General features: G+C 44.1%; 2 protein-coding genes across 3 annotated transcripts; both read right to left on the reverse strand.

Annotated features, from left to right (window-relative positions):
• Positions 1-3,112: 3,112 nt before the first annotated feature.
• pfdn5 (prefoldin 5) lies at positions 3,113-8,149 on the reverse strand. Of its 2 annotated transcripts, XM_046846032.1 has the most exons (7): positions 7,994-8,149; positions 5,815-5,917; positions 4,713-4,744; positions 4,411-4,485; positions 4,072-4,177; positions 3,198-3,283; positions 3,113-3,159 (listed from the first exon to the last, which is right to left on the reverse strand). In XM_046846032.1, exons 1-6 carry the CDS (start codon positions 8,120-8,122, stop codon positions 3,207-3,209), a joined length of 522 nt encoding a protein of 173 aa, XP_046701988.1. In that variant the 5' UTR covers positions 8,123-8,149; the 3' UTR covers positions 3,113-3,159; positions 3,198-3,206. The 2 variants fall into 2 exon arrangements, with proteins under 2 accessions (XP_046701988.1, XP_046701987.1); XM_046846031.1 differs by having other exon boundaries at positions 3,152-3,283.
• Positions 8,150-13,564: 5,415 nt separating this feature from the next.
• Positions 13,565-53,187, reverse strand: espl1 (extra spindle pole bodies like 1, separase). The gene is made up of 31 exons (XM_046845145.1): positions 53,048-53,187; positions 46,863-46,950; positions 46,438-46,743; positions 45,655-46,362; positions 45,360-45,449; positions 43,639-43,750; positions 42,639-42,766; positions 42,347-42,540; positions 42,000-42,242; positions 41,223-41,367; positions 40,817-40,982; positions 40,545-40,684; positions 40,331-40,465; positions 37,592-37,708; positions 37,286-37,454; positions 33,803-33,931; positions 33,297-33,453; positions 32,998-33,107; positions 30,767-31,998; positions 30,235-30,586; positions 29,998-30,129; positions 29,070-29,283; positions 28,788-28,981; positions 28,578-28,702; positions 28,329-28,451; positions 22,220-22,528; positions 22,005-22,109; positions 21,804-21,919; positions 15,195-15,278; positions 14,927-15,091; positions 13,565-13,973 (listed from the first exon to the last, which is right to left on the reverse strand). The coding sequence occupies exons 2-31, from the start codon at positions 46,941-46,943 to the stop codon at positions 13,772-13,774; spliced, it is 6,483 nt and encodes a 2,160-aa protein (XP_046701101.1). The 5' UTR covers positions 46,944-46,950; positions 53,048-53,187; the 3' UTR covers positions 13,565-13,771.
• Between the last annotated feature and the right edge of the window lie 18,902 nt (positions 53,188-72,089).

The following is a 72,089-nucleotide window of genomic DNA, read 5'->3' on the forward strand; positions in this document are numbered from 1 at the left end:
GAAGGTGCACACAGGTGGATTATGTTCTATGTAGGAGATGAAACCTGAAGGAGATTGGAGACTGTAAGGTGTTGGCAGGGGACAGTGTAGCTAGACAGCATCGGATGGTGGTCTGTAGGAGGTGAAGAAGAAGAGGAGGAGAGTGAGGACTGAAAGAAGAATAAGATGGTGGAAACTGAAGGAAGAAGACTGTAGTGTGAGGTTCAGGAAGAGGTCAGACAGGAGCTCGGCGGTGGTGAAGAGGTGCTGGATGATTGTGGAACTACTGCAGGAGTGATGAGGGAGACAGTTAGAAAGATCAGAGGAACCGAGCTGGGAAGGATGTGCTGCAAGTTAGAGCAGTAAAGAATGGAGATGGAAATGTGTTGACTAGTGAGGAGAGTGTGTTGAGAAGATGGAGGGAGTATTTTAAACAGTTGATGAACGAGGAAAATGAGAGAGAGAGAAGGTTGGATGGTGTGGGTTTTGAAGCAGGAAGTGGATAGGATTAGTAAGGAGGAAGTGAGAGCAGCGATTAAGAGGATGAAGAGTGGAAAGTCGGTTGGAACAGATGACATACCAGTAGAAGTGGAGATGTTTAGGAGAGATGCAGTGGAGTTTTTAACCAGATTGTTTAACAGGATTTTGGAACGTGAGAAGATGCCTGAGGAATGGAGAAGGAGTGTGCTGGTACTGATCTTTAAGACTAAGGGAGATGTGCAGACCTGCAGTAACTACAGGGGAATAAAGTTGATCAGTCACACCATGAAGTTATGGGAAACAGTAGTGGAAGCCAGGCTGAGAGAAGAGGTGACCATCTGTGAGTAACAGTATGGTTTCATGCCGAGGAAGAGCACCACAGATGCATTATTTGCTTTGAGAATGTTGATGGAGAAGTATAGAGAAGATCAGAAGGAGCTGCATTGTGTGTTTGTGGATTTAGAGAAAGCGTACGACAGGGTGGAGAGAGGAGTTGTGGTATTGTATGAGGAAGTCTGGTGTGTCAGAGAAGTATGTGAGGGTGGTGCAGGACATGTATGAGGACAGTGTGACAGCAGTGAAGTGTGCAGTAGGAACGACAGTCTGGTTCAAGGTGGAGGTTGGACTGCATCAAGGATCGGCTCTGAGCCCTTTCCTGTTTGCAGTGGTGATGGACAGGTTGAAGGATGAGGTCAGACAGGAGTCTGCATGAACTATGATGTTTGTGGATGATATTGTTATTTTTGGTAAGAGTAGGGAGCAGGTTGAGAAGAGCCTGGAGAGGTGGAGGTACACGCTGGAGAGAAGGGGAATGAAAGTCAGTAGGAGTAAGACAGAGTACATGTGTGTGAATGAGAGGGAGGGCAGTGGAGGGGTGCGGTTACAGGGAGAAGAGGTGGAGAAGGTGGAGGAGTTCAGGTACCTGGGGTCAACAGTGTAAAGTAATGGAGAGTGTGTTAGAGAAGTGAAGAAAAGAGTGCAGGCAGGGTGGAGTGGGTGGAGAAGAGTGATAGCAGGAGTGATTTGTGATAGAAGAGTATCTGTGAGAGTGAAAGGGAAAGTTTATAGGACTGTGGTGAGACCTGAGATGTTGTATGGATTAGAGACAGTGGCATTGAGTAAAAGACAGGAGGTGGAGCTGGAGGTAGCAAAGCTGAAGATGTTGAGATGTTCGTTGGGAGTGACGACGATGGACAGGATTAGAAATGAGTTTATTAGATGGACAGCACATGTAGGACGTTTTGGAGACAAGGTGAGGGAGGTGAGATTGAGATGGTTTGGACATGTGCAGAGGAGGAACATGGGGTATATCAGTAGGAGAACGCTGAGGATGGAGCCACCAGGAAGGAGGAAAAAAGGAAGACCAAGGTGGAGGTTTATGGATGTGGTGAGGGAAGACATGCAGGTAGTTGGTGTGAAAGAGGCAGATGTAGAGGACAGGGGGTATGGAGACGGATGATCTGCTGTGGCGCCCCCTAATGGGAGCAGCCGAAAGAAGAAGAAGAAGTAGAAAAAAAAGAAGGACGACAACTGAAGGACAAGTGTCCAAACTTTTGACTGTTTCTGTACACACACAATATATTCTAGTTGTGAGGATGTTGATGTAGATGTGGAGGTGAAGAAGGTCCGGGGGAGAAGCTGAGAGCGTTATAATGGTGTAAGGTCTCACAGCAGGACATGGATTATCATCTTACACTATGGTCACCTCCAGCATTGAGGAGTTATTGATGATGAATGGATTAAAATAAAGCTCAATTTTTATAAATTTTCGCCTCGATACAGCTACAATTCTGCTGCTCCAAATCACACACACGGATAAAGTAGTGCCAGAAGATTAGATTTATTTATATGAGCTTGAAAATATAGTTTTCATAGAAAGAAAGTTGAATAAACGTCTTGAAGCATAAGATGAATGTGAAGAACCAGAGAGAACGTTCAATTAAGAAACAATGAAAAACATCTTCAGGAGATACTCCACCAGCTATATTATTATTATTAGTGACATGATACAGAGAAAGAGGGGGAGAGAGAGAGGGAGAGAGAGAAACAGAGAGAGAGAGAGAGACAAAGACAGAGCGAGAGAGAGACAAAGACAGAGACAGACAGAAAGAGAGAGAGGAGAGAGAGAGAAACACAGAGAGAGAGAGAGAGAGAAGAGAGGAGAGAGAGAAACACAGAGAGAGAAACAGAATTAGAGAGAGAGAGAAAGAAACAGAAACAGAGAGGAGAGAGAGAAAGAGACAGAAACAGAGAGGAGAGAGAGAGACAGAGAGAAAGAAACAGAAACAGAGAGGAGAGAGAGACAGACAGAAACAGAGAGGAGAGAGAGACAGAGAGAGACAGAAACAGAGAGAGACAGACTGCAATGTCTGTAATAAAGATTCATAAACACACAGGAATTTTGAATGAGTGTTTATTTTACATCTCAATACACAGTGTTCCAAACCACTTCTAACAGGTGTGTGTGAGTGTGTGTGTGTGTATTTGTGTTGGGCGGGGTGGTTAGGGTGTGTGTGTGAGTGTGTGTGTGTATTTGTGTTGGGCGGGGTGGTTAGGGTGTGTGTGTGTGTGTGAGTGTGTGTGTGTGTGTGTGTGTGTATTTGTGTTTGGCAGGGGTGGTTAGGGTGTGTGTGTGTGTGTGTGTGTGTGTGTGTATTTGTGTTGGGCAGGGGGTGGTTAGGGTGTGTGTGAGTGTGTGTGAGTGTGTGTGTGTGTGTGTGTGTGTGTGTGTGTGTGTGTGTGTGGTTCTAAGCCTTGGTGGTTCCCGATTGTGATTGTTGGCTGCGTTGCTGCTGTAACTTCATGTTCATGACTTCAACCACAGCTGGAGGACAGAAACAAACATCACCTCATAAACATCAAACAAACATCACCTCATAAACATCAAACAATCACAACAAACATCACAACAAACATCACAACAAACATCACCTCATAAACATCAAACAATCACAACAAACATCACCTCATAAACATCAAACAAACATCACTCATAAACATCAAACAATCACAACAAACATCAAACAAACATCACAACAAACATCAAACAAACATCACTCATAAACATCAAACAAACATCACCTCATAAACATCAAACAAACATCACAACAAACATCAAACAAACATCACCTCATAAACATCAAACAAACATCACCTCATAAACATCAAACAAACATCACCTCATAAACATCAAACAAACATCACCTCATAAACATCAAACAATCACAACAAACATCACAACATAAACATCAAACAAACATCACAACATAAACATCAAACAAACATCACAACATAAACATCAAACAAACATCACAACATAAACATCAAACAAACATCACCATAAACATCAAACAATCACAACAAACATCAAACAAACATCACAACATAAACATCAAACAAACATCACTCATAAACATCAAACAAACATCACAACATAAACATCAAAACAAAAACCTCATAAACATCAAACAAACATCACCTCATAAACATCAAACAAACATCACCTCATAAACATCAAACAAACATCACAACATAAACATCAAACAAACATCACAACATAAACATCAAACAAACATCACAACATAAACACGTCTGGTCCGAGAATAAACTCACCCTGCCGCATGCCGTGTTTCTCCTGTAAAGTCGGCTGAATTTTTTCGATCTGTTTCGTCAGGAACTCGATTTTACGTTTAAAGAAGTCTCTACCGTCCTTCACATTCTGAAACCACACACACACACACACACACACACACACACACACACACACACACACACACACACACATACACACATACACAGTGATTGGACAGGAGGTGGTGTGTGTTTATGTCTAGCTGCAGTCCTGACAGCAGTGCAGGTGGAGATCCGTGCTCCTCCTCCTGATGTTATATATATATATATATATGTTCCTCACTGGACCTGTGAGGATCGTCTCCTCACCCTTTCACTCACCTTCTCCACAAAGTATCCGGTTCCTACGTTGATCAGCACATGCTCCACATCATTCAGAGTTCCAGGAACATACATCTTCAGGGGTTAAGGAGAAGCACTGCAGTTATATATAGCAGTTGCCATGGTTACCTCAGCATACCCTCACACACCACCAGGTAGCTGGACAGGACAACTCTGGACAACTCATTTGCATAAACCCCACCCCTTCCATCAGCAGGGGAATGAAACCTTAATAATCAGCAGTTATAACATCATTCACACTTCATCCCTCGTTTACTTTTAGAAAAAAAGTTAAAGGATACAGAACTGGTCAGAGGGACGAGTAACTCTTTTCCTGAGAGAGAGAGAGAGAGAGAGAGAGAGAGAGAGAGAGAGAGAGAGAGAGGAGATAAACGAGTAGTTAGAGGAAGTAAATATGACTGAGATGAGAGGAGAGATGAGAGGAGATGAGAGGAGAGGAGAGATGAGATGAGATGAGAGGAGAGATGAGAAGAGAGGAGAGATGAGATGAGAGGAGAGATGAGATGAGATGAGGAGAGGAGAGGAGAGGAGATGAGATGAGAGATCAGAGGAGAGATGAGAGGAGATGAGAGAGAGATGAGAGAGATGAGATGAGAGGAGAGATGAGATGAGAGATGAGAGGATACGAGAGATGAGAGGAGAGGAGAGATGAGAGGAGAGGAGAGATGAGAGGAGAGATGAGATGAGAGGAGAGATGAGATGAGAGATGAGAGATGAGAAGAGAGGAGAGATGAGATGAGAGAGATGAGATGAGAGAGAGATGAGATGAGAGAGAGAGATGAGATGAGATGAGATGAGAGAGGAGAGGAGAGGAGAGAGAGATGAGATGAGAGATCAGAGGAGAGATGAGAGGAGAGAGATGAGAGATGAGATGAGAGATGAGATGAGATGAGAGGAGAGATGAGATGAGAGATGAGAGGATACGAGAGATGAGAGGAGAGGAGAGATGAGAGGAGAGAGATGAGAGAGAGATGAGATGAGAGGAGAGATGAGATGAGAGATGAGAGATGAGAAGAGAGAGATGAGATGAGAGATGAGAGGAGAGATGAGATGAGAGAGAGATGAGATGAGATGAGATGAGAGGAGAGGAGAGGAGGAGAGATGAGATGAGAGGAGAGATCAGAGGAGATGAGAGGAGAGATGAGATGAGAGATGAGAGAGATGAGAGAGAGAGATGAGAGGAGAGATGAGAGATGAGAGATGAGGATACGAGAGATGAGAGGAGAGAGAGATGAGATGAGAGGAGAGATGAGATGAGAGGAGAGATGAGAGGAGAGATGAGAGGAGAGATGAGAGGAGAGATGAGAGGATAGGAGAGATGAAAGATGAGAGGATAGGAGAGATGAAAGATGAGAGGATAGGAGAGATAATTTAGAAGCTCACCTTCGTTGCTCTTCTTCAGGATGTTCAGACTGTCCTTCGCCTCCACATATTTTGTCTGGACCACCTTTAACTGAGCGATGGAGGACGAGAGGAACTCCGTCTCCTGAAAATCAACCAATCAATCAATCAATTTAATCTCTCAGGACTGTGACGTTATTCACATGTGGAAACAACGTTCTGTAATTTATTGATTTCCATCAGGAGGACGCAGGAGCAGACGAAACCTGAAACCGTGTGGAGCTACAGAGCAGTAATCAGAAGCCCTCATAGATCTCTACATATTTATATTTCACCTGGACGTGTGAATTCACCAGACTCTCACTCTCAATCCAACAAAGACAAGACCTTCTCCACCCCAGAACACTGTCTGCTCTGTCACTAATCTTACACGTCTGGACGTCGTCTTCTACAGTCTAACAACTTTCTTCCACTCGTTCACTGTTCAATTCATGTCGTTTCTGCATTTTCTATAGAAATGTAATGAAAGTGTCTCAAACACCATCAAACTTTATGAAACACCACCAAACACCATTAAACACCACTGTTTCAACACTTCACAGCTGCTGCAGTATTCAGATACAGTGAGGAAAATAAGTATTTGAACATCTGTCTATCAGCTAGAATTCTGACCCTCAAAGACCTGTTAGTCTGCCTTTAAAATCTCCACCTCCATTACATTTATTATCCTAAATTAGATGCACCTGTTTGAGGTCGTTAGCTGCATAAAGACACCTGTCCACCCCATACAATCAGTAAGAATCCAACTACTAACATGTCCAAGACCAAAGAGCTGTCCAAAGACACTAGAGACAAAATTGTACACCTCCACAAGGCTGGAAAGGGCTACGGGGAAATTGCCAAGCAGCTTGGTGAAAAAAGGTCCACTGTTGGAGCAATCATTAGAAAATGGAAGAAGCTAAACATGACTGTCAATCGCCCTCGGACTGGCGCTCCATGCAAGATCTCACCTCGTGGGGTCTCAATGATCCTAAGGAAGATGAGAAATCAGCCCAGAACTACACGGGAGGAGCTGGTCAATGACCTGAAAGAGCTGGGACCACCGCTTCCAAGGTTACTGTTGGTAATACACTAAGGCGTCATGGTTTGAAATCATGCATGGCACGGAAGGTTCCCCTGCTTAAACCAGCACATGTCCAGGCACGCCTTAAGTTTGCCAATGACCATTTGGATGATCCAGAGGAGTCATGGGAGAAAGTCATGTGGTCAGATGAGACCAAAATAGAACTTTTGGGCCATAATTCCACTAAACGTGTTTGGAGGAAGAAGAATGATGAGTACCATCCCAAGAACACCATCCCTACTGTGAAGCATGGGGTGGTAGCATCATGCTTTGGGGTGTTTTTCTGCACATGGGACAGGGCGACTGCACTGTATTAAGGAGAGGATGACCGGGGCCATGTATTGCGAGATTTTGGGGAACAACCTCCTTCCCTCAGTTAGAGCATTGAAGATGGGTCGAGGCTGCGTCTTCCAACATGACAATGACCCGAAGCACACAGCCAGGATAACCAAGGAGTGGCTCTGTAAGAAGCATATCAAGGTTCTGCCATGGCCTAGCCAGTCTCCAGACCTAAACCCAATAGAGAATCTTTGGAGGGAGCTCAAACTCCGTGTTTCTCAGCGACAGGCAAGAAACTTGACTGATCTAGAGAAGATCTGTGTGGAGGAGTGGGCCAAAATCCCTCCTGCAGTGTGTGCAAACCTGGTGAAAAACTACAGGAAACGTTTGACCTCTGTAATTGCAAACAAAGGCTACTGTACCAAATATTAACTTGACTTTCTCAGGTGATCAAATACTTATTTGCCTCACTGTATCAACTTTTATTCTTTCTGCCACTGCTGTCATTTCTTTTCCTTCTGCTGTTCCTCCCATTAAGGTTCTCCACAGTGGATCATCCGTCTCCATTCCTCCCTGTCCTCTACATCTGCCTCTTTCACAACCTTTAACTACCTGCATGTCTTCCCAGCACATCCATAAACCTCCTCCTTGTTCTTCCTCTTTTCCTCCACACACACACACACACACACACACGAGTAGCGGGACAGGGCTGACTGAGACACACACACACGTGAGTAGCGGGACACACACTCAGTTGAGATGTTAATAATGATGTATGTGTGTATATGGAGATGTAGATGTATATATTGAGAGTGTTACCTGGTCCAGTTGAGATGTTAATGCCTCCAGCTGAGGGAGCGATAACTCGGTAAGATTGACCGCCATGTTGGGGGGAAAAAGAGACACTTCCGGTTTAACCGGCGTTACACCAGATTCTGTGACCATCATATGTCGTGACCATAGAGGGCGCTGTTGCTGAAATGCAGTTTAAAATAGAGCTAGAGAAGTTCACTACGCAAACAGCGTAAATGTAAACATCGGCGTCCACTGTTCATTTAATGTTGTTGCGAGAACGCGCCTAGCGCCGTGCACGTTACCATGAACGCGCGTGCACAACAGTGCCGTCGTGCTGCAAACAGATGCGCGCGCCATGAACTAAAGACTCATTTACAGTATAAAAAAATTATTAAAAGCTTCTGCCTTCTCCTTTTACATGACTGCTTTTTTCAGAACAAACCCCAGCTACAGTTCAGAAGAAAAACTTTTATAATATTTTTTCATCTCTTGAGTGTGTCTTTAGACCGTATAGATCCCCGTGGTTTAGAACCGTGCAGATCCCCGTAGCGTGGTTTAGAACCCTGCAGATCCCCGTAGCGTGGTTTAGAACACTGCAAAACCCCGTAGCGTAGTTTAGAACCGTGCAGAACCCCGTAGCGTGGTTTAGAACACTGCAGATCTCCGTAGCGTGGTTTAGAACCCTGCAGATCCCCGTAGCGTGGTTTAGAACACTGCAAAACCCGTAGCGTGGTTTAGAACTGCAGAACCCGTGGCGTGGTTTAGAACACTGCAGATCCCCGTAGCGTGGTTTAGAACACTGCAGATCCCCGTAGCGTGGTTTAGAACCCTGCAGATCCCCGTAGCGTGGTTTAGAACACTGCAAAACCCGTGGCGTGGTTTAGAACTGCAGAACCCGTGGCGTGGTTTAGAACACTGCAGATCCCGTGGCGTGGTTTAGAACACTGCAGATCCCCGTAGCGTGGTTTAGAACCCTGCAGATCCCCGTAGCGTGGTTTAGAACACTGCAGAACCCCGTGGCGTGGTTTAGAACACTGCAGAACCCGTGGCGTGGTTTAGAACCGCAGAACCCGTGGCGTGGTTTAGAACACTGCAGATCCCGTGGCGTGGTTTAGAGCTGTGCAGATCCCGTGGCGTGGTTTAGAACACTGCAGATCCCCGTAGCGTGGTTTAGAACCCTGCAGAACCCCGTAGCGTGGTTTAGAACACTGCAGAACCCCGTAGCGTGGTTTAGAACACTGCAGATCCCCGTAGCGTGGTTTAGAGCCGTGCAGAACCCCGTAGCGTGGTTTAGAACACTGCAGATCCCCGTAGCGTGGTTTAGAACACTGCAGATCCCCGTAGCGTGGTTTAGAACACTGCAGAACCCCGTAGCGTGGTTTAGAACACTGCAGATCCCCGTAGCGTGGTTTAGAACACTGCAGAACCCCGTAGCGTGGTTTAGAACACTGCAGAACCCCGTAGCGTGGTTTAGAACACTGCAGAACCCCGTGGCGTGGTTTAGAACACTGCAGAACCCCGTAGCGTGGTTTAGAACACTGCAGAACCCCGTAGCGTGGTGTAGAACACTGCAGAACCCCGTAGCGTGGTTTAGAACCCTGCAGATCCCCGTAGCGTGGTTTAGAACACTGCAGAACCCCGTAGCGTGGTTTAGAACACTGCAGAACCCCGTAGCGTGGTTTAGAACACTGCAGAACCCCGTAGCGTGGTGTAGAACACTGCAGATCCCCGTAGCGTGGTTTAGAACACTGCAGAACCCCGTAGCGTGGTTTAGAACACTGCAGAACCCGTGAGCGTGGTTTAGAACACTGCAGATCCCCGTAGCGTGGTTTAGAACACTGCAGAACCCCGTAGCGTGGTTTAGAACACTGCAGAACCCCGTAGCGTGGTTTAGAACACTGCAGATCCCCGTAGCGTGGTTTAGAGCCGTGCAGAACCCCGTAGCGTGGTTTAGAACACTGCAGATCCCCGTAGCGTGGTTTAAAGCCGTGCAGAACCCCGTAGCGTGGTGTAGAACACTGCAGATCCCCGTAGCGCGGTTTAGAACACTGCAGAACCCCGTAGCGTGGTTTAGAACCCTGCAGAACCCCGTAGCGTGGTTTAGAACACTGCAGAACCCCGTAGCGTGGTTTAGAACACTGCAGATCCCCGTAGCGGGGTTTAGAACACTGCAGATCCCCGTAGCGTGGTTTAGAACACTGCAGATCCCGTGGCGGTTTAGAACACTGCAGATCCCCGTAGCGTGGTTTAGAACACTGCAGATCCCCGTAGCGTGGTTTAAAACCCTGCAGAACCCCGTAGCGTGGTTTAGAACACTGCAGAACCCCGTAGCGTGGTTTAGAGCCGTGCAGAACCCCGTAGCGTGGTTTAGAGCCGTGCAGAACCCCGTAGCGTGGTTTAGAACACTGCAGATCCCGTGGCGGTTTAGAACACTGCAGAACCCGTAACGTGGTTTAGAGCCGTGCAGAACCCCGTAGCGTGGTTTAGAACACTGCAGATCCCCGTAGCGTGGTTTAGAACCCTGCAGAACCCCGTAGCGTGGTTTAGAACACTGCAGAACCCCGTAGCGTGGTTTAGAACACTGCAGATCCCCGTAGCGTGGTTTAGAGCCGTGCAGAACCCCGTAGCGTGGTTTAGAACACTGCAGATCCCCGTAGCGTGGTTTAGAACCCTGCAGAACCCCGTAGCGTGGTTTAGAACACTGCAAAACCCCGTAGCGTAGTTTAGAACCGTGCAGAACCCCGTAGCGTGGTTTAGAACACTGCAGATCCCGTGGCGGCGGTTTAGAACACTGCAGAACCCCGTAGCGTGGTTTAGAACACTGCAGATCCCCGTAGCGTGGTTTAGAACACTGCAGAACCCGTAGCGTGGTTTAGAGCTGTGCAGATCCCCGTAGCGTGGTTTAGAACACTGCAGATCCCCGTAGCGTGGTTTAGAACACTGCAGAACCCCGTAGCGTGGTTTAGAACACTGCAGAACCCCGTAGCGTGGTTTAGAACACTGCAGATCCCCGTAGCGTGGTTTAGAACACTGCAAAACCCCGTAGCGTGGTTTAGAACCCTGCAGAACCCCGTAGCGTGGTTTAGAACACTGCAGAACCCCGTAGCGTGGTTTAGAACACTGCAGATCCCCGTAGCGTGGTTTAGAGCCGTGCAGAACCCCGTAGCGTGGTTTAGAACCGTGCAGAACCCCGTAGCGTGGTTTAGAACACTGCAGATCCCCGTAGCGCGGTTTAGAACACTGCAGAACCCGTAACGTGGTTTAGAGCCGTGCAGAACCCCGTAGCGTGGTTTAGAACACTGCAGATCCCCGTAGCGTGGTTTAGAACACTGCAGAACCCGTAGCGTGGTTTAGAGCTGTGCAGATCCCCGTAGCGTGGTTTAGAACACTGCAGATCCCCGTAGCGTGGTTTAGAACACTGCAGATCCCCGTAGCGTGGTTTAGAACACTGCAGAACCCCGTAGCGTGGTTTAGAACACTGCAGAACCCCGTAGCGTGGTTTAGAACACTGCAGAACCCCGTAGCGTGGTTTAGAACACTGCAGATCCCCGTAGCGTGGTTTAGAACACTGCAAAACCCCGTAGCGTGGTTTAGAACACTGCAGAACCCCGTAGCGTGGTTTAGAACACTGCAGAACCCCGTAGCGTGGTTTAGAACACTGCAGATCCCCGTAGCGTGGTTTAGAACACTGCAGAACCCCGTAGCGTGGTTTAATGCCGTGCAGCTGATGGTACAGTCCAGTGCTCAATAAAAAGCTTTTCACTGATTTAAATATTCTTTAGTTAAATATAAACGAGTTTAAAGGTTTTTACCACATGTATAAAGAACAGTTTTTAAATCACTCTGTTTATTATATTAATATACTTTATTTCTTATTAAAATCCATCTCACACATTCATCATTTTAAACACAATCATATATAAATGATATATAAGGTGGTGATGAAAGCGTGAGATGTTCCAGGATGTGGAGGTGAAGAAGGTCCTGAGGTGAAGGGGAGAGAATTATAAAGGTGGAAGTTCTCACACCAGGCTGTGGATTTTTACCTTCTACCACTTCAGCTTTGAGGAGTTCAAGCTGTTATTGACGTTTGCAGAGTGAAACCGACTGAATGGATCAAAATAACGCTTCATTTTCCTTGTAATTTATATACGACTCGTTACAGCTACAATTCTGCTGCTCCGCATCACACACACAGATAAAGTAGTGCAGAAGATTCTATTTATATGAAAAGACATTTATGTGTCTTTGTTAAATTCATCTTGTGCCTCGAGCTGTTCATTAAAATCCTCGTATTCACCATAGAAGTTCCACCACACACTAAACTCCTCCATGGAGCTCAGTGAGGTCTTTAGGAAACGTCCCACTCTGGATGGAACTGAAAATTGATGTTACTATGGTTACATGTGTTTATTCGTTTAGATTTAACTGACAAACACAAACGAACATCATGCTGAACATCATGCATCACACCTGAAGTTCCAAAAATGTACACACTCACTAACAAGGGACTGGATGGATGGATGAACAGTTGCTGGTGTTGATGTTGGTCCTGTCAAACCAACACTTTTTTGTAGATCATCTCACACCGCGAGCATCCAAACAATATTCTTGTGCTCAGTGAAGCTCCTCCACTTCCTGAAGACCAACACAGAGAGGATGAGGTGGAGCTTTTTCACCCAGGGGATCTGAAGCCTCAGCCATAAGAACACAGACTAAAGCTTGGACTTGTTTGCACAACAACCTGCTGCAGCACACATGCAGCTGTACTACACATACCCCACACCCAGACTCTTACTGATCTTCATATTCCAGCAGTCTTTATATATTTCCCTTCATTCTTCATGTTGTATAAACATCAACACTGATACTATAAAACACTTTCCCTCAAGTTGCTCTGAGATGAAACACTTCTGCTGTCGGCCATGATCAAAAGGTGCAGGCTATTTGTTGGTACCTCAAATAATGAAGACTCCAGCAGGGGGCAGATGTTTCTCTTATAAACCCCACAGTTATGGAACAACCTTCCAATCAGTGTTCGGGACTCAGACACAGTCTCAGTGTTCAAGTCGAGGCTGAACACATATGTATTTAGTGGAGTGTTTAGTCAGTAGGTGTTTGTGAGGTAAAGGAGCAGATCTGGAGGGATCATGGATATGGAGTGTTTGGTGAACTGGGATATTTGGATGTTGTCGTCTCCTCACACGTTCACTCAGGTTTGTTGATGGTGGTGTGGTGGGTCGTCTCTTATCCCAGAGATCCTCATGTCTGTGTTTCCTTCTGCTTCTCCCTTTAGTTCTGCTGCCAGAGTGAATCTTGTTCCTACTTACACCCTGATGCTCTGAATCTGGATGGAGGTCTCTTCAGCAGGAGACCACTCACTGCTGCTAAGGATGGTGCAAAAGTCCATGATGTTCCTGTGGAGGTTAACCTCAGGAACCATGGAGATAAATGTGGACTGTAATGAATATAAACAGGCTGTAGGCATCACCACTGACTCAAACCAATGAACATCAGTATTGAGGATCATTTCACACAAACAAAAACCTGTTACACAGCGAGATTCTTTACTGAAATCATTTATCAGAAAATAAATGACGAGAAAAAAACTCAAATTTAATAAGTTAATGTGGTACAGCAATTTAAAACAGCAAACAGAAGATTTAATAATAAAACAATGTACACAAATTAAAATCTTCTCTAAAAGTGTGAGGAGGTGTGGTGTAAAAGACGCTACGTCACGATTAAACCAGGCTGCTCGTGAGTCACGTCGACATGTACAGAAACAGGACTCGTGCCGAGTCAACGCAGGTGGACAGGGAGACCGTACGCCACTGGAGCGGCGCCGATCATGTGCTTGAGGTGTGTGGAGTCACGTGATTGGACCAGGTGCTGGAGAAGGGAGGAGCCTGAACCCCCGGAGAGCCAGGACTGTAGGAGGGCGGAGGTGAAGCGGTCGATATCACGATCCGTCACATCCCACAGGTTCCCCAACACTAACGGACTGGAGGGGAGAGAGAGAGAGAGAGAGAGAGAGAGAGAGAGAGAGATTCTGTGGGCGGAGCTTCAAGTACACTGCCTGTACGAGATAGTAACCAGGAGAGATTCACTTTTTACATTTGGACCAATCGTGACTAGTGCACCTTTTTCCTGAACAGTTGTTTTCTTACTAGGAAAGTGGTAAAACCCTGAAGAGATAATTAGATACCGAGAGACACTAATAACTCACTATGGGGTAATAAACCTAAACTAAAAGGACATCGGTTCACTAGAGGGTACAGCTGAGACACTTAACTAATACCATTTGTATCACTGGACAAAGCTGAAGTCACACAGATTCTCACCCATCAGTCTTTAAAATGTAAATATTTTCACAAGTAGAGGTCGACCGAGCCGCCGGTTTTGCAGATTAATCGGCACAGATATTTGATTGCTGGAACAATCATCAAAAATCCATACCGATAGTTTTTCCGGGATTTTCCGCTTATTTGGAGAGTTACTTTATGTTTTAGTTTGAATTAATCAGATTTTCTTTAATATTTATTAATAGAATTCATATATTGCTATTTATTTGAGTTTATTCAGCAGGGGTTGGGGGGGTGTTGTTAGAGAAGGTAACTGCACTATAAATGCAGACGGTGTTGGTGTGCATCTGAAGCAGACATGCCGTAGTGGCTACACTGCTAATGAAGGGAACAGTTTAGTCGCTCTGGATAAGGAGGTCTGCCAAATGCCATCACATGTAAAATGTTAATGTTATTGGAAGAATAACAAACCGTGACTTCTGCGTGTCAGAAGGGCTGCTTTGATGTTTTCAGGTCTCATTGGATTTTATGGCGTTTTGTAGGCGTGGCCAAAAATAAATAGCAATGAAAGGTTGTTTATTTATGTACAATTGTGTGTGTGTGTGTGTGTGTGTGTGTGTGTGTGTGTGTGTGTGTGTGTGAATATAATTACCACCCAGCGGTGAGGTAGCTAAGGGTGATGCCAGTTCCCTCGAGGTTTCCCTGAACACTGAGCGCAGCACTACTGCATCCGAACAGCAGGGCCGCAGCGTGGACGTTCCCTCGGAGCAGACGCTGAGTGTCCAGGAAGCGCGCTCCGGCTCCGTGTCCTACATAACTGCACAGGGACAGGAATTGGATCAGATTGGCTCGGATAAAACAAAGAAAAGTCGCACACACACTCGCCTGTTTGTAGAGAGGTATAGAGATGCTTCACTCACATGTACAGGTCTTTAGTGGTTACAGCTTCCTGGAGCTGATCAGGATCAGGAGGCGCTCCACACACACCCTGCCACGCCCGCTCCCTAAAGATCACACACACACACACACGTCACGAAATGCGTTAGACAAAATCAGTCTGCACACCAACATACAATGTGTATATTAGGTGTGTAACGGTACACAAAATTCACTCTGTGTTTCAGTCACAGATCGGCAGGGGGTGGGGGTATGCTTAACATTAAATTGCAGGTTGTTTATTTATTTATTAATTTTTATATTATTATTATAATTATTATTATAATTATTATTATTATTATTATTATTAACATTTGTCAACAACCATTTACATTTCTAAAACAATTAATAGAATTAATCTAATTAATGCTATATATGTATTATATTGATTACATTGAGAAATAAAATTGCCCCAATTTAAATTGATTAAATAAAATAGTTTACATGTTTAAATAATTGTAATTGTGTAATAAACAGTGACATTGCACTCAGTACAAGGTGTGTGTGAGTGACCGTAATTATGAGTGTGTGCGTGTGTGTAATTGTGTGTGCGTGAGTGAGAGAGAGTGTGTGTGTGTGTGATTGAGAGAGAGAGTGAGTAAGTGAGTGTGTGAGTGAGTAATTGTGTGCGTGAGTGAGTGAGTGAATGTGTGTGTAAATAAAAGTGTGTGTGTGTGAGTGAATGTGTGTGTGTGTGTGTGTGTGAATGAATGTGTGTGAGAGTGAGTGTGTGTGTGTGTGTGTGTGTGTGAGTGTGAGTGAGAGAGAGAATGAGTGAGTGTGTGAGTGAGTGTGTGTGTGTGTGTGTGAGAGAGTCAGTGAGTGTGTGTGTGTGTGAGAGTCAGTGAGTGAGATTGTGTGAGTGAGTGTAAGGGTGAGTGAGTGAGTGAGTGTGTAAGAGTGAGAGAGAGTGAGAGTGTGTGTGTGTGTGAGAGTCAGTGTGTGTGTGTGTGAGAGTCAGTGTGTGTGTGTGTGTCGGTGTGTGAGTGTGTGAGAGAGTCAGTGAGTGAGATTGTGTGTGAGAGAGTGAGTGTGAAATTGTGTGTGAGTGAGTGTAAGGGTGAGTGAGTGAGTGAGTGTGTAAGAGTGAGAGAGAGAGTGAGTGAGTGAGAGTGTGTGTAAATGAGAGAGTGTGTGAGAGTCAGTGAGTGAGTGAGAGTGTGAGTGAGTGGGTGTGTAATTGTGTGTGCATGAGTGAGTGTAAGGGTGAGTGAGTGTGTGTGAGTGAGTAAATGTGTGTGTGTGTTACAGACCAATTTCAAATCTCCCATTTATGTGTAAGATTTTAGAAAAGATTGTCGCTGCACAGTTCTGTTCCTACCTGCAAGAGAACAATATCTTTGAAGAATTTCAGTCAGGTTTCAGGCCCCATCATAGCACAGAAACTGCTCTAGTTAAAATAACTAATGACCTGTTTTTAGCTTCAGACCAAGGCTTCATCTCGCTGTTGGTTTTACTAGATCTTAGTGCTGCATTCGACACTATAGACCATGATCTCCTCCTAGATCGCTTACAAAATTACATCAGCATTCAGGGACAGGCATTAAGCTGGTTTAAATCCTACCTGTCCGATCGTTACCATTTCGTAGATTTAAATGGAGAGCTATCCAGGCTAATGCAAGTAAATTATGGCGTGCCGCAAGGTTCAGTTCTAGGACCCCTGCTCTTCACAATATACATGCTTCCGTTAGGAAATATTATTAGAAGGCATGGAATTAGCTTCCATTGTTATGCTGATGATACTCAGCTATATATTTCATCTAAACCAGGCGATACAGCTCAATTAACCCGGATGACTGAGTGTGTTAAGGAACTAAGAGATTGGATGACCCATAACTTTCTACTTTTAAATTCTGATAAGACTGAGATTTTGCTCATCGCCCAAAACTGGTATACAGACGCTCCAGCATCTCAACCTGCATTTAGACGGATGTTCTGTAACCACTAGTTCAACGGTAAAAGACCTGGGTGTTATTTTAGACAGCGACTTGTCTTTCAAAAATCACATCAATCAGGTTACAAAACAGCCTTCTTTCACCTTAGAAATATTTCTAAGCTAAGAAATATGTTGTCTATATCCGATGCAGAGAAGCTCGTCCATGCGTTTATGACCTCCAGAATAGACTACTGTAATGCGTTACTAGGTGGATGTCCTGCTTCATTAATAAACAAGCTTCAGTTAGTCCAGAATGCAGCAGCCAGAGTTCTTACAAGGTCAAAAAAATATGATCACATAACCCCGATCTTATCGTCCCTACATTGGCTTCCTGTTAAGTTTCGAATAGACTACAAACTATTACTTCTCACTTATAAAGCACTAAATGGTTTGGCTCCGTGTATCTATCCAGTCTTTTAACACGCTACAATCCGCCACGCTCCTGAGATCTCAAAACTCTGGGCTTCTAGTAGTTCCTAGAATAGCAAAGTCCACTAAAGGTGGTAGAGCATTTTCACATTTAGCTCCTAAACTCTGGAATAGTCTTCCTGACGGTGTTCGGGGCTCAGACACACTCACCCAATTTAAGTGTAGATTAAAACGTATCTTTTAGCAAAGCCTACACATAACACACATCACATCATAACCTTGTGCTCCAGAACATCTGATCACATGCACATTATCAACTTGTGCTGTTAATATCATGAACAGCAGCTACGCTAATTCCTCTCCACTGCTTCTCTTTCTCTCCCCATCCCGAGGCATCCTGAGGTTGCTCCAGCTCCAGTCACCTCCCACCTCGTGATGATTACGGACCTTTAAAGAAGTAGATGCCGAACTCACAAACATCCTGAACCATCTAGAGACGTACCAGTGCCATTTGGATCCCGCTACATGTGTGGAGTTTTGACATTGGACCTCCTGGAGTGTTTAAAGGCTCTGGCATGGAGAAGCTGATGCTGGATCTGTGGTGATCACAAATGCTGAGCTTATAAAACTCGGAGCTACTAACCATATAGACTGTTTAAGACTGCAGAAAGAACATCACTTATAATCTTATACTCCAGTAATCATGTTAGTTCTCACTCTCCAGTGTTCTGTATTGTTGAAAGATTTATGATCAAACTCTTGATGTCACCCAGATGAGGATGGGTTCCCCTTTTGAGTCTGGTTCCTCTCAAGGTTTCTTCCTCATAACATCTAAGGGAGTTTTTCCTTGCCACAGTCGCCACGGCTTGCTCATCAGGGACAAATGCACACCATTCACCTTCACTGGTGATTTGTGTAAAGCTGCTTTGAGACAATGTCTGTTGTGAAAAGCGCTATACAAATAAACTTGACTTGACTTGACGTGTGTGAATGTGTGAGTGAGAGAGTGTGTCAGTGTGAGAGTGTGAATGAGTGAGTGAGTGAGTGAGTGTGAGTAAGTGAGTGAGTCTAAGGGTGAGTGAATGTGTGTGTGTGTGTGTGTGTGAGTGAGTGTGAGTGAATGTGTGTGCGAGAGAGTGAGAGTGTGAGTGAGTGTGTAATTGTGTGTGCGTGAATGTGTGTGCGAGAGAGTGAGAGAGTGTGTGTGTGTGTGAGAGTGAATATGTGTGTGAGTGAGAGAGTAAAGTTGTGTGTGTGAGTGAGTGTGTGAGAGTGTGTGTGAGAGAGTGAGAGAGTGTGTGTAAGAGTGAGAGTGTGTGTGTGTGAGAGTGTGTAAGGCGCGTGCATGTGAGTGAGCGAGCGTGCAAAAGTGAGCGAGCGAGAGAGCGAGCGTGTGTGTGTGTGAGAGAGTGAGAGAGTGAGAGAGTGTGTGTGTGTGTGAGTAAGTGTAGGGTGAGTGTGCGTGTGTGTGAGTGAGTGTGAGTGAGAAAGAGTGTGTGAGTGAGTGTGTGTGTGAGAGAGAGTGTGAGAGTGAGAGAGTGAGTGTGTGTGTGTGTGTGTGTGTGTGTGAGTGAGAGTACGAGTGAATGTGTGTGTGTGTCAATGTGTGTGTAAGTAAATGTGTGAGAGTGAGAGAGTGAGTGAGTAAGAGAGAGAGAGTGTGTGTGTGTGTGTGTGAGAGAGAGTGTGAGTAAGAGTGTGAGTGAGTAAATGTGTGAATGAGAGTGTGTGTGTGTGTGTGTGTGTGTGTGTGTGTGTGTAAGAGAGTGTGTGTGAGTGAGTAAGTGTGTGTGAGTGTGTGAATAAATGTATGAGAGTGAGTGAGTGAGGAGTGTGTGTGTGTGTGTGTGTGTGTGTGTGTGTGTGTGTGTGTGTGTGTGTGTGTGTGTGTAAGGAGTGAGAATGTGAGTGAATGTGTGTGAGTGAGAGTGTGAGTGAGTGTGTGAATGAATGTATGAGAGTGAGTGAGTGAGTGAGTGAGAATGTGAGTGAATGTGTGTGTGTGTAAGAGAGAGTGAGTGAGTGAGTAAGCAAGTGTGTGAGTGAGAGAGTGTGAGAATGAATGTATGAGTGAGTGAGTCAGTGAGTGAGTGAGTGAGTGAGTGTGTGTGTGTGTGTGTGTGTGTGTGTGTGTGTGTGTGTGTGTGTGAGAGTGTGAGTGAATGTGTGTGTGTGTGAGTAAGTAAGTGTGTGAGTGAGAGAGTGTGAGAATGAATGTATGAGTGAGTGAGTCAGTAAATGAGTGAATGTGTGTGTGTGTGTGTGTGTGAGTGTGTGTAAGTGAGTGAGAATGTGAGTGAATGTGTGTGTGTAAGAGAGTGTGTGTGTGTGAGTGAGTAAGTAAGTGTGTGAGAGGTGTGAGAATGAATGTATGAGAGTGAGTGAGTGAATGTGTGTAAGTGAGCGTGTGTGTAAGTGAGCGTGAGTGAATGTGTGTGTGTAAGAGTGTGTGTGTGAGTGAGTAAGTAATGTGTGTGTGTGTGTAAGAGTGTGAGAGAGTGAGTAAGTAAGTGTGTGTGAGTGAGAGAGTGTGTGTGAGTGAGTAAGTAATTGTGTGTGTGTAAGAGAGTGTGAGAGTGAGTGAGTGTGTGTGTGTGTGTGTGTGTGAGAGAATGTGAGTAAGTGTGTGAGTGAGTAAATGTGTGAATGAGAGTGTGTGTGTGTGTGTGTGTGTGTGTGTGTGTGAGAGTGTGTGTGTGAGTGAGTAAGTGTGTGTGAGTGTGTGAATAAATGTATGAGAGTGAGTGAGTGAGTAAGTGTGTGTGTGTGTGTGTGTGTGTGTGTGTGTGTGTGTGTGTGTGTGTGTGTAAGTGAGTGAGAATGTGAGTGAATGTGTGTGAGTGAGAGTGAGTGAGTGTGTGAATGAATGTATGAGAGTGAGTGAGTGAGTGAGTGAGAATGTGAGTGAATGTGTGTGTGTGTAAGAGAGAGTGAGTGAGTAAGTAAGTGTGTGAGTGAGAGAGTGTGAGAATGAATGTATGAGAGTGAGTGAGTCAGTGAGTGAGTGAGTGAGTGAGTGTGTGTGTGTGTGTGTGTGTGTGTGTGTGTGTGTGTGTAAGTGAGTGAGAATGTGAGTGAATGTGTGTGTGAGTGAGTAAGTAAGTGTGTGAGTGAGAGTGTGAGAATGAATGTATGAGAGTGAGTGAGTCAGTAAATGAGTGAATGTGTGTGTGTGTGTGTGTGTGAGTGTGTGTAAGTGAGTGAGAATGTGAGTGAATGTGTGTGTGTAAGAGAGTGTGTGTGTGTGAGTGAGTAAGTAAGTGTGTGAGAGGTGTGAGAATGAATGTATGAGAGTGAGTGAGTGAATGTGTGTAAGTGAGCGTGTGTGTAAGTGAGCGTGAGTGAATGTGTGTGTGTAAGAGTGTGTGTGTGAGTGAGTAAGTAATGTGTGTGTGTGTGTAAGAGTGTGAGAGAGTGAGTAAGTAAGTGTGTGTGAGTGAGAGAGTGTGTGTGAGTGAGTAAGTAATTGTGTGTGTGTAGAGAGTGTGAGAGTGAGTGAGTGTGTGTGTGTGTGTGTGTGTGAGAGAATGTGAGTAAGTGTGTGTAAGTGAGCGTGTGTGTGTGTGTGTGTGAGTGAATGTGTGTGTGTAAGAGAGTGTGAGAGTGAGTGAGTAAGTGAGTGTGAGTGAGAGAGTGTGAGTGAGTGAGTAAGTGAGTGTGAGTGAGAGAGTTTGAGAGTGAGTGAGTAAGTAAGTGTGTGTGTGTGTGAGTGAGAGTGTGTGTGTGTGTGTGTCTGTCTAAGAGTGTGTGTATGTGAGTGAGTAAGTAATTGTGTGTGTGTAAGAGAGTGTGAGAGTGAGTGAGTGTGTGTGTGTGTGTAAGTGAGCGTGTGTGTGTGTGTGAGTGAATGTGTGTGTGTGAGAGTGTGAATGAGTGAGTGAGTAAGTGTGTGTGTGAGTGAGAGTGTAAGAGTGAGTGAGTAAGTGTGTGTGAGTGAGAGAGTGTAAGAGTGAGTGAGTAAGTAAGTGTGTGAGTGAGAGAGTTTGAGAATGAGTGAGTAAGTAAGTGTGTGTGTGTGAGTGAGAGAGTGTGTGTGTGTGTGTGTCTGTCTAAGAGTGTGTGTATGTGAGTGAGTAAGTAATTGTGTGTGTGTAAGAGAGTGTGAGTGAGTGAGTGTGTGTGTATGTGTAAGTGAGCGTGTGTGTGTGTGTGTGAGTGAATGTGTGTGTGTAAGAGAGTGTGAAAGTGAGTGAGTAAGTAAGTGTGTGTGAGTGAGAGAGTGTAAGAGTGAGTGAGTAAGTAAGTGTGTGTGAGTGAGAGAGTGTGAGTGAGTGAGTGAGAGTCTAACCCAGTAAACCAGTCTCTGAAGCGTTTCTCGGTCTCGGGCAGGTTTCCGTCAGGGTTTAGAACAAAATAAACCCGTTGGGGATCAATACCACGAGACAGGACGCAGTCTGGATCCACCTGAGAGCGGGGGAGGGGGAAGAGAGCTCAGGTCACATGACCTCTTATTAATAACATTAGTGTAGTGTAGTGTGTGTGTGTGTACCTGTCTGAGATGACTGTGGCCCAGTACAGCCTGCAGTGAAGGCATACGAGTGACAGAACGAGGCTTTAAACACGAGATGTTCTCCCACGGCAGCTTCTGAAGGTACTGTAGAAACAAACACACACACACACACACACACACACACACACACATTAAACACTTATCCTGTATTAAAGCAGGTTCTATTCGAAATTGAAACATCTCCAGAAGTCCACCTTGTCCAGGACGAGGACTGTGTGCCCGTGAGGTTCCTGTCTCTCTCTCAGCTCACAGACGCTCTTCTGGAGGAGCTTCAGGAAATCTCCATGGTGCAGACACGCCCCCTCAGAGAGAGACTGCAGGTCAGCGAGGGATAGCAGAGGAGCTGCGGAAAGAACGACCTTTAGCATGTCCGCCGTGATTTTCGTTTCTTTTACTGATGACTTGAGGCGTTTCATCTGAGCTGGGAGCTCGGGGTCAGAGGTCAAGGGGAGGAGCAACACTCGCCATACGCCCAAAGCCTCCTCCATGTCCTCAAGAAGTTTCTGAGCAAAAGAAAATCACGAAACATTAACAAGAATAAACAGTTGAGAGACTAAAATTTCATACAGCCATGTTTCAATTACTGTTAGACATCTAGTGCACTGTGTAGGATCAAACATTACCCATCATACACTACATAGTGCACTGTGTAGGATCAAACATTACCCATCATACACTACATAGTGCACTGTGTAGGATCAAACATTACCCATCATACACTACATAGTGCACTGTGTAGGATCAAACATTACCCATCATACACTACATAGTGCACTGTGTAGGATCAAACATTACCCATCATACACTACATAGTGCACTGTGTAGGATCAAACATTACCCATCATACACTACATAGTGCACTGTGTAGGATCAAACATTACCCATCATACACTACATAGTGCACTGTGTAGGATCAAACATTACCTATAGTACACTACATAGTGCACTGTAGGGTCAAACATTACCCATCATACACTACATAGTGCACTGTGTAGGATCAAACATTACCCATCATACACTACATAGTGCACTGTGTAGGATCAAACATTACCCATCATACACTACATAGTGCACTGTGTAGGTCAAACATTACCATCATACACTACATAGTGCACTGTGTAGGATCAAACATTACCTATAGTACACTACATAGTGCACTGTGTGGGATCAAACATTACCTATAGTACACTACATAGTGCACTGTGGGATCAAACATTACCCATCATACACTACATAGTGCACTGTGTAGGATCAAACATTACCCATCATACACTACATAGTGCACTGTGTAGGATCAAACATTACCCATCATACACTACATAGTGCACTGTGTAGGATCAAACATTACCCATCATACACTACATAGTGCACTGTGTAGGATCAAACATTACCCATCATACACTACATAGTGCACTGTGTAGGATCAAACATTACCCATCATACACTACATAGTGCACTGTGTAGGATCAAACATTACCTATAGTACACTACATAGTGCACTGTGTAGGGTCAAACATTACCATCATACACTACATAGTGCACTGTAGGATCAAACATTACCCATCATACACTACATAGTGCACTGTGTAGGATCAAACATTACCCATCATACACTACATAGTGCACTGTGTAGGGTCAAACATTACCCATCGTACACTACATAGTGCACTGTGTAGGATCAAACATTACCTATAGTACACTACATAGTGCACTGTGTAGGGTCAAACATTACCCATCATACACTACATAGTGCACTGTGTAGGATCAAACATTACCTATAGTACACTACATAGTGCACTGTGTAGGATCAAACATTACCTATAGTACACTACAGTGCACTGTGTAGGGTCAAACATTACCTATAGTACACTACATAGTGCACTGTGTAGGGTCAAACATTACCTATAGTACACTACATAGTGCACTGTGTAGGATCAAACATTACCTATAGTACACTACATAGTGCACTGTGTAGGATCAAACATTACCCATCATACACTACATAGTGCACTGTGTAGGATCAAACATTACCTATAGTACACTACATAGTGCACTGTGTAGGATCAAACATTACCCATCATACACTACATAGTGCACTGTAGGATCAAACATTACCATCATACACTACATAGTGCACTGTGTAGGATCAAACATTACCCATCGTACACTACATAGTGCACTGTAGGATCAAACATTACCTATAGTACACTACATAGTGCACTGTGTAGGATCAAACATTACCTATAGTACACTACATAGTGCACTGTGTAGGATCAAACATTACCTATAGTACACTACATAGTGCACTGTGTAGGATCAAACATTACCCATCATACACTACATAGTGCACTGTGTAGGATCAAACATTACCCATCATACACTACATAGTGCACTGTGTAGGATCAAACATTACCTATAGTACACTACATAGTGCACTGTGTAGGATCAAACATTACCTATAGTACACTACATAGTGCACTGTGTAGGATCAAACATTACCTATAGTACACTACATAGTGCACTGTGTAGGATCAAACATTACCTATAGTACACTACATAGTGCACTGTGTAGGGTCAAACATTACCTATAGTACACTACATAGTGCACTGTGTAGGATCAAACATTACCTATAGTACACTACATAGTGCACTGTGTAGGGTCAAACATTACCTATAGTACACTACATAGTGCACTGTGTAGGGTCAAACATTACCTATAGTACACTACAGTGCACTGTGTAGGATCAAACATTACCTATAGTACACTACATAGTGCACTGTAGGGTCAAACATTACCTATAGTACACTACATAGTGCACTGTGTAGGATCAAACATTACCTATAGTACACTACATAGTGCACTGTGTAGGATCAAACATTACCTATAGTACACTACATAGTGCACTGTGTAGGATCAAACATTACCCATCATACACTACATAGTGCACTGTGTAGGATCAAACATTACCCATCATACACTACATAGTGCACTGTGTAGGATCAAACATTACCCATCATACACTACATAGTGCACTGTGTAGGATCAAACATTACCTATAGTACACTACATAGTGCACTGTGTAGAATCAAACGTTACCCATCATACACTACATAGTGCACTGTGTAGGATCAAACATTACCCATCATACACTACATAGTGCACTGTGTAGGATCAAACATTACCTATAGTACACTACATAGTGCACTGTGTAGGGTCAAACATTACCTATAGTACACTACATAGTGCACTGTGTAGGATCAAACATTACCTATAGTACACTACATAGTGCACTGTGTAGGATCAAACATTACCCATCATACACTACATAGTGCACTGTGTAGGATCAAACATTACCTATAGTACACTACATAGTGCACTGTGTAGGGTCAAACATTACCTATAGTACACTACATAGTGCACTGTGTAGGATCAAACATTACCTATAGTACACTACATAGTGCACTGTGTGGGTCAAACATTACCTATAGTACACTACATAGTGCACTGTGTAGGTCAAACATTACCTGTAGTACACTACATAGTGCACTGTGTAGGATCAAACATTACCTATAGTACACTACATAGTGCACTGTAGGATCAAACATTACCTATAGTACACTACATAGTGCACTGTGTAGGGTCAAACATTACCTATAGTACACTACATAGTGCACTGTGTAGGTCAAACATTACCCATCATACACTACATAGTGCACTGTGTAGGTCAAACATTACCTATAGTACACTACATAGTGCACTGTGTAGGATCAAACATTACCTATAGTACACTACATAGTGCACTGTGTAGGGTCAAACATTACCTATAGTACACTACATAGTGCACTGTGTAGGGTCAAACATTACCCATCATACACTACATAGTGCACTGTGTAGGATCAAACATTACCTATAGTACACTACATAGTGCACTGTGTGGGTCAAACATTACCTATAGTACACTACATAGTGCACTGTGTAGGGTCAAACATTACCTAGTACACTACATAGTGCACTGTGTGGGATCAAACATTACCCATCATACACTACATAGTGCACTGTGTAGGGTCAAACATTACCCATCATACACTACATAGTGCACTGTGTAGGGTCAAACATTACCCATCATACACTACATAGTGCACTGTGTAGGATCAAACATTACCCATCATACACTACATAGTGCACTGTGTAGGATCAAACATTACCTATAGTACACTACATAGTGCACTGTGTAGGGTCAAACATTACCTATAGTACACTACATAGTGCACTGTAGGGTCAAACATTACCATTATACACTACATAGTGCACTGTGTAGGGTCAAACATTACCTATAGTACACTACATAGTGCACTGTGTAGGGTCAAACATTACTTATAGTACACTACATAGTGCACTGTGTAGGGTCAAACATTACCCATCATACACTACATAGTGCACTGTGTAGGGTCAAACATTACCTATAGTACACTACATAGTGCACTGTGTAGGATCAAACATTACCCATCATACACTACATAGTGCACTGTGTAGGGTCAAACATTACCTATAGTACACTACATAGTGCACTGTGTAGGGTCAAACATTACCCATCATACACTACATAGTGCACTGTGTAGGGTCAAACATTACCTATAGTACACTACATAGTGCACTGTGTAGGGTCAAACATTACCTATAGTACACTACATAGTGCACTGTGTAGGATCAAACATTACCCATCATACACTACATAGTGCACTGTGGGATCAAACATTACCTATAGTACACTACATAGTGCACTGTGTAGGGTCAAACATTACCCATCATACACTACATAGTGCACTGTGTAGGGTCAAACATTACCTATAGTACACTACATAGTGCACTGTGTAGGTCAAACATTACCATCATACACTACATAGTGCACTGTAGGGTCAAACATTACCCATCATACACTACATAGTGCACTGTGTAGGATCAAACATTACCCATCATACACTACATAGTGCACTGTGTAGGGTCAAACATTACCCATCATACACTACATAGTGCACTGTGTAGGATCAAACATTACCCATCATACACTACATAGTGCACTGTGGGATCAAACATTACCTATAGTACACTACATAGTGCACTGTGTAGGATCAAACATTACCTATAGTACACTACATAGTGCACTGTGTAGGGTCAAACATTACCTATAGTACACTACATAGTGCACTGTGTAGGATCAAACATTACCCATCATACACTACATAGTGCACTGTGTAGGATCAAACATTACCCATCATACACTACATAGTGCACTGTAGGATCAAACATTACCCATCATACACTACATAGTGCACTGTGTAGGATCAAACATTACCTATAGTACACTACATAGTGCACTGTGTAGGATCAAACATTACCTATAGTACACTACATAGTGCACTGTGTAGGGTCAAACATTACCTATAGTACACTACATAGTGCACTGTGTAGAATCAAACATTACCCATCATACACTACATAGTGCACTGTGTAGGATCAAACATTACCCATCATACACTACATAGTGCACTGTGTAGGATCAAACATTACCTATAGTACACTACATAGTGCACTGTGTAGGATCAAACATTACCCATCATACACTACATAGTGCACTGTGTAGGGTCAAACATTACCTATAGTACACTACATAGTGCACTGTGTAGAATCAAACATTACCCATCATACACTACATAGTGCACTGTGTAGGATCAAACATTACCATCATACACTACATAGTGCACTGTGTAGATCAAACATTACCTATAGTACACTACATAGTGCACTGTGTGGGTCAAACATTACCCATCATACACTACATAGTGCACTGTGTAGGATCAAACATTACCTATAGTACACTACATAGTTCATTATATTGTACCCCCACTACATAGGTTACAATTAAGGCATTATAGACCCTACATAGTGCACTATATACTCTACCCGGACTACATAGGGGATAATTTAGGCATAATAGGCCCTACATAGTGCACTATGTAGTGTATGATAGCTAATGTTTGACCCTACACTATGTAGGGTTAAACATATTAGCACTATTATGCCTTAATTGTACCCTATGTAGTCCAGGTAGAGTATATAGTGCACTATGTAGGGTCTATTATGCCTTAATTGTACCCTATGTAGTGAGGGTAGAGTATATAGTGCACTATGTAGAGTCTATAATGCCTTAATTGTACCCTTTGTAGTGGGGGTACAATATAATACACTATGTAGGGTTTATGTGATTATAAGTGTTTATAAATGTTACAAAATGAATATAAAACCTGCACACGAGCGTCCAGAGACTTCCTGCCTTCCCACCACTGCACCTTATCTGCTACTGTGCTCACTTTCTTCTGTCCCTGCAGGACCGCCTCCATCTCCTCCAACAGCATGGTCATAGGGTGCTACACACACACACACACACACACACACACACACACACACACACACACACACACACACACACAGTAAATAAACCCAGCAGCACAGGGGTTGGTACTGCTCTGCAGAAACCTAAGCACTGCTCGTACGCTGTGTGCGGTCAAGATCCTCATGGTGATGGGGGCCGAGTCACGCTCCAGTCGAGTGATCAGAATGGTGCTGCCAATCTCCCCAGGACATGCCCCCACGAGTGAGATCAAACAAACGGTTACACCTGTACAGGACGACACACTCCAGTTAATCTGCGCTCACCTGCACGGCATTCGATTGGTTACGAGTCGCCCTGCTGCACGGTTTACCTGCGGGCAGGTGTTCCAGCTGCTGTGTAAACTCTGTGCAGTGTGTGTGTGGGAACTGTGCCGGCTGCGTGCAGGTAAACGAGTAAATGCTCTCGAGCACAGACAGAGTTTTCACTTGCGTCTGGCTCGGGGATTCGTCCAGACTCAGGCCACTCAGAGTCTCCGCTACGTCGTCGCCAGACTTCTTCAGCTTCCTGAAATATCAGGGGTAAATCCAGGGTTAGATGAGCAAAGACGGGTGGAAAAGGGTTAGGGTTGATGAACACAGCCTGCTCTACATACCTGAGGCGATTGGCCAGGTGGCGGGTCATGTGGTGACGAGAGGACACGCCCAGTGCCTGAGAGTGCAGCATCGCCGTGGTGATGGGATCGGACTGGCCGAGCGATTGGGCGAGCAGTGAACACAGGTGTGAGTAGAGGGAAGGGTGTGGGAAGTGGTGGAGGAGGAGCCAAGACGAGGTCAGAAGTGATCGGATCCCATTTACAGAAAGATCACCTGTACATACGCATGCACACAAACACTTTATTACAGGTTTTTTTTTTTATTTTTAAATAGGTTTTACACGCATCATATCTGTATCTAATAAAAAGGTCGGCTTTCAAACTAAAATGTTCTTTAGTTATTAATAGAGGTTGAGGCAGCGATAAAGTTCCATTTATCTATTTAAAAAACTCTAGGTTGATTAATCAGTTATTGGCGAATATGATCTAACATCACTACAGGTATCACTGAAATCCACTATCTCTCGACCTCGTCTTATTAACATAACCTAATTATTGATTACATTCAGCCACCAATCACATGCATAAGTAAATGTTTTAATTTCAATAGTAATGAATATGAAATGTCATAATGACAGTAATGATGCTCTTTAAAAGGTAATAAACTATAAGTCAATATTAAACTAATCTAGAATTAGGAGGCAAAATAAATACATTTAATAAAATCTCCACAATAATACTGGTGCTTAGTACGGCCCGTGTGATTTTCTGTTACAGACCCCATAAAGAAAGGAATAAATATGTGGCCCTCACAGAAAACATCAATGTAAAATGTATGAGGGGGCGGGGCTTCCAGAGATTTGAAGAACTGTCAATCATTCCAGATTCATGTCTATCTTCGGTCTGCTGCTGGTAATGATCAGTAAGAGCCTGTAGCAGGAGCTCCTAAATACAGGAGAGAGGTAATAAAATCAGGAACTGCAGTCACCTGGTGCGACGTGTGCCAGTGGAATCTCTATTCCGGTCTGTCCAGAGCTCTTGAGCTCCTTCACACAGTCTCTGGTGGAATCTGCTCCTAAGTCTCGTCTTAACACCTCACAGTCTCCGTCAGCTGCACTTCCTGCACGAGTGCGCAAACACACACACACACACACACACATCCAGGATACAGCTACACACACATCCAGGATACAGCTACATACACCAGTCACATGAACATACACACCTGTGTTCACCATCTCAGAGACAGACTCCTGAAGTTTCTCCAGGCTGATATCCAAACTGTCTCCATCTTGGTCCTCATGGTCCATCCTCATCCTCTCCGGTATTTCGACGTCATCAGAGCTGGGAGTTTTCCTGGAGCGTCCTCGCCGTGGCTGTGGTTCTTCCTCGGAGGAGGCGCCACTGGTGCACGGGGCAGTGCTCTTCTTAACGGTTCTTGTGCGTCTGGGCCGGTCCTGTGCTGAAACTCTGCTCACGGAGGATTTAGACGAAGGTTTAGGTGCAGAAGGGACAGAGATCTTGTTTTCTGATCTTGTCTCGAGCGTCTCAGCATCGCTCTCGTCACTGAACTCCACCTGGAAGAGGAAGAAACGAGGATGGAATATAAAGGTAAACATGGAATAAAACGTTCGAGAACATCGTCCAAAACAGCCTCAAAACACCAGCAGGATTGTGTTTTTGTACGTGTACGTGTGTGTGTGTGTGTGTGTGTGTGTGTGTGTGTGAGAGAGATGCGTAAAGATCACTTCTCAGACCTTAAAACGTGAACGTTTTGTCCGTCTCGGAGCAGCTGGAACAGGCACAGGTTTCTCCTGCAGGCGTGAAGAATCTTCAAAAACTTGGAAGGAACCCTTGGGCGCATCCTTTGCCCTCGTGACCCCGCACCGGCTACTGGTTGTAGCTTTGGTTGAAGGAAGAGGGGTGGAGCTTACTGTAATATCAGGCACCTCATTGGTGAAGTCGAAAGCGCTCAGGTCAGCACCCATGCCAGCCGGAGTCACGGCGGAAACACACCTGGGCCTGGGGGTCCTGCTCGCTCGGGGGGTTTTGAAGGCCACGGCAGAGTTCGTGGTGCTGATTTTTGGCAGTGAGCTCTTTGTTTTCTTTGAGGAAGCAATCAGGACCTCTTTGTTTTTTTTCCCCCCTATCTCCATGTAAGCCTCTCGTTTGTTCTCTGTGAGGTTCTTCCCTGATGGAGCTGTAGCTGGAAGAAGTCCGTCACTGCTGGAGCTCTTTCCTCGAGATTTGACCTGCGCTTTGGTTTTAGGAGAAGTCCAGCCCCACACAGAGGAGAAAAGCTCATCAGGGCTGCACTGCTTTTTCCCGGCTAGAGCCAGGCAGCAGACTACAGCTTTTGCCCCAAGCAGAGCGGCTTTCAGATGCCCCAGATCGGGTAACAGTGCCCCCTTGGGTTTCACTGCTTCCAGTCCTGCCTCTAACTCCTCCCACAAAGCAGAGACTTTCCCCGCCTCTGCCCCACTGCAGCACAGCTGACTCAGCACTGTGTTCAGCTGCGCCCTCACCATCTCCGTCTGCAGCATGCACGGCCTCTCTGACTGTTTAACGGGCATCAGTTCTGCTAAGCGAGCGTGGACTTTAGCATGGATGTTCTGACAGCGGAGTCTGGCGACGTGGCGTAGGCGGAGTGAATTCTGTGCCTCGCTCTGGGCGTCTGCCTGCGCCAGGGCCCAGAGTACGCTGACCCTTGCCAGGCCGGGGTCGGTGCAGCAGGGACAGGAGCAACCCTCGGCGTGGCTCAGGCACGACAGCATCCGCTGACGTTTGGGCTTCAGAGGAGGTGAGGAGTCCTGCCCCAACTCAGACAGCTCCTCCAGAGCTTCCCGGCCCAACGCACGAGAGCTCAGGAGCCCACTCATCTCCTCTTCGTCCTTCTCCGGGACCTCAGGGGCAGAGATTTTCACCGCTGGGCGACCCTTACGGGGTTTAATCTTCACCTCACACTTCTGCTGCTGCTGACGACCAAAATCTAACATGCAGAAATGTTGGATTATTTTCCTAGCACAGAATGTCCCCCAAAGTGTTTGATCTCTTTCTCTCTCTCTTTAAACCCCAGTATAACCTATTTTATTAAAGAGCATAAAGAGAATACGGAACCTATGGCCCCATAGTCACTGGAACGTTCGGCTACTGGTCCGCTGTCATTATGAGGGCGACCTCTAGAGGTGAATCACTGAAGCCACGTGCTGGTTTTATTTTTTATTTTTACAAGCGAGACTGCACGCTGCATGGAGAGAGCTATATTATATTTATCATTTATAAGTTATTATATAATTATATTTATGAATTTATATCTTCATATTTATTTCATTTAGCACATTCATGATTCGGCAATGTTTTATTAATTATTTTTGTAATAAAGTTCAGCACTATTTTACATTGAACATTAATATTTTATTTTTTTAAGTTTTTATCCAGTATTATTTTGAAAACTATCGGTTAATTAATCATCTTATACAATCCAACTTACCCTTCGGTATCAGTAAAATCTACTATCAGTCGACCTGTAGTTATTAACAAGATATAAAAGTGTAATTATTGTTTACATTCACCCACCAATCACATGTTTTGATTTCAGTAGTAATGAATATAAAATGTCATAATGACAGTAATGATGCTCTTTAATATGTGATAAATCTCTTAAAAAGTGACGCTCGTGTGTCTGTACACTGCAAAACATAATAAACTAATCTAGAATTAAAAGTCAAAATAAACACATTTAAAATGATAATACTGTTAGTCACTACAACCGACCCGGTCCCCATTAAATAAAGGAAAAATGATCCATCTCTCATAGAAAAAAGTTTAAGATCCCGGCATTAGACTGTAGATATGATAGACTGTAGATTTGATAGATATGTAGATATACACTTTTTGTATTAAATGACAAACATGTGATTTCCAGCTCCAATATCAGGAAGTTCAATCATCCGTTCAGAAGCAGCAGTGACACAAATAATGTGTTTACCTGTGCAAAGGTCCAGCAAGTGTCTGACCTGCTCCAGGTCTAAACCACCTGCTTCACCTGCACCTTTCATCAACTCCAGCTCAGCCTTCAACACCAACAGCTCAGCACAGCTAACGCACACGCACACACACACACACACTTATTAGACATAACACAATCTCATAAGACATGCAGCATAAAATCACAAAGTCTGAAATAACTGATATTTAAATACATAGCAGGAGATTATGTTGAAATGATTCGGGTGAATGTTTCAGTGTGTGTGTGTGTGTGTTTTGTTTTACAACATTAGGACTTACTGGCTGAGTGTGTGCAGTTTGGTGGCAAGTTTGAGGGCCTCAAGGCACTGAGCTTTGGCTTCATGAGCTGTTCCTCCGCTGCTCCTCAGGCGCACCATCCTCTCTGAGCAGAGCAATACCTCACTGAGCAAGAGCCATTTAAACACCACGCTGTCTCCTACACACACACACACACACACACACACACACACACACACACACACACACACAACAAAAACCTAATTTACATTCAAGAGCTCCATATACAACCAACAGAAAAAAGACAGACATGGTGAAAATACTGGTGTAACTTGGGTTCTTTAATTTCATGACCTGATGTTCAGTTGAGAGGCATTGAGGTTTTTCAGATCAGCTTGGTGTATTGCTTGGCCCCTAAATTACCGCTATATACCTGCTATTACAGTAGAATTCCAGCTACTCTCTCTCTCGAGATTCACACCTACAGTTTATCAGCGTGTTAGAAGCTCATTAAAGTCCCTGTTACTAAGTGATTGTTTTTTTTGTACCCTGGTCCACAAAGCGAGTGTCTGTATTGAGACCAGGTGCTCCATAAAATCCATTCCCCAGCAGCATCATCACCAGACTGCACAACAGCTTCAGTGCTTCATACTGAGTAGTGTCTGGAGTCTTTAATCCTACACACACACACACACACACACACACACACACAGAGAGAAGAATATTAAATAAAGGACATTATCGATAGTAGAGGTGAGAAATAATTCAGTAAATGTGTTCAAACAGAATGTGCTACAAATCATTAAAGTAATACATTTCTGATTTTAGAAAAATGATAAAAACGTCAGAAGTCTTTGTTAGAGTGAAGATGAGCCTCACACTGGCTCTCTAAACACATTCCTATGTTGTGTGTTCAGTGTCTATAGGATCTGTACGATGTGTGTATGTGAGGTACACAGAAAGTCTTCATCTGGACTTACACATCTCTGGTTATTGTCTTCTTACCCAAACAGGAAGAGTTTGAGCTCAGGTTTTTCCAGTGTGTATAAACTTGTCTGTTATCTGCATTAAACTGAAGAACATTTACTCCATTCTGTGTGCTGTGATTCTTCCCTGATCAGAAAAGTCACCACAGGCATCGGAGATCACATGGGAAACCTCTCCAAGAACTAAAATCTAACAGTCTTACAATAAACAGGCCTAAAGATTTTCTAGTGCGTGTGTGTGTGTGTACACCATGCTGGATGATGGTGTGTGTGTGTACCGTGCTGGATGATGGGGTGCGTGTGTGTGTGTACCGTGCTGGATGATGGGGTGCGTGTGTGTGTGGGTGTGTGTGTGTGTACACCATGCTGGATGATGGTGTGCGTGTGTGTGTGTACCGTGCTGGATGATGGTGTGTGTGTGTGTGTGTGTGTACACCATGCTGGATGATGGTGTGCGTGTGTGTGTACCGTGCTGGATGATGGTGTGCGTGTGTGTGTGTGTACCGTGCTGGATGATGGTGTGCGTGTGTGTGTGTGTGTGTGTGTACCGTGCTGGATGATGGTGCGTGTGTGTGTACCGTGCTGGATGATGGTGTGCGTGTACCGTGCTGGATGATGTGTGTGTGTGTATACCGTGCTGGATGATGGTGTGTGTGTGTGTGTATGTGTATACCGTGCTGGATGATGGTGTGTCTGTCTGTGTGTGTGTACACCATGCTGGATGATGGTGTGCGTGTACCGTGCTGGATGATGGTGTGTGTGTGTGTGTGTGTGTGTGTGTGTGTGTGTGTGTGTGTGTGTGTGTACCGTGCTGGATGATGGTGTGTGTATACCGTGCTGGATGATGTGTGTGTGTGTGTGTGTGTGTGCTGGATGATGGTGCGTGTACCGTGCTGGATGATGGTGTGTGTGTGTATACCGTGCTGGATGATGGTGTGGTGTGTGTGTGTGTACCGTGCTGGATGATGGGGTGTGTGTGTGTGTACCGTGTGGATGATGGGGTGTGTGTGTGTGTGTGTGTGTGTGTGTGTACTGTGCTGGATGATGGGGTGTGTGTGTGTGTGTGTGTGTACTGTGCTGGATGATGGGGTGTGTGTGTGTGTGTGTGTGTGTGTGTGTGTGTGTGTGCGTGTGTGTGTACCGTGCTGGATGATGGTGTGTGTGTGTGTATACCGTGCTGGATGATGGTGTGTGTGTGTGTATGTGTGTACCGTGCTGGATGATGGGGTGTGTGTGTGTGTGTGTGTGTACCATGCTGGATGATGGTGTGCGTGTGTGTGTGTACCGTGCTGGATGATGGTGTGTGTGTGTGTGTGCGTGTGTACCGTGCTGGATGATGGGGTGTGTGTGTGTGTGTGTGTGCGTGTACCGTGCTGGATGATGGGGTGTGTGTGTGTGTGTGTGTGTGTGTGTGTGTGTGCGTGTACGTGCTGGATGATGGGGTGTGTGTGTGTGCTGGATGATGGTGTGTGTGTGTGTGTGTGGATGATGGGGTGTGTGTGTGTGTGTGTGTGTGTGTGCTGGATGATGTGTGTGTGTGTGTGTGTGTGTGTGTGTACCGTGCTGGATGATGATGGGTGTGTGTGTGTGTGTGCGTGTACCGTGCTGGATGATGTGTGTGTGTGTGTGTGTGTGTACTGCTGGATGATGGGGTGTGTGTGTGTGTGTGTGTACTGCTGGATGATGGGGTGTGTGTGTGTGTGTGTGTGTGTGTGTGTGGTGCTGGATGATGGGTGTGTGTGTGTGTGTGTGTGTGCTGGATGATGGGTGTGTGTGTGTGTGTGTGTGTGTGTGAGTGCTGGATGATGGGTGTGTGTGTGTGTGTGTGTGTGTGTGATGTGTGTGTGTGTGTGTGTGTGTGTGTGTGTGATGATGGGTGTGTGTGTGTGTGTGTGCTGGATGATGGGTGTGTGTGTGTGTGTGATGTGTGTGTGTGTACCGTGCTGGATGATGGTATGTGTGTGTATACCGTGCTGGATGATGGTGTGTGTGTGTGTGTGTGTGTACCGTGCTGGATGATGGGTGTGTGTGTGTGTACCGTGCTGGATGATGGGGTGTGTGTGTGTGTGTGTGTGTGTGTGTGTGTGTACCGTGCTGGATGATGGGGTGTGTGTGTGTGTGTGTGTGTGAGTGCTGGATGATGGGTGTGTGTGTGTGTGGTGTGTGTGTGTGTACCGTGCTGGATGATGGGTGTGTGTGTGTGTGTGTGTACCGTGCTGGATGATGGGGTGTGTGTGTGTGTGTGTGTGTGCGTGCGTGCGTGTACCGTGCTGGATGATGGGGTGTGTGTGTGTGTGTGTGTGTGTGTGTGTGTGTGCTGGATGATGGTGTGTGTGTGTGTGTGTGTGCGTGTGTACCGTGCTGGATGATGTGTGTGTGTGTGTGTGTGTACCGTGCTGGATGATGGTGTGTGTGTGTGTGTGTACCATGCTGGATGATGGTATGCGTGTGTGTGTGTACCGTGCTGGATGATGGTGTGTGTGTGTGTGTGTGTGTGTACACCATGCTGGATGATGGTGTGCGTGTGTGTGTACCGTGCTGGATGATGGTGTGCGTGTGTGTGTGTGTACCGTGCTGGATGATGGTGTGCGTGTGTGTGTGTGTACACCGTGCTGGATGATGGTGTGCGTGTGTGTGTGTACCGTGCTGGATGATGGTGTGCGTGTACCGTGATGGATGATGGTGTGTGTGTGTATACCGTGCTGGATGATGGTGTGTGTGTGTATGTGTATACCGTGCTGGATGATGGGGTGTGTGTGTGTGTGTGTGTACCATGCTGGATGATGGTGTGCGTGTGTGTGTGTGCTGGATGATGGTGTGTGTGTGTGTGTGTGTGTGCGCGTGCGTGCGTGTACCGTGATGGATGATGGTGTGTGTGTGTGTGCGTGCGTGTACCGTGCTGGATGATGGGGTGTGTGTGTGTGTGTGTGTGTGTGTGTGTGTGTGCGTGTACCGTGCTGGATGATGGGGTGTGTGTGTGTGTGTGTGTGTGTGTACTGTGCTGGATGATGGGGTGTGTGTGTGTGTGTGTGCGCGTGCGTGTACCGTGCTGGATGATGGTGTGACGCAGGTGCGTGTGCAGTGTCCCCGTGTCCAGACTGAGGTAAGCGCTGGCAGTCTGCAGAGCTCGAGCTTTCAGCATATACCAGCTTTTAGAGTGACGCAGTGCAGTCTCCTTTAAGACCTCACACAGAACCTGTACACCTGTTTCCACCTGACACACACACACACACACGGTGTAATCATGCTGTCTGCACATTATCTTTTCTATTAAGATAATAGTCTTAGAAAACAAGCATCATATAAACAAGCGTGTGTGTGTGTGTGTGTGTGTGTGTGTATACATGTCACCTGTCCTGATGCATAACAGACTTGTGCTCTGAGCAGTGTGTTAGTGACAGACAGGATGGTTGCTCCCTCCGTGCTTGTATCTGTGTTTAAACACTGTTGTGCCTCATCTAACTGCACCTGAACACACATCAACCCAACACCATCACAATCTTAATAAACACCGCAATGACCCTTACAGAAAGGCATGAGAGCAATTAAAAAGATTATGAACATTGACTAAGTGTGTCTTTTCAGAGTCATATTGAAACACACCCTTGGATCATTTAAAAGGCACCAATAGTTGATTGCTAGAACTATCAGTTATTGAAAAAAATTCATACTGAGTTTTTATGGATTGCCTTATACAGTACCACAGCGGCCTCTAGAGGCGAATCATGATACCACATGATGGTTTAAGACATGACTGATCTGCCAATTTGAGAACAATGTATGAATTTTCAAGAACACAAAACAATGTATTTACTAATAAATAAACACTAAGAGTTAGTGGCCTTAGCAGGGTTACATTCAATATAGTCACAGACCAACACTAAAGAATTAATACCATAGATACACAACACTAAATACCATAGCTACACACCACTAAAGAATGAATACCATCGCTACACACCACTAAAGAATTCATACCATCGCTACACACCGCTAAAGAATTCATACCATCTCTACACAACGCTAAAGAATTCATACCATAGCTACACAACGCTAAAGAATTCATACCATAGCTACACAACGCTAAAGAATTCATACCATAGCTACACACGCTAAAATTCATACCATCTCTACACAACGCTAAAGAATTCATACCATCTCTACACACCGCTAAAGAATTCATACCATAGCTACACACCGCTAAAGAATTCATACCATCTCTACACACCGCTAAAGAATTCATACCATAGCTACACAACGCTAAAGAATTCATACCATCTCTACACAACGCTAAAGAATTCTTACCATCTCTACACACCGCTAAAGAATTCATACCATCTCTACACACCGCTAAAGAATTCATACCATCTCTACACACCGCTAAAGAATTCATACCATCTCTACACACCGCTAAAGAATTCATACCATCTCTACACACCGCTAAAGAATTCATACCATAGCTACACAACGCTAAAGAATTCATACCATCTCTACACACCGCTAAAGAATTCATACCATCTCTACACACCGCTAAAGAATTCATACCATCTCTACACACCGCTAAAGAATTCATACCATCGCTACACACCGCTAAAGAATTCATACCATCGCTACACACCGCTAAAGAATTCATACCATCTCTACACACCGCTAAAGAATTCATACCATCTCTACACACCGCTAAAGAATTCATACCATCTCTACACACCGCTAAAGAATTCATACCATCTCTACACACCGCTAAAGAATTCATACCATCTCTACACACCGCTAAAGAATTCATACCATAGCTACACAACGCTAAAGAATTCATACCATAGCTACACGCTAAAGAATTCATACCATCTCTACACACTAAAGAATTCATACCATCTCTACACACCGCTAAAGAATTCATACCATCTCTACACACTAAAGAATTCATACCATCTCTACACACCGCTAAAGAATTCATACCATCGCTACACACCGCTAAAGAATTCATACCATCTCTACACAACGCTAAAGAATTCATACCATCTCTACACAACGCTAAAGAATTCATACCATCTCTACACACCGCTAAAGAATTCATACCATCTCTACACGCTAAAGAATTCATACCATAGCTACACAACGCTAAAGAATTCATACCATAGCTACACACCGCTAAAGAATTCATACCATCTCTACACACCGCTAAAGAATTCATACCATCTCTACACACCGCTAAAGAATTCATACCATCTCTACACACGCTAAAGAATTCATACCATAGCTACACAACGCTAAAGAATTCATACCATCGCTACACAACGCTAAAGAATGAATACCATCGCTACACAACGCTAAAGAATGAATACCATCGCTACACAACGCTAAAGAATGAATACCATCGCTACACAACGCTAAAGAATGAATACCATCGCTACACAACGCTAAAGAATTCATACCATCGCTACACAACGCTAAAGAATTCATACCATCGCTACACAACGCTAAAGAATTCATACCATCTCTACACACCGCTAAAGAATTCATACCATCGCTACACAACACTAAAGAATGAATACCATCGCTACACAACACTAAAGAATGAATACCATCGCTACACAACACTAAAGAATGAATACCATCGCTACACAACACTAAAGAATGAATACCATCTCTACACACCGCTAAAGAATGAATACCATCGCTACACAACACTAAAGAATGAATACCATCGCTACACAACACTAAATAATGAATACTATAGATACACAGCTGTGAAAAGCGTAGAAACAAGTGTTTAATGGTGTTTGAGACGTTTTTATAAAGTTATATAATATAATAAAAAGCAAAAACTCAAGAATTGAAGAGTTTAAAAAAAAAAACAACACTCCAACAAACAGCAGGTGGCATCAGCGATTTGCCTCTAGAAGCTGCTCTGGTACTGCATAAGGGAACCCAGTAGAAGCTTTTGGTATGGATTTGCTGATAGCTGATGACTCCAGCAATCAAATATTGGTGCTGCTTAATCTGCAAAACCGATGAATCACTTGAGCTCTACATTATAATAAGATACTATTTATTGTAATGTACATGCATGTATGATGATGCATCACTTACCTGGGCAAGTTGCGGAGCTCCCAGATCTAGTAGGAGCGTCGCAGCATGAAGTGAAGCTCCGGCGCTGTTCTGGACGTCACCGAGTAGCCGGAAGAGAGACGCAGCCAGCTGATACGACTCCAGAGCCTGCAGAGCCTGCAAGAGGACAGGAGAATATAAACTAATAGATAGAGAAGCTGTGTATATACAGTATTGTGTGTGTGTGTGTGTGTACCTTGCCCATGAGTGTATAAAGAGCAGCCATTAGCAGGATGGAGGAGGCAGTTTGTTTGTGGTCCCTCACTGTAGGTACAGAGCCGTCCTTCAGCAGAGTCGCCCAGAGTGATAAACACTTCTCTAAAGGCTCAAGATGCTCTACACACACACACACACACACACACACACACACACACACACACACACAGTGTTTTGTGAGATGCAGTTGGACAGTAAGGTTATGGCTGTTTGTGGTTGAGTGTGTTATGATTAGAAAGATGTGTCCCTCACTGCTGTGTTCAGACAGATTGAAGCTCAGTCCATCGTACACCAGCTGGCTCTCCTGGAACTTCTGTTTGTCTTCATACTCCAGATCGTTAGTGGGAACTGAGTCAAGATCAGCGGCGGTCCTGCTGCCTTCACGCACCGCACGCAGACGCTTCTCCATGTCCACCGCCTGAGACAAGCACATGGGAGAACTTCTAATCAGGGATTGCATCCTGAGCTTTTATTTTTTTAAGGTTATTGCATCACAAAGCACAGTAGCCTATCAGGTTAGAGAAGGCAAATGTACACCATGAAACATGGAAAATGGGCATGGCCTGTAGGACTGACTTTCTAATCAATATTTTTTTTCCCTACAGTTAAGCCCGCTTTGGTTTTTAATTGATGTAAAGGCATCTGCCCCGTTTCTGACCTCCTGTAGATTGGTCTCGAGGGTGCAGATGTACAGCCAGAGATAGGCATGGGCCTTCTCATCCTTCAGCCTATCAGAGTTCTCCGCTGTCTCAGGCTCCTCCTCCAACAAGCGCAGAGCTTCGTGGGCAAAGTCCACTGCAGAACTGAAGGATGAGAAAAGATTAAATTAAAGACCTTATTAAAATCTGGGGGTGGGGAATAATAATAAAAAAAAAAAAAAAAAAAAAATCACAAATATTATGACATCATAACACACACAAGCCTATTAGGTTACAGTATGCAAATGAAGATTAGAATAATTTAAAATAATTCTTACACACTACATGATCAAATGTATTCACATGAATTTTCCACCCATAGGAGACCCAAAACCTGTTCCAGCATCATCACTCGTCAGCTGTGCACAAAACATGCTTCATGAAGATCTGCTTTACATAGGTTGGAGTGGAAGATCTCCTGCCATTGAGCTCCAACCCTATTGTACATAACTGATGGATCCTAGGCCTCCTAACCTCACCTACATCAGTACCTCACTGTATTTACACCTTTGTGTATAAACAAATCTCCACAAAATCTAGTGGAAAATCCTCCCAGAAGAGTGGAGGAGTGAATGGAGACTAAATGTGGAATGAGATGTTCAAAAAGAGAAACATGGCAATCTTACAGTCATGTGTCCACAAACCTTCGGCCCATAGTGTTTATTTTCCAACAAAGCCATAGAATCAATGTGTGTGTGTGTGTGTGTGTGTGTGTGTGTGTGTGTATATAAACACACCAGTCGGTCTGTTTACTGAAGTCATGGTAACACACCACCTGAGCCATCTCACACAGGTAAGAGGCACGGCGTAGAGTGTGTGTGGTTTCCTCGTGGCAGATATCGAGGAGGTCACAGAGTGTATTATAGCGCTCCTGCGCCGTGTCTCCGCTCTGCTCCTTGTACATCCTCAGCTCCTCCTCCAGGAGACGCAGACACACCTCCTCATCCACCGTCGCTGCTCCCAGACCATCCCTCAGGGTCCTGAGATAACAAGAGACAGAAGCTCTGGGTTCTCATGCCAACCACAATCGAACAGGACGATCGGCTAAAACACTTCGCTCACAGACCGTGTGTTTACGTGTTACCTGAGGCGCGTGTCGTCCTCCCCGGCCCGGGCCGCGTCACACTTGCTTTTAACCCACAGAGACACCGGTTCTGTGAGATGATCCAGAACACGAGAACCTAAAACCTGAATCCAGCGCACTACCCAGTCCAGAGCTCTGTCCAACTGAGACGCTCTCCGACTGCACTGCACTGCCAGCATGAAGCAGCGGTTCACCTGCGCGCACACACACACACACACACACACACACACAGCTGAAAATTCAGTAATCATGAGTAAAGCAGGTGTGTGAGGGACACAGGGGCAGGACTTACTCTGTCTACAGGGAAAGAAGAAGGACAGTCTTTACTCAGCTCCTGACAAATAATCTCCACCAATCCATACGCCTCCTCATACAACTTCCTGTTAAATAACTCATACACCACATTGTTTACCACACACACACACACACACACAATGAAATAAATAATTACACTGATGTTCCATTTACTGTCTACATCATCACAATTCATTTTCAGACATTTTAAAACCTGCTTTAAATATTTTAGTGTGAGCATAAACAATAGAAGCAATTTAGGAAATAATTACAATATAAAACGATAAATACACTCATCAGTCATAATATTATGACCACCTGCCTCATATTGTGTTAGTCTGCTTTTTGCTACTAAAACAGTTCTGACCCAATGAGCATCAACATCATGAACTTCTTCAGCAGTTTGAGCTACAGATGATCATCTGTTGGATCGGACCACACGGATCAGCCTTCACTCCTCACGTGCATCAGACCAGCCTTCACTCCTCACGTGCATCAGACCAGCCTTCACTCCTCACGTGCATCAATGATCCTCAGCCGCACTTGACCCTGTGGCCGGTTCACCACTGTTCCTTCGTTGGAGCACTAATAGATACTGACCACTGCAGACCAGGAACTGGAGATGCTCTGACCCAGACGTCTAGACGTCTCAATTTATCAAACTTCTCAAATCCTTACACACATTTTTTCTGCTTCTAACATCAACTTTGAGGACAAAATGTTCACCTGCTGCCTGATACATAAATCCACCCACTAACAGGAGCCATGATGAAGATCATCAGTGTTCTTCACTTCACCACTCAGTGTTATAATGTATATATGTCTTATATGCCAAATGCAAGTTTTAATAAGAGTATTAATGAGACATTTCATTAACACGAGATCTCATAAACTATAATCAAATCTATTTCTAATCCCTGATATTGAAGAAATCGAAATCCAAGCCAAAGCCCTCAGTAAAATAAAGCTCAATAGAATATGGATAATTAAATCTTGACCTGCTTTCAGGAAAAAGCCTTCGTTGGAAAGTTTACGAAGTTCAGTCATCAAGCGTCCTGCTGTAGCCTGGCAGTATAACAGGATTCTGTCCAGAAAATCAACAACAGAGTCCTACACACACACACACACACACACACACACACACACACACACACAAACACACACAAACACACACAAACACACACAAACACACACATATATACTGGTCACTTGTGGAAATAAAAACAAGTTACACAGAACATTGTTTTTCTATCTTCCCATATTTAATATAAAATGGGATCTTCTGAAGAAGGAGTCAGTCAGTAGGTTATGGAGTTGGACTTCTGATCAGATGTTTAAATCCCAGGGCAAGGGCCCTAACCCTCACGCGCTCAGATGAATGAGATCAGTGTAAGCCACTCTAGATAAGCACATCAGCATGGAGTATGTTATATTAAATACTAATAAATAAATCAGATAATCGGAGGATAATGAATCATTAGTTCTGTTATAATGCTAATATACTGATTCATTAAAAGGATACATTGAAGGACAATGTTTATTAAATAAGACTGAAAGATTGGAGTAAGAAGAACATGAATCACTGCCGGCGTGTTTTTGGCTCCCACCACAACCGACTGCTTCTGACACGTGTATAAACAGGTCTGCTTTTCTGCACGTATCTCACTGTTTGGTTCATTGATGGCTGTTTAGTTCCTTTGAGTGAAATCTCTTCGCTGTTTGTTTGCTTTTACTTTCTCGTACCCAAGTTTTTGCCCTTGTTGTATAGAGGATGAATATTTGGCTTTTTCTCTGGGTGGAAATCTTTTTTTGTTTTTTTACTCTGGTGCCGTGTTCTTTAAATAAAGATCCCTTGTTTGTCTCTGGGTTCTCACACTGCAGAGGCACAGCTCGCTCGGAGCACACTTCCAGGATCGAGCTGCACACATGCCCACAGGATTGTGCAGTACAAACAGAGGTATTACATCTTCATGCTTAAGTGTGCAGTGAATTCTTTTTGATTGGTCACTGAAAATTAGAGATATTCCATAATCTGATTTTCTTCTTCTTCTTTCGGGTGCTCCCATTAGGGGGCGCCACAGCGGATCATCCTTCTCCATACCACCATCCTCTACATCTGGCTCTTTCACACCAACTACCTGCATGTCTTCCCTCACCACATCCATAAACCTCCTCCTTGGTCTTCCTCTTTTCCTCCTTCCATCAACATCTCAACATCTTCAGCTCTGCTACCTCCAGCTCCACCTCCTGTCTTTTACTCAATGCCACTGTCTCTAATCCATACAACATCTCAGGTCTCACCACAGTCCTATAAACTTTCCTTTCACTCTCACAGATACTCTTCTATCACAAATCACTCCTGCTATCACTCTTCTCCACCCACTCCACCCTGCCTGCACTCTTTTCTTCACTTCTCTAACACACTCTCAATTACTTTACACTGTTGACCCCAGGTACCTGAACTCCTCCACCTTCTCCACCTCTTCTTCCTGTAACCGCACCCCTCCACTGCCCTCCCTCTCATTCACACACATGTACTCTGTCTTACTCCTACTGACTTTCATTCCCCTTCTCTCCAGCGTGTACCTCCACCTCTCCAGGATCTTCTCAACCTGCTCCCTACTCTCACCACAAAATGATCCGCAAACATCACAGTCCAGGGAGACTACTGTCTGACCTCGTCCGTCAACCAGTGTTTGTGTGTGTGTGATGGCATTACCTGTGAGGTGTGTAAACTGTCGTAGGTGCTGATGAAACCCTGGTAGAGACTGAAGCACAAAGAATACTGCAGCTGCTGTGAGAATGAGCCCTGAAACACACACACACACACACACACACACACACACACACACACACACACACACACGTATATATATATATATATATATATATATATATATATATATATATATATATATATATATATATATATATATATAAAATGTAAGATGAGGAAAGAATGGAGAAGGAAAGGGAAAAAAATGAAAGGATTAAAAGGAAAAATAAAAGCTCACTGTCTGTAGTTTGATCAGAAACTCCTGATATTCCTCCCAGAAGGAAAAACTGGCCAGCAGCGTAGCTCCACCCATCCCTTTAGTCTGCCCCGCCTCTGTTGCCCAGACAACCAGCTGACACGCTTCCACCAGGGCGTGCGTCTCTGCATCCCCGAGGACAGGAGGCAATGCTCTGAGGATGCGAGCGCAGTCCGTGAACGTCTCACTGCATGCGACTCCTGAGCCGAGGTCTCGATGCAGACGTGGTGCCCGAGCGGTTAGCTCCAGCGCCGAGCGCAGCCCCTCCCCCTCCCTCACACACTCCGTCGCTCCGTCCACCAGCTGCACCGCTTCGTCCCACAGTCGGTTCTTACACAGAGGCTTACACACCTTCACCACCGCCTCACACCTCACCCCCAGTGGGGGCGGAGTCAGAGCGCAGTCACGTTCCACATCTGCGCCGAAGAAACGCTTCCGGAACTCGGAGAGAATAAAGCCAGCGTCGTCCTGAGACAGGCTCCCACGTGCACGCTCGAACTCGCTCACGGCCTCCTCCACAAACGCCGGGACTTTACACGAGGCGGAGCACGTCGTCTCCAGCAGACGGAAACGGAGAGCCTGCAGCTGACCTGCTAGTTGCTGTCTGGGTGAGAGGCGAGGCCTGAGCGCCGCTCGACCCGTTCCCTGTCTGGCGAAACAGTTCCTCGCGACAACGCCGAAGTCTTCCACCTGCAACCACAAACATTTCAGATCATGAAGATCATAAATGAGCACACCTTTTCAGGGGCGTGGCCTTGTCCGTACCTGTGAAGACACGCCCTGCAGTCTGAGATACATGAACTCTGCGAGACGCCCTGCAGGACCGTGAGCCTGCTGCGCGACCAGCTTCTGGAGGATGTGGAAGATGATCTTCTCCAGATAGAGCGAGGGGCCCCGCGGTCTGGATTCAGGGACGGCTCCGTATCCGTGTGCGGCGAGTTCCACTAGATCCACCAGATGCTCCTGAAGCTCAGGGTCTGGAGCTCCTCCGGCCAGACGCTGGTTACAGGCCCGGATAATGCGATCGCACGCCGTGCGGCCGAACGCCCCGAGCCCCTGCTTTAAGTGTTTCTGTAGAAACGTCAGGGTTCAGAAATACAGATGGTCACACACATTGCATTGTGGGATTTAAGGAGTGTTCTGAGCATGACCCAATATACGGTATAGCGTTCATCACATCCTCGTCTCACCTCCAGCTCGTCGTGAAGAACAACGGCGTCCTGTACACATGATATCCGCTGCACATACTCCTCTGTTTTTAGACATTTCATTCTTCTTCTGCAAAAATAATCAAATGTGATCATTGGTGAGTGTTTACACACTCTGAACTGTTACCAGGGGAGGACCATTACACTCCTGATCCCTGTGATCTAGGAGACGCCACCACTGAATCAATAGTGAAAGCTGAAGCGTGAAAGCTGAAGCATGAGTAGTGAAAGCTGAAGCGTGAGTAGTGAAAACTGAAGCGCGAGTAGTGAACGCTGAAGCGTGAGTAGTGAACGCTGAAGCGGAAAATAGTGAAGCGTGAATAGTGAAGCGTGAACGGTGAAAGCTGAAGCGTGAATAGTGAAGCGTGAAATGGTGAAAGTCTGGTTAGAGATTGAAGACAAAGTTATTATATTACTTGTGTTTGATTTTTTTGTCCACTAATATCATGAGTAAAAAATTTCCAAAATGTTTCACTGTTCACTAGTTATGGAACAGGCAATTACACTGCTGTTGTGTGAAATGTACATTAAGAGAGAGTATAAATGGAGCACAGTAACTTGTGATGTAATGGAATTAAATTCAGTACAAACTACACAATTTGCTGTAAAACATTAGATGAGTTATTATTGTTGTGTTTATTGTGGTGTATAAGTTGGTTCTGGGTTTCACAGAGGGGTGTAAGAAAATATTGATACACGTGAGTATCGCGATATTTTGTTTGGCGATACTGTATCAATTCTCAAAAACAAAATATCGATATTTATAAAAAATAAATAAATAAAATTTTACAGATTCATGGCAGTTTCATTTTGTTCCGTTTATATCCCAACCGCTAGATTGCAGTCTTCATATCTCTGAACTTAAAAAGTGACAGGAAGTACTAGCATAACGGCGCGCTACTAATGTTAACGTTAAAATAGTTCGCTGCTAGTAATGGAGGATGAAAGAATATTTCCAGCTCCTGCTTCAGTGTACAAAGCCGATGTGTGGCGTCATTTCGGCTTTCGTCACAGACCAGGCACAAAGAGATTGACAAAAGTATTGCTGTTTGTAAAATGTGCAATGCCAACGTCAAATATTCAAAGAACACTACAAATCTGAGAGCGCACATAACGAGGCACCATGCGGATGCACGGATAACAGAACAGCAGCAAATGGCTAACGTTAAAAGAGAGGATCCCCATCAACTCACCCTCGAGCAAGTTCACAGATCAAAGTTACCACCAACCTCAACGCGTGCAACCAAAATAACTCAGTCAGTACTTTATTTTATTTGCAAAGATATGCGCCCTCTCAGTGTCGTAGAGAATGAAGGCGTTCGTCATATGCTGAAAACTTTGGAGCCTCGCTACACAATACCATCCCGCCAGCACATTACGGACATCGCTGTGCCCAACTTGTACAATGAGGTAAAAATTAGCGTACTACAATCTCTTAGCTTAGCTGAGAGAGTCGCGTTGACATGTGATGCTTGGACATCCCGGGCTACTGAATCATTCGTAACGATAACGGCGCACTACATAACGACATAACGAGTGGAATCTGGTCTCGTATGTACTACAAGACCAAGAGATAAGAGCGATGCATGACAGTCACACAGGGAATAACATTGCATAATTACTAAAGGAGGACATGACTGAATGGGGTTTGGAAGATAAACATCCAGTGATTGTAACAGACAATGCATCCAATATGAATGTCGCGGCTGGACTCGCAGACATGACCCACATCCTATGTTTTGCACACAGCCTGAATCTCGCCTCACGTGTTACAAGCTTTTTCAGACACAGCACCATAGCCAGCCACCAGCTAAAACAAAAGCAAGACCTGCTCCAGCTACCAAAACACAGGTTAATTACAGATGTTGTCACGAGGTGGAATAGCTCTTATGACATGATCGATAGATTTTTTGAACAACAACCAGCCAACTGTGCAGCACTACTTTCAACAGGTCAGAAAGTGTGAAAAGGATGTTTTTTTACAATGAATGAAGCTGACATCACATGTGCTGAGGAAGTGCTCAAGTCAATGAAGCCAGACCTGCCAGACCTTCACTTCCTCTCCAACAATGACTACACAACACAGGCAACAATCCACTACGTCTCTGTCAAGCTTCTCAACCTTAACAGAAGATGAGATACGCCAAGTCATCCGATCTTGCAATCCCACCACCTGTCCTCGGGATCCAATCCCTTCAACTACGCTCCAGACCATCACGCAACATCTCCTGCCCTTCATCTCCACAATCATCAATGGGTCATTAACATCTGGCTATGTACCAACTGCCTTCAAGCAAGCAAGGGTCGTTCCCATCTTGAAGAAACCTGCTCTGGATCCATCAGACATCAACAACTACAGACCGGTATCACTTCTCTGCTTTCTTTCTAAATCTCTGGAACGCACTGTTTTTAACCAACTGTCTGTCTATCTCTCACAGAACAACCTCCATGATCCGAACCAGTCTGGGTTCAAAGCGGCACATTCCACAGAGACGGCCCTATTGGCTGTTTCTGAGAAACTACATGCTGCTCGGTCAGCCAAGCTGTCATCTGTACTTATCTCTCTGGATCTTTCAGCAGCATTTGACACAGTCAACCACAAGACACTTTTGTCAACCCTCAAGAGCCTTGGTATCTGCGGAAGAGCATGGGAATGGTTTGCTTCCTACCCGGAAGGTCGCTCATACCAGGTAACATGGAGGGGATTCACATCTGCCCCGTGCAGACTCACCACTGGTGTCCCACAAGGCTCTGTACTTGGTCCCCTCCTTTTCTCCCTCTATACCCACTCCATTGGTGAAGTCATATCCTCACATGGGTTTTCTTACCACTGCTATGCAGATGACACTTTCCCTCCATCAGATACCACAGCTTCTGCTCGGATCTCAGCATGCTTGTCAGACATGTCTTTATGGATGAGTGCTCACCAACTAAAACTCAACCACAGCAAAACAGAACTGCTGGTCATTCCAGGCGATTCATCTCCTGGTTAAGATCTCCAAATAAAACTTCATGACTCTCTGCTCTCCCCTTCAGCCACTGCTCGTAACCTTGGGGTAACTATGGACAATGAACTGTCTTTCTTCCCACATGTCGCTAATGTTGCTCGTTCTTGTAGATTTCTTCTCTATAACATCCGAAGGATTCAACCATTTCTGTCCACACAGGCTGCCCAGGTGCTTGTTCAGTCTCCTGTCATTTCAAGACTTGACTACTGCAACTCTCTGCTGGCAGGTCTTCCCCTGAACGCTATTCGTCCACTGCAAATGATCCAAAACGCAGCTGCACGACTTGTGTTCAATCAGCCCAAGTTCTCCCACACCACCCCACTGCTGCGCTCCCTTCACTGGCTTCCAGTAGCTGCACATATCAGATTTAAAACACTGATGCTTGCCTACAAGGCCAAAAATGGACCAGCAACATCTTACCTCAGTGACCTCATCACATCTCACACTGCACCACGCTGTCTGAGATCCTCCCGCACTGCTCGACTAGTACCACCTTCTCTCAGAATGAGAGGTAAGTACACTTCAAGGCTCTTCTCTGTTCTGGCACCGAGGTGGTGGAATGAACTTCCCCTAGATGTCCGTACAGCAGAGTCCCTGATTATCTTCAAGTGACGACTGAAGACCTTCCTCTTCCTGAAATACCTAAGTTAGCACTTTCCAAGTTTGTAGAATTCGAGTTATATTTATATTAAGTTTATAATCTTGTGTACCAGTGTAGATTTATTCATTACTAGAGATTTAAAGCACTTTTGTACGTCGCTCTGAATAAGGGCCTCTGATAAATGCCGCAAATGTAAATGTAAGCCAATGAAGAATGCCACATTGGTAATGTCAGAAGATAGCATGCCCACTCTTTCTGTCATTGCACCACTTTATTCAAAGCTCGTCATGGGCACAGAAGAAAGCCCAGATGATACAAAGACAGCAAAGGACATCAAGGCTGCTATAGCACAAGATCTGGGAAAGAGATATGCCAATGAGAGAGACACTGTGCATGGCATCAGCTCTGGATCCAAGGTTTAAGGATCTACCCTTTCTCTCTGAAATGGAGATCAAAGAGACCTACTCCAGAATGACGGATGCTGTGTGGCTGCCATAAAGAAGCAACAGAATGTAAGCAAATAAATACATTAATAAATTAGTCTACTTGTTTTTATTTAATACATTACAATTTTAAGTGTATCAGTGAATGTATCTAACATTAGTTCATATTATAACATGGTTAATATAATAACATTCATTGGTTAAATAATTATGTTTTAATAAATAGTTGTAGTTATTTCTATTTTGTAAATAATTAAAATAGGCAACAGGCTAATTTATCCTTATATCAGGTTAGATTGTGTTGTGAAATTTAATGACAATTTACTGTAATAATAATAATAATAATAATAATAAAAATAATAAGTTCTATTTGATGCGTTAATGTTTTTTCAGCAGCAAGATAGAGAAGTAGAAGAGACTGACCAGTCAGAGGATGTTGAAGATCACCTATCTGACTATGAAGATAGCTCTGCCTTCACCTCCCTGCAACCCATAAAGAGGCCAAGGAAATCATGTGCATTGGCTGACTTGCTTGGAATGGTATTTGCCACTTCTGAAAACAACATGGCACCAAAATCTGCACATGATACTGCTGCATCTGAGCTTAAGAGGTTTAGAGAAGAAAAACCTTTGCCCCTCCAAGAAAACCCACTCAGTTGGTGGAAAGAACATGAAGATGCGTACCCTGAGCTATCCAAACTAGCAAAGGGTTTCCTGTGCATTCCGGGCACAAGTGCAGAAAGAGTTTTCTCCACCGCAGGAGACATTGTAACTGCACATAGAAGTGCCCTGACATCGGAGCATATTGACCAGCTTATCTTTCTTCAGAAAAACCTTGACATTTAATTAAAAGACAAATATAAATACAAATGAAAGAAACCTGTGAAATCCTCGTTTAAAGGTTCTGAGAATGTTCAACATCTGTAAATATTTTATTGTTTATATTTGTTTTGTTTTCTTTAAGAATCCTGCAAGCACTTTATTTTTCATTGATATAAAGCAGATGTAATTCTTTTGTTCAGATCAAAATGTTAGGACACTGCATGCTTCAACTGTAAACTGAAACTTTAAAAGCAGGGTCTAAAAATATATATGGTCTGTTTATAACCGCTAACATTTAATAGATTTAACACATTTAATACATTTAAGAAATCCTGCAAGCACTTTATTTTCCCCCTTTATTCATACTGCACATAAAGTGGTTTAATCATATTGAATGTTACAGGGAGTAATTAATGCTAATGCAGTTCCCACTGTGTTCTGGTTAAATAAAAAACATTTTTTTGCTAAGGTTTGCATATGGTGGTGTTCTTGACAGCTTTCCTAAAACTTTATCCTATAAATAAAATAAGAAATATCCCAATATATCGCCTTGCTTACAATATCGCAATGTATCGCAACATATCGTATCGTATCACAGCCCTAGTTTCACACAGTGATCAGTCATAAACACTGCAGTATTTATAAGAGAGTGGAACAGTTCTGATCTGTTTTTCTGTAATTCTGTGTTTTAGTTGTTGAATATTTACTTACTGGTTAAAAATACTCCTTTTTTAGGGTCATTTAGAGTCAACACTGGTGCATGTATCCATTAATTTGACACAAGTATGCACTCGACACTGATCAGCCCTGACATGAGGACCCTCATGAGTGATAACGCTGATAAAGAGCTGCTCTGTGGGCGTGTCCTTCAAATGACCCTCAAAACAGCAACACAAACCCGGAATGCAGATTTTCTCAGCGGATAAGTCCACACCTTCTCCCTGCAGTCCTCACACACTGCTCCTGACACACTGCTCTTCTCTTAGTATTTACACACTTTCACATTATTTCTAGTCATAAGAACAGACTAAATCCCCGCTATCGCTCCTGTAATACTTTACAACGGTGTTTTGATTTTTTGTTTTGAAATAAATAAAACAAATCGAGTGTAACATATATATAAATAAAATACTTGAATAAGTAATAGTTGCTATGTTGATCACGTGATGCTCCTGTGGAGACTCCTGACTGACTAGCGTGTTAGCAAAACACTGCGCGGGTTAGCTCGCGCGCAGCTAAAGCACATGAAGTGTGAAGAGACTTGATTTGATCTGAAGTGTAAATGTCACCTACCGAGAATAAACTCCACTCGTGTTTATATGAACACACCAGGGACCGGTTTCAACTCTCAGCTTCCGCTCCCACTGTACCACTGCTCACTCTCACCGCGGCCTCGCGCACTTATTCAAACAGCGCACAGCCTGTCGGGAAACACGGGACACGGGCATTCTGGGTAATGCAGTGCCACCCGGTTAACCCGATCCAACATGGCGCTCATGTAGTTCTTTATTGTTTTGTTTTACAGAAACACGCACGCTTTATTTTAAATACCCCGAGTGTTTAATAGTGTTGGAAAGACACATTAATGTTCCTTTTGTTTCTACAACAAACTTCTAAAGACTGACTTTAATTCACGTTTATTTGTATTGGGCTTTTATCAGTTTAAATTCTATTTGTCACATACACATATAGAATATATGAGGATAAAACTATTTATATTTATTTTCTATTTTTTTATTAAGCAATTAACCATATACAAACACCGTGGCAATACCAAGTATAATTTCAATTATAAAACACAGAACAGGTGCATGAAAATACAAATATATACACATGTATTTAGGGGAAAGAGGGAAAAATAGATAAATCAAATGTATAATAATAATACAATTAAAGTAAAAAAAATAAACAAGGCTATGGTTTATTCTGTAAATCATATTTTTCTATAAAGGACAAAAGATTCATTGCATTTTTCTTTTTGATCACTTTTAGGGCTTTTGTGAAAGAAAGAAATTCATTATAAAACACAAAAAAACATTGGTTTATTTAAGTATTTAAATTTTGTAAATAAAATTTTCCCATCAGAAGTATTTTATTAACAAGAAAGTCGTCTTTGTTATTGTTCATTACAAGTCCAAGAATAATGTCCTTCACAGTGAAAGTTCTTAGATGTTGAACCTTTGTGTAAATCCAGTTATGGAGATCAGACCATAAAGCGTCTGAAGTAACAGTCTGCAGCAGGAGAAAGTTGGAACATCTGTGTAAAAGTGTAGAAACTAATCTTTATGTGATGATATACTGCAGCATCTCCAACATCACTGCATATTAATCTCCTTCCTCAAAGTAGCTCTGAATTCATTCCAGTTTCTCCCTGATTCTGTTTACTTCTGTTATTTTATTATATTTAAAGTTGCACTTCTTCTTCTTTTTCTTTCAGCTGCTCCCAATAGGGGGCGCTACATCAGATCATCCGTCTCCATCCCCCCCTGTCCTCTACATCTGGCTCTTTCACACCAACTACCTGCATGTCTTCCCTCACCACATCCATAAACCTCCTCCTTGGTCTTCCTCTTTTCCTCCTTCCTGGTGTCTCCATCCTCAGCATTCTCCTACTGATATACCCCATGTCCCTCCTCTGCACATGTCCAAACCATCTCAATCCCTCACCTTGTCACCAAAGCGTCCAACATGCACTGTCCCTCTAATAAACTCATTTCTAATCCTGTCCATCGTCGTCACTCCCAACGAACATCTCAACATCTTCAGCTCTGCTACCTCCAACTCCACCTCCTGTCTTTTACTCAATGCCACTGTTTCTAATTCATACAACATCTCAGGTCTCACCACAGTCCTATAAACTTTCCCTTTCACTCTCACAGATACTCTTCTATCACAAATCACTCCTGCTATCACTCTTCTCCACGCACTCCACCCTGCCTGCACTCTTTTCTTCACTTCTCTAACACACTCTCCATTACTTTACACTGTTGACCCCAGGTACCTGAACTCCTCCACCTTCTCCACCTCTTCTCCCTGCAAATGGACCCCTCCACTGCCCTCCATCTCATTCACACACATGTACTCTGTCTTACTCCCACTGACTTTCATTCTCCTTCTCTCCAGCATGTACCTCCACCTCTCCAGGCTCTTCTCAACCTGCTCACTACTCTCACCACAAATAACAATATCATCCGCAAACATCATAGTCCAGGGAGACTCCTGTCTGTTCTCGTCCTTCAACCTGTCCATCACCACTGCAAACAGGAAAGGGCTCAGGGCCGATCCTTGATGCAGTCCAACCTTCACCTTGAATCAGTCTGTTGTTCCTACTGCACACTTCACTGCTGTCACACTGTCCTCATACATGTCACCCTCACCACCCTCACATACTTCTCTGACACACCAGACTTCCTCATACAATACCACAACTCCTCTCTCCACCCTGTCATACGCTTTCTCTAAATCCACAAACACACAATGTAGCTCCTTCTGTCCTTCTCTATACTTCTCCATCAACATTCTCAAAGCAAATAATGCATTTGTGGTGCTGTTCCTCAGCATGAAACCATACTGCTGCTCACAGATGGTCACCTCTTCTCTCAGCCTGGCTTCAACTACTCTTTCCCATAACTTCCCAGTTTAAGTGTAGATTAAAAACATATCTTTTTAGCAAAGCCTACACATAACATACGTCTTACATCATAACCTTGTGCTCCAGAACATCTGATCACATGCACATTATCAACTTGTGCTGTTAATATCATGAACAGCAGCTACGCTAATTCCTCTCCACTGCTTCTCTTTCTCTCCCCATCCCGAGACACCCTGAGGTTTGGCCAGCTCCAGTCACCTCCCACCTCGTGATGCCGAACTCACAAACATCCCGAACCATCTAGAGACGTACCAGTGCCATTTGGATCCCGCTACATGTGTGGAGTTTTGACATTGGACCTCCTGGAGTGTTTAAAGGCATGGAGAAGCTGATGCTGGATCTGTGGTGATCACAAATGCTGAGCTCATAAAACTCGGAGCTACTAACCATATAGACTGTTTAAGACTGCAGAAAGAACATCACTTATAATCTTATACTCCAGTAATCATGTTAGTTCTCACTCTCCAGTGTTCTGTATTGTTGAAAGATTTATGATCAAACTCTTGATGTCACCCAGATGAGGATGGGTTCCCCTTTTGAGTCTGGTTCCTCTCAAGGTTTCTTCCTCATAACATCTAAGGGAGTTTTTCCTTGCCACAGTCGCCACGGCTGCTCATCAGGGACAAATTCACACCATTCACCTTCACTGATTTGTGTAAGGCTGCTTTGAAACAATGTCTGTTGTGAAAAGCGCTATACAAATAAACTTGACTTGACTTGACTTGACTTCATGGTGTGACTGATCAAGTTTATTCCCCTGTAGTTACTGCAGGTCTGCACATCTACCTTATGCTTAAAGATCAGTACCAGCACACTCCTTCTCCATTCCTCAGGCATCTTCTCACCTTTCAGAATCTTGTTAAACAATCTGGTTAAAAACTCCACTGCATCTCTCCTAAACATCTCCATGCTTCTACTGGTATGTCGTCTGGTCCAACTGACTTTCCACTCTTCATCCTCTTAATCGCTGCTCTCACTTCCTCCTTACTAATCCTATCCACTTCCAGCTTCACATCTCCACATCATCCAACATTCTCTCTCTCTTTTATTTTCCTCATTCATCAGCTGCTCAAAATACTCCCTCCATTTTATCAACACACTCTCCTCACTACTCACATTTCTCCTCCCTTAGTGTCCATCTTCTCCTACAGCTCCTCATATGCCTTTTCCTTGGCTTTCACCACATCCCTCTTTACCTGCTGCCACATCTCCTTGTACTCCTGCCTACTTTTCTCATCACCATGTTGATCCCAATTCTCTTTGTTAACCTATTTCCTTCTGCTCTCCTGCACTTCCTCATTCCACCACGTCTCTTTGTCTTCCTTTCTATTTCCCGATGTCACACCAAGTACTTTTCTAGCTGCATCCCTCATCACTTCTGCAGTAGTTCCCCAATCATCCAGCACCTCTTCACCACCACCGAGCTCCTGTCTGACCTCTTCCCTGAACCTCACACTACACTCCTCCGCCTTCAGTTTTCACCATCTTATTTTTCTTTCAGTCCTCACTCTCCTCCTCTTCTTCTTCACCTCCAAAACCATCCTACAGACCTCCATCCGATGCTGTCTAGCTACACTGTCCCCCGCTAACACCTTACAGTCTTCAATCTCTTTCAGGTTGCATCTTCTACATAGAACATAGTCCACCTTGTGTGTACCTGGCCTTACTCCCTTTCCACTTGGTCTCCTGAACACACAACATCTCTACCTTTCTCCTCTCCATCATATCAGCTCCCTCTCTCCCTTTACCCGTCATAGTACCAACATTTAAAGTACCAACCCGAACCTCCACTCTCCTCCACTTCTCCTTTTCCTGCTGTCTCTATAGATGTCTTCAACTCTCCTTCTCCTCCTTCGGCCAACAGTAGCCCAATTTCCACCGGTACCCTGTCGGCTAACGATACCTGTTGAGGTCGTTGTTAACCCGGGTCTCGACCGATCCGGTATGAAATTCTTATTTGTGATCCGCATATTCGATTTGGCACATGTTTTATGCTGGATGCCCTTCCTAACGCAACCCTCCCCATTTACCCGGGCTTGGGACCGGCACTAAGAGTGCACTGGCTTGTGCCTCCCTAATGGCGGGGTTATATTTAAAGTTGCACTAATCCAAATAAAAAAGTTTTTTTATTTATTTTTTTACTTTACACATGTACAAGAAACAAAGTTATGATTTGATACTTCCTGTATATGTTGAATGACAGGTGTCTCGTCCAATGATCAGTAAGTGTTTCATTCACACACTTTACCTCCCTTTTCCACTGTCTGACTCGTCCTTGTGTTTTCAGATTTGTTAATGTGTTTTCTCGGGCATGGTAGAGAATGTAAGATACACAAAGTCCTTGTCTGGACTCACATCTCTGGTTCCTATGTTTTCTTACCAAATCAGGAACAGTTTTAGCTCAGGTTTTTTCCAGTACAGACTCTCACACTTTACGAACATTCACTTTTACAAATGTCCACGGATACAAACAAACCTGTCCTTAAAGCGAAATTTTTTTGAAGTAAAAAAAATTTTAAACGGAGGAGAGCCGCCGCGAGCTAGTGGTCCACCGTAACACGTCCACATGATGCGCACTGGACTCAGGCCAAGGAATCTTTTTCAGCAAATCTTATTTGATTGTTATTTGATTGTTTATTTGATAGTATTTATAGCTCTTACATCATTGGGAGATATGCGTAGTCAACAACGAACACAGTAACAACTTACGAACAAAGTGGGGGAGCGTCTGTGTGTATATATATATTAGTGCAAGCTCGTATGGGCGGGGGGTGTCGGGGGTTTACGTTCTATGATCCCTCGTGAGTAAGAAAATATGGCGAGGCTTTATCTCCTGTTGATGTTTCAAAAGACAACACACTCTCCGCCTGACATAAAATTGTGAATTACTAAAATTGTGAATTACTTGTCAGAAATGTTTTATTTACTTCTTTAAATTAATAATATGTAATTTATTGTAGATGGTATGGAAAACCTCTCCAAGAATTACAAAAAATAGAATAGAATAGAATAGAATAGAATAAAAATCTAATAGGAGTAAAACTTTGATGGTCTGTTATAATGACACCGCTGTCTACAGGGTTATTTATAAAATAGTTTGGATTTATTTTAATCGTCTGGATTTCTTGCCTGATGTTTTTAACTTTATTATTAAAAAAGTTGATGAAATCATTACTACCTATTGATGGTGTGCATGTGAGTGCAGTGCTTTTATTTCCTGTTCATTTTGCTGCAGTACAGAATAAAAATCTAGGATTCTGCTTGTTATTTTCTATGAGGGAGGAGAAATATGCTGATCAGCAGCACTAAGAGATTTTCTAGAACTCAGGAGATTCTCCTTCCATGCTGTTTAAAATACTGTCAATTTTGTTTGACGCCATTTACGTTCTAATTTCCGAGTGGTCTGTTTTAAGGTGTGTGTATGATCATTATACCACTGTGCTAATTTTTTCTCCCTGATTGTAGTGTTCTCATACAGTGTGTTGAAACTCTGACTAAACACCAAGATAAACCAAGTAGCCAATGAAGACAGAGTCGTAGTAAGGTTGACCATTTACTGTGACCTCCTCATTAACATGTGGTGAAAAGGCATTGCGCCTCTGTGGTTTATAGCTGAAGCAATAATAATTAATGAGAGCAAAACTTTCTTCTTGTTTTACATGCTGAACCGGAAAACTAGCAGGAAGGGACCAAACAGGACGTGAACAAACAGGAAGTGACATCATCCAATGCTATTTTACAAATGAAACCTGAGAATATTAAATAACATGCAAACCGAATACTTAAAGGTTACCTCCCCCTAAAGGACAACACACTCCCCGCCTGACCTCTTAGGGGTCACTATGGATTCAAGAACACTAAACTTTAGTGTCTAGATCAGTCTTTAGGAAGAAGTAGAACGAATGGCCTTAAAAAGTTCTTTAAATTTCCTTGGTCAACTGTTATAACCTCAACCTTTCTTACATATCCATCCTTTCCTGGGAATATGGCAGAGATTCTGGCCATGGGCCAGAAGTTGCGGGCAATTTGCTTGTCTTAAGCAGAACTAAATCTCCAACTTGAAGTTTTCTGCGTGGTACTGTCCATTTCTGCCTGTGTTGTAAATTAAGCGAGAGTTCAGCCGCAGAAACATTAAATCCAGGATTCTTCTGGCCAAGCCAATGATGCACTCTCACAAACCTCCCAACTGTGTGGTGGGTTGAATTCCAAGTTGCATCCTTGCTCACCAAGGTACTTCTGCACCATTCTGTCCATTTGAAGCTCCTTGCATGCTACGATGAAATTGGTGCCGCAATCGTAACGAAGCTGTTTCATAGGGCCTCTGAGTGCGAAGAACCGCCTGAGAGCATTTATGCAGCTCAATGTGTCCATAGATTCTATGACCTCCACATGCACAACCCTTGAACTCATACAGCAGAACATGATGGCCCACCGTTTGCTATCCCCTTGACCTCCTCTAGTGTGGCTGGTCGTTACAGAACAGGGTCCAAAAACATCAAGCCCCACATATGTAAAGGGTGTTCAGGTGGCAAGTCTGACATAAGTTGTTCCTCCAGTTTCCCACGCAGCTTGACAAGTAATGCATTTGTGAAGTACTGAATTGATCAGCACCTTGCTTCCCAATATCCACAGTCCCGCTGCCCTGATTGCTCCTTCCGTCAAGTGACGGCCTTGATGTTTCACTTGCTCATGGTAATGACGAGTGAGCAGTAGGGATATGTGACTATCTTTAGATAGAATTATTGGGTTCGTTCTTTCAGTTGCAAATTTAGAGTAGTTTAGTCGTCCTCCAACACAAATGAGACCCTTCTCCATGATCGGGCTTTTTTTAGCAACCGGCTACTTTTAAATACTACTTGGTTAACTTGAAGAGCCGACAGTTCTTTTGCAAACACAGCTTTTTGTGTTGCTTTAAGGATAAAATTTTTTGCTTGGTCCATTTCATCCTGGGTTCGAGGTAAGTCACATTTGTGCCAACCTTTGCAACTGCTATTTTGGTTTGTATATTTGAAGGACTTTGCTATGTGAACCAGAAATGCTACTCCTCTTACTAGTGAGGTGAAGGTGGAAAACCGTTGGCATCGGTTAGAGGTGATCTCTGGTTCTTTCAGGTAAGTAGTACATGTTTGTACTTGTGGCCTGATTTCTGTGTCCTTGTCAGGTTCAACAAGCTCAAACATCTCACTTGTTTGTGTTTTTTCTGCGGGTGGCTGACATAGGAACGAGGGACCCGTGAACCAAGAAGTCTGAGCCAGACGGGATGCCACCACTGATCTTGAAGCGTGATCTGCAGGGTTTTGTTCTGTACGCACATAGTGCCACTGCTCCGGTTTCTAAGATTGACGGTTACGTTGAACTCTATTGTGGACATACACATAGAATCGTTTTGACTCATTACAGATGTATCCAAGCACTACTTTGCTGTCTGTAAAGAAACTTATACCATTCAACTTTAGATCTAGTTCTTCCTGGATGAGATCTGTCATCTCTACTGCTAAGACAGCAGCACATAACTCAAGCCTTGGTATGGTGGGTTCAGACAGGGGTTCTAGCTTTGCCTTGCCCATAACAAAACCTACTCCAACTTGACCAACCTTTTGAAGTGTTTTTAGATATGCCACAGCACCTATGGCCTTGGTAGATGCATCTGAGAATACGCATAATTCTGTGTGTACTACTTTAGTGAGTGAGGTCTTTGTGTGCGTACGCTGAACATGAAGCTGTTTAAGGTCTTGAAGAGAATCTCTCCAGGTTTCCCATTTGCTTAGTTTGTCCTCTGGGAGGGGTGTGTCCCAGGCTGAAGGTTCAGAGGTGAGTTCTCTGAGAAGAGATCTTTCCTGGATCGTGACAGGTGCCAGTAGACCCAGAGGATCGAAAACACTGTACCAGTGGAGAGGACTCCACGGCGGGTGAATGGTTTGTTACTAGTCGATGCGGAGTAAGTGAATGTGTCCGCCGATGTCTCCCACAAGAGACCTAAACTTCGTTGCATAGGTGAAGTTTCTCCACTCAGATCCAAGTCCTTGATTACTGGAGCACAATCTTTGGGTGGAAGAGCTTCCATAACAATCTGAGATTTTGACGCAAACTTATGCAGGTGGAGGTTTGACTCTGCAAGCAAGGCCTGTGTACGTTGAAGCAAATCTATCACCTCAGCTTCAGAAGGTACAGATACCAAACCATCGTCAACATAGAAATGTCTTTCCACAAACTTGACAGTATCTTCTCCATGTTCCCTTGAGCCTTCTCTGATGGCTCGTTGTAGCCCATAAATGGCCACCGCAGGAGATGGCCCATTGCCAAAAACGTAAACCTTCATCCTATACTCGACAAGTTCTTTGTTCGTGTCATTGTCCTTGTGCCAAAGAAAACGCAGAAAGTTGCGATGGTCTTCACGCACCAAGAAACAGTGGAACATCTGCTTGATGTCCATTAGGATTGCAATTCTCTCTTTCCAAAAGCGTAGCAGGATGCCCACAAGAGAGTTGTTGAAGTCAGGGCCCGTGAGGAGCACATCGTTAAGAGAGATGCCAGAGTATCTGGCACTGGAGTCAAAGACCACCCTGATCTGAACTTTTTTTGTGGATGGTAGACCCCAAATGTCGGAAGTACCAGCATTCTTCCTCTTCTCTTTCAGTGGTGGTGCTACCTCGGCATGTCCATTGGCAAAGATCTTATTCATGAATTCCGCATACTGTTTCTGCATCTCAGGTTTCCTCTTCAGGGTACGTTGCAGGGATCTGAAACGATTAACAACTTGCTCTTTATTGTTTGGCAAATGCTTGCATGATTCTCTGAATGGTAGAGAAGCTACTCAGCTGTTGGCATCGTTTCTGTAGATGTTTGCAGCCATTATTTTAAAGAAAGCTATGTCTTCTATGGATGGGGCAGGTTTGTTGTCATGCTCAGTTCTGTCGAACACTGTCTGCCCCAGCAGCTTCTCAGTGGGATTACAAGACCTATTACAGTTTTGCTTCATCTCCTTGACCTGGATAAAGCTTATACAGTGTTGAAAAATGGAATGACGACCACCTTCCAGTATGTTGGTCTTAAACGTGTTGACCGTTGGCTTATGTAGGTTACCCAGGCACACTTCTCCTATTACCACCCAGCCAAGGTCCAGTCGTTGAGCAAAGGGGGCAGTGTTTGGTCCACTGACCTGCTGCCTGACTTTGTGGGCCCTAAAGAACAGCACTCGGTGTTGGAATCTCAGACCGGTTATTCAAAATCTCATGACACTCAATGAGTGGAGGAAAAGAGATGAGAACTATTCCGTCCAGTGACTCAATTTGGAATCCTTCTGCTTTCTTGACATATGTCTCAACAATGCAAGTTCTGAGATGATATGAGAATTGTTTACTCTCCACATTAAACAGCTCAAAGAACTCTGGTCTGGCTAATGAACAATTGCTTTGGTCGTCCAAAATTACATAGGCTTTGATTGGCATGTCTTTAAAACCTTTGGGGAAAAGCTTTACGAGGCAGATTTTTGAGCATGAGCGGCTTCACTGTCCTGGACCGCAAACCTTTGTGCAGTTTGTACTGACAGCAGTCATGTTAGAATGATTCCCCCGCCATCCTCTTGTGATGATGAAGGAGCCCGAGCGGTTTGCGGTGGTGGGCCAGGGTGCATGGCCTCATCATGACTGTCACATTCTGACACATTCTGTGCACTTTACGGAAGACTTAGATTCCCCTTACGAGGTGAGAAACTGAAGAGCAGCTTCTTTGCCTCATAGCACAAGAAATTGCAGAAATGGTCAAAGGGAGGAAAGTAAACATTATTTTGTTCTTTGTACCATGACCCTGAAGTCATCCACTTTTCTTTAAGCCCGTACGGAAATTTGTCTACAATTGGTCCAATCCCACGTGAAGTGTCAAGGTATGAAAGACCTGAGAGATAACCATCTTCCTTTGCACCTTGGATTTCCATAAGCAAATCACTGAGTTCACATAATTTGTTGTGCTCTTTAGCTGAAATTCTTGGAAAACTGTCCAACCGCTGAAACAGTGACTTTTCAATTATTTCTGGTGCAGCATAACACTCACATAGCCTTTCCCATGCTTTGCATAAGGCAAGATTAGGGTGGCTGGCATGTACTGAGCGGATGCGCTTCACCTGTTCACCAGATTCTTTTCCCAGCCATTTTATCATGAGATCCAATTCTTGGACTGCTGTGAGGTGAACTTCATGAGCTGCACTGGTGAATGAGGAATACCATGAACGATAATTCTCAGGTTTATCATTAAATTCGTACAGTCCTAAATTAACAAGGTCTCGTTGTGCTAAATACTGTGCCAGTGGCTCCACTTAATGTGGTGTACTAGCTGGAGGAATGTATCGAGGAACATATGAATTTGCATGTGCGTTCATGATGGAGCTTCTTTTCTTAACTTCAGATTTCATCCCACTTGCAGGCACATCAGGTAAGTTTGGTGCAGGTAGATGTATGATATCTGTTTTCTCGCTCTTTGGCTTGTTAGTAATAGACTGTGTATGAGAGAGATCTTTTACAGGTGAATTCCATGTTATGAAGCTCTGCGATGTCATGTTTTGTGAGTCAGTGTGGACTGTCCATCGTCGCCTCTCCCAATGAACAACTCATCATCTTCAGCTATGCTACCTCCAGCTCCACCTCCTGTCTTTTTCTCAATGCCACTGTCTCTAAACCATACAACATCTCAGGTCTCACCACAGTCCTATAAACTTTCACTTTCACTCTCACAGATACTCTTCTATCACAAATCACTCCTGCTATCAATCTTCTCCACCCACTCCACCCTGCACTCTTTTCTTCACTCCTCTAACACACTCTCCATCACTCTGCACTGTTGACCCCAGGTACCTGAACTCCTCCACCTTCTCCACCTCTTCTCCCTGCAACCGCACCCCTCCACTGCCCTCCCTCTCATTCACACACATGTACTCTGTCTTACTCCTACTGACTTTCTTTCACCTTCTCTCCAGCGTGTACCTCCACCTCTCCAGGATCTTCTCCACCTGCTCTCTACTCTCACCACAAATCACAATATCATCCACAAACATCATAGTCCATGGATACTCCTGTCTGACCTCGTCCTTCAACCTATTCACCACTGCAAACAGGAAAGGGCTCAGAGCCGATCCTTGATGCAGTCCAACTTCCACCTTTAACCAGTCCGTTGTTCCTACTGCACACTTCACTGCTGTCACACTGTCCTCATACATGTCCTGCACCACCCTCACATACTTCTCTGATACACCTGACTTCCTCATACAATACCACAACTCCTCTCACCACCCTGTCGTACACTTTCTCTAAATCCACAAATACACAATGCAACTCCTTCTGACCTTCTCTATACTTCTCCATCAACATTCTCAAAGCAAATAAGGCATCTGTGGTGCTCTTCCTCAGCATGAAACCTTTCTGTTGCTCACAGAACCTCTTCTCTCAGCCTGGCTTCCACTACTCTTTCCCATAACTTCATGGTGTGACTGATCAACTTTATTCCCCTGTCGGAACTCAGAGCCCGTCTCTGAGGCGACACATCGAGGGTGGATTTCTTTGCTCAGAGGATTCCCAATAATGCCCAGCCAATTCTAGAAAAAACACAAATATAATAGACACAAACCGCCAATGAGGGATCCTCAGTCCTGGATGAGTAAAAGCAAAACTTCTTTATTTCCATGCACGTTCCAAAGAGCTCAGTAGAAGGTGGGTACTTCACATCAAAATGAACAGCACATCAACAAATGATAGAGCACGCCATAGTGAGGAAGTACACTGACTGTTGTTTCACGCTCATATTTATACCCTGTAGCCACCGTATCTTTTTATTTTTTTTATTCCTTGACCTTGAGTAATTCCCCTTATTTTCCATTTTCTGCCTTCTCTTCCATTTCTGTCTTCTTTTCCCCCTTATCTTCCATTTTCTGCCTTCTCTTCCATTTCTGTCTTCTTTTCCTAGTTCCCCTTATCTTTGGCCTTGGCTTCTATTCTCCCAAACAACACCATATTTGGGGCCAAGCCGCTCTTTCATGTCTCCTGCCCATGCTTCTGTGTCTTCGCCCAGCCTTGGGCCTAGCTACTCCTACATGTCTCCTGCAGCTGCTGAAGCCCGTACGCCTTGCTATTTCAATAAAGATGCTTAATCTCCCTCAAGTTTGTTTCCTGTCCTTCTTTGCCTATTCCATACACTCATAACATTTAGTCAGATTCTATCCTACTCACACATGTAAATACCTATTATTATTATTAATACTTGATGTAAATAAAGGTTTGATTAACATATAGATCAAATAGGTTTTGTCAAACTACATCTATTATATCTAATACGTTCTATATTGCTTTATTAAGTTAATTAGGTTAATTTAGTTTGATATTAGTTTGATTATAACACACGCTAGATATGGTTGATTAAAATATTTTTCTCGACATTACTCCCCCCTCTGAGACTTTATAGTCTCACATTCCGCTTATAACCACTTATAACCGTTTCTCAATCATACATGTCATGTAATACAGCAGTAGAACAAAGTAAAAGTCTTTGACTTCTTTAGCACATGTAGTTTTCTTCTGACCCAGATACTTTGCATATCGCAGGGGGTCTTGTTGGAGCCCTGGAAGAGGTTACTAGCACTTTACCAGGCACTCGTGTGTTGAAAAGAATAATAAAGCAAAAACAAAAAGTAAAAGAAATAAAAGCAAAATGATTAAGATCGACAATGCAACATTATAAGATCGACATTACTCCCACCCTCACACTAATGGGTGCGCCAAACCACAACATCGATGAACTAGGAGTGGGCGAAAAACCCTGTAGACAAACATGCCAGGGAAAATTCCCACTCTGCCCGCCAGTGGCGCGACAGTGGAATCACCACCAAGGTCATCCTTAGTCGTGGGTGTACATGCAGTTAAATATGAGACACATAAACAAAATGAAAATTGAAATTAAACAATGTAGTCCGCATAATGTGCGATATCTGTGAATCAGGATAGGGCGACAGTGCCAATCCCGATGTGTTGCTGGTTCCGTTGTCCATAGAACATAGCCTCCTAAGGTAATGGTGTAGTATGTTACAGTAGTGCGTTGCATGACGAAGGTCGTGAGCAGGAAACTATGGGTGTTTCGGCCTCTTGTTGAGAAGGAAAGAACCCCAAATGACTCAGCCAGGGAGATTGCGCGACGTATTGTGAAGACTCGGGTGACCATCTGGAGTCCACCAGGAAGATTATAGACAGAGTTCTGAATGGAGTCTAACCACGTTCCCTCCGGAGAAAACATGTTAGCATGGCGCAAAATGGCGGTCACTGGTCTACGCTGGTCCTCATCTGTTTCCCAAGCAAACTCATCCCTCTGTGGAGGAAAACCGAACCACTCATGGGGTCCATCATGGCACCGGTCACCCAAAGGACAGTCGTCACCGTCTTGGCACCACAAGCAATGTGTCTGATGGTCATAGGTTAGGGCTGCACACGCCTCACAGGGACCCCTGAATGTGTCGAAGGCGAAGCGATATCCCTCATAACATGTTTCTGCGAATGCACACACACCAGGAAACAGTCGCAGATTCGGCTGTAGCCACCTGGGTTCACCAGCGGCCATGTTCCTGCACACAACATGAAGAACTCACAACAACAACATGGTTCATACAACATAATTTGGACAAGCAACGACTTAAAGCATTTGCCATGAAAGTGGGAAATATAGAAGTAAACCTCCACGGGTATGTTATTAGTATCAAGATCAGTAATCAGGCACAGATAGATAGATGGCTAGACAGATATACATCTATATACATAATACAAAGGATATTAGTAAAAGGATATGTTTGGTGTGCAGCACTACGTGAGCGCATCCAGTTGGCACCATAATCAACAGCAGCTGAACCCAAAAACATATAGCTGGACAAAGATGAGTGGTGTCATAAGGTGCTTTGTCACATGCCTCTAACCCTACTGTCGGCATAACACGAGGTGGACGTCGAGATCTTCTGTCACATACAATGCATGTAGAGTGGGGCACTGCTGCACGCCCTGAATCTACCAACCATTGTCTGTACAGGTTAAGGTTTGGCTGAATGTTTGTAGTTTCAGCATATTGCTTTACTGATGTTACATTGATCCTTTCCGCACATCTGAAACAGGTCGGGCTTTTGGGTTAGAGGATAGTTGGGGTTCTTGTATCTGAAACTAAATTGTATTCTAGGTAAGTTCATCCCTTCCTGCCAGTTAGGGACATATACTAGAATTTTATACAAAACATCCCCATACGCTAGAGATTCTACTGAGGTTCTTTCAAACGTGCCATGCGGGATCCCTACTTGGGAAAACCAAAATACCATAAAAGCGTAATATCAACACAACTGCGGGTGCCTTATATGCGAGGTATAACTCTGTGGGGTACTCCAGTGACCACTATAATGTCTGTTTCTTTATCCGTGTCGGTCATTCGAGCCTCAAGTCTCATCTCGTATTCAGGAGTATTATTTATCTCTGTAGAGTTGCAGGGATGAAAAGGGATATAGTATATGTTATAAACATATGTTGTGCAGTTACTGGAAAGGATGGTAGGACCTTGGTGTTATTTAAAACGCCCAATGCACACCGGAACTGTTCTGCAAGCACGTTTCTGGCCATATGTACAGAAACCTTTGTAGCCTGTTCTGAAGTGAGACTAGTTTTAGCAAGGTGACCTAGAGACCCTAGTGGTTTAGACCTTTTGTATCTATTTGTGGACATTGTGCGACTTTCTGGACCTGCTGCGGGTTGGGAATAGTTATTTAGGGAAATGTTGGACAAAGGGACTGATATATCTGCTGGATGATGTAAATAACGGTTAATGAAAATGTAAGGGCAAATGAACCATACTGCTAAAGCCATAACGAGTACTGCCCAGTGTCTTTTGGTGAGAGTCTGTTTGGACTTTAGGGAATTTTTCATCATGGTTCCACAGGTAGATCGATATCTAAGTCTACTAGATCTTGTAGATTAAGAGTGTCAAACTGTTCAGGTGGAGTGACAGTGTTTTCTTCACTGCCTAGTAGTCTCTGCACAGTCTCTTCTAGTTTGTCAGAGTCTAGTGTGTCATGTGGTGGTCGTGAATCAACCTGATACGAACAACCTGGCCTCGGTTCTCCTTCAACTGGCCGTGGTTGTGTGGTTTTGGCACGTGTCCTGTATGCTGGTCCTCTGTCCTGTGCTGGGCCTGCGCCGTCGTCGTCCTCTGAGTCGTCAGAGTGGGCGCAGTGTGCCAACTCGACCTGAGACTTCCTCCACTGTGGTCCTTTCACTGCAGCTCTGCAACAATGGTTAAGATGATACCAGTATTCCTTACCTTCAACCTTGACTGCGGTAGGAGTTGCTAGTACCACCTTGAATGGGCCTTCACGCGTGGCTCACTCCAGTGTTTCCTTTTGAACACTTTGATATACACGTAGTCACCTGGTTGCACCTGCTGCAGTGGCTCATCAACCTGTGCCCCGTGTGTGGCTTCACGGACCTGTGAATATAAAGTTCTGTGTATTTGCGTCAGATGTTTGCAATAACTAGACATGTCTGCTTCAAGTTGTTCAAGTGAGGAGCCTGTGTAAGGTCCTTGTGTAAAAGCAACTGGCATGGGTCGTCCTGTCAGCAACTCATGTGGTGTCAGGTGTGTGTTGCGATTTGTTTGAGAGCGCATTTTCATCAATGCCAGTGGAAGAGCCTGTACCCAATTCAGATCTGTGCTAGCACAAATTTTTGCTATTTTCTCCTTCAACACCCCATTTGCTCTCTCAACCATTCCCTGTGACTGTGGATGGTAAACACACCCCATTCTTTGCTTGATGCACAAAGCTTCGGCAAAGGCCTTGATCACGTTATTTACAAAATGCGGTCCATTTTTAGAGCTCAACTTGTCAGGTATCCCAAACCTCGGAACCACTTCCCTGATCAAAAACTTAGCTACAGTCTTTGCGTCATTCTTGGCAGTAGCTGTTGCCTCCACCCATCTGCTAAAACGATCTATTACTACCAAGATGTATCTTTTCCCTTCCTTCCTATCTGCCATGTCCACAAAGTCCATCATCAAATGTCGAAATGGTCCCCTTGGTTCAGGAATGTGACTGATTGGTGCTGTGAAATGTTTCCTGACATTTCGTGCTGCACATAGCTCACAGGACCTCAGGAATTTGTCCACCATACTGGCCAGATATGGCGACCACCAATTCCTTCGGATTGTGTCTATGGTCTCCCAAAGATTACAGTGATCTACCCCATGTGCTTCAGCAATGAGCTTTGGTAAAAGAGCTAACGGTGCCACCCACACTCCATCAACACTCCTCCATAACCCTGTGTTGGGGTCTTGTACTGCACCTCGTTTCTTCCACCTCTCTTTCTCTTCCCCACTTGCTACATCCTGATATTCCCCAAGATCTTCCTCTGTTACCTGCCCTCGCACTTCCTCATGTTCTTCATCTTGTACCATCATCACTTTCACACAATCTTCTTCTACTGCTGCACTTTTAGCTGCCTCATCTGCTGCTGCATTACCTCTACTGACCATATCTCCATCAGATTTGTGGGCTTTACACTTCACAATGGCTAATGCCTTTGGAAGCATCATTGCTTTGAGCAAATCCGAAATTGCAGGACCATGTAAAATGGATGATCCATCAGCTCTCTGGAAACCCCTTTGTTCCCAGATGGGTCCAAATGTGTGACATACCCCATGTGCATATGGTGAATCAGTGTAAATAGTACACCTTCCTCCTGCTCCCAGCCTACATGCTGCTGTTAACGCTTTTATTTCTGCCAATTGGGCAGAACAAGGTTGTGGTACACTTACACTAGCTAGTACTCGAAACGAGTCATCTTACTCATTGTGCATGACCACAGCATATCCTGCTTTATTGCCATCATTCGCACGATAGCAAGAACCGTCCACAGACAAAACAATTTGGGCATTTTGCAATGGTTGGTTCTCTAGGTCATCTCTAGCTTTTAGAAATTTCTCTGCTTCTGTAGTGCACTCATGGGGAATTCCCTCATCTGATAAGACCACTCGATCAGCTGGATTGATTGTGAGGCACCTCTCAATTGTTAGTTCTGGTGCAGACAGGATGACATCATACCCTGTCCTTCGTGCATTCGTGATCACAAACTTTTGACTTGTCAGCAGAGCATGTAATGCATGAGAAGTGTACAGGGTCACTGGATGACCCATCGTGATTGTTGATGCTTTTTGATAGGCAAATGCTGCTGCTGCCAATCCTCTGTAACAAGGTGGCATGCCTTTTTCCACATTGTCAAGAGCCGTACTATAGTATGCAATTGGCTTCTTTCCCATGCTCTGTTGCTGTTGTGCTAAAATGGCTGATGCAAAACCTCACCTTTCTGACACATAGAGGTGAAATGGTTTTGTGTAGTCTGGACAGGCTAGTGCTGGGGCAGATTTTAGATCACTTTTGATGGTTTCAAAAGCCTTTTTTCCTTCTTCTGTCCAGACTAGACGTGCGCTAGATTTTGTCTGATCAGCTGCTTTCATCATGTCTCTGAGAGGTTGTGTTTTCAACGCAAAGTCACAAATCCATGGTCTGCTAAAACCTGCTAAACCCAGGAATGACAACATATGTTGCACTGTTTGAGGTTGTGGTGTTTTCTGAATTGCCTCTACATGAGAGGGCGAGATTTTGCGTGTAGTGCCTTCGAGCACTCTACCCAAATATTCTACCTTTTGTTGGCAGAATTGCAATTTTTCCTTACTGACCTTGTGTCCATTATGAGCTAGGGTTTCCAGGACCTTTAACGAGTCCTTCATGCACTGTTCTTTAGTTTGACTACAAATCAGTAGGTCGTCCACATTTTGAAGCAAACTGCTTTGAATGTCTAGATCTGCCAGATCTCGTGCTAACACCTGGTTAAAAATTGACGGACTTTCACAATACCCTTGTGGCAGACGTGTGTAGGTGTATTGTTTTCCCCCGTATGTGAATGCAAACAGAAACTGAGACTCAGGATGCAGAGGTACACTAAAAAATGCTGAGCATAAATCAATCACCGTGTACCATTTAGTCCCTTCAGGGATGTTTGTTAACAGTGTGTGTGGATCGGGTACTACAGGATTTTCTGCTACCACCACACGATTTATTGGTCTTAAATCATGGACCAATCTCCACTTGTCTGAATTTGGTTTTCTGACCGGAAAAATGGGGGTGTTGCAAGGGCTGTTTGTTGGAATTAACACTCCTGCTTCAACTAGTCCTTCAATGGTTGGTCTTATCCCTTCTATCGCTTGTTGCGACAATTGGTATTGCTTCTGGTAAGGTAACTGCACATTGGGTTTTAATTGAATTTTCGCCAACCCTGATGACTTAACTAACCCTACATCTGTCTGATGTTTAGTTCATAGCTTTTCTGGAATTTGTTTCAGTACCTGTTCTTCTTCTAGTTCAGCCTGTTCTACCTTCTGTTGCCATTGTCCTAACTGCAATACTTGTGTTCTCACTTGCATCTGTCTGTTGATCAAAATAGTGTGAGCTACCACACTGTCCTCGGCTGTTAGTTTTATTTTAAGATATTTTCTGTCTAATGTCATGCTCATATTTTCTACCACTGGTATCCATTCAGTTATCTGGCTTGCTTCTCTGACCATTGGCCCTAAGTCTTTTGATTTAAAATTTTGCCCGATCATTAGGGAGACATGTGGAACAGAGTT

This window comes from Silurus meridionalis, chromosome 1 (assembly GCF_014805685.1).
Source record: "Silurus meridionalis isolate SWU-2019-XX chromosome 1, ASM1480568v1, whole genome shotgun sequence".
NCBI classification, from domain to species: domain Eukaryota; kingdom Metazoa; phylum Chordata; class Actinopteri; order Siluriformes; family Siluridae; genus Silurus; species Silurus meridionalis.

What these genes read in the sequence shown, in the direction of transcription:
- pfdn5 (XM_046846032.1), bottom strand. Translation starts at nt 8,122, where the DNA reads ATGATGGTCACAGAATCTGGTGTAACGCCGGTTAAACCGGAAGTGTCT. An exon ending in CCTGAAGAAGAGCAACGAAG is followed by an intron (nt 4,745 to 5,814) that starts GTGAGCTTCTAA and finishes TCTCTCTCTCAG; the next exon opens with GAAAAGAGTTACTCGTCCCT. An exon ending in CCGGATACTTTGTGGAGAAG is followed by an intron (nt 4,178 to 4,410) that starts GTGAGTGAAAGG and finishes GTGTGGTTTCAG; the next exon opens with AATGTGAAGGACGGTAGAGA.
- espl1 (XM_046845145.1), bottom strand. Translation starts at nt 46,943, where the DNA reads ATGAAATGTCTAAAAACAGAGGAGTATGTGCAGCGGATATCATGTGTA. An exon ending in AGGCTTTTTCCTGAAAGCAG is followed by an intron (nt 42,767 to 43,638) that starts GTCAAGATTTAA and finishes TGTGTGTGTGTG; the next exon opens with TGTGTGTGGTAAACAATGTG. An exon ending in CTTCTTTCCCTGTAGACAGA is followed by an intron (nt 42,541 to 42,638) that starts GTAAGTCCTGCC and finishes GTGTGCGCGCAG; the next exon opens with GTGAACCGCTGCTTCATGCT.